The sequence below is a fragment of the Ambystoma mexicanum genome, unplaced genomic scaffold (genome assembly GCF_040938575.1).
Source record: "Ambystoma mexicanum isolate Mex_15411 unplaced genomic scaffold, UKY_AmexF1_1 Mex_scaf5, whole genome shotgun sequence".
NCBI classification, from domain to species: domain Eukaryota; kingdom Metazoa; phylum Chordata; class Amphibia; order Caudata; family Ambystomatidae; genus Ambystoma; species Ambystoma mexicanum.
The window spans coordinates 2252412-2324500 of NW_027182466.1; positions in this window are offsets into that span (position 1 = coordinate 2252412).

Sequence of the window (72089 nt, forward strand, 5' to 3'; positions counted from 1 at the left end):
TCCTTCCCCTTGCAAACCTGAGAGCCTTCCTATAGCATGAGATGTGATATCGAAGTATTTCCCATTCCAATCCTGAGACCCTTCCTATAACATGAGATGTGATATCCAACTCCTTCCCATTCCAACCTGAGACCCTTCCTATAGCATGAGATGGGATATCCAACTACTTCCAAATCCAATCCTGATACCCTTCCGATAGCATGAGATGTGATATCTCAATCCCTCTAATACCAAACCTGAGATCCTTCCTATAACATGAGATGTGATATCAAAATCCTTCCCCTTCCAAACCTGAGACCCTCCCTTTAGCATGAGATGTGATATCCAACTCCTTCCCATTCCAATCCTGAGACCCTTCTGATAGCATGAGATGTGATATTCAATGCCTCTAATACCAAACCTGAGATCCTACCTCTAACATGAAATGTGATATCCAACTCCTTCCCTTTCCAAACGTGAGAGCCTCCCTATAGCATGAGATGGGATATTCAAGTCCTTACCATTCCAATCCTGAGACCCTTCCTATAGCATGAGATGTGATATTTCAATGCTTCTAATACCAAACCTGAGACCCTTCCTATAACATAAGATGGGATATCCAACTCCTTCCCATTCCAATCCTGAGACCCTTCCGATAGCAGAGATGTGATATCTCAATGCTGATACCAAACCTGAGACCCTTCCTATGGCATGAGATGTCATATACAACTCCTTCCCATTCCAATCCTGAGACCCTTCCTATAGCATGGGATGTGATATCGCAATGCTTATACCAAACCTGAGACCCTTCCTATAGCATGAGATGTGATATCCAACTCCTTCCCATTCCAATCCTGAGACCCTTCCTATAACATGAGATGTGATGTCTCAATGCTTCTAATACCAAACCTGAGATCCTTCCTATGGCATGAGATGTCATATAAAACTCCTTCCCATTCCATTCCTGAGACCCTTCCTATAGCATGAGATGTGATATCCAACTCCTTCCCATTCCAATCCTGAGACCCTTCCTATAGCATGAGATGTGATATCCAAATCCTTCCCATTCCAATCGTGAGACCCTTCCTATAGCATGAGATGTGATATCCAAAACCTTCCCTTTCCAAAACTGAGAGCCTACCTATAGCATGAGATGTGATATCCAACTCCTTCCCATTTTAATCCTGAGACCCTTCCTATAGCATGAGATGTGATATCTCAATGCTTATACCAAACCTGAGACCCTTCCTATAGCATGAGATGTGATATCCAAATCCTTCCCATTCCAATCCTGAGACCCTTCCTATAGCAGGAGATGTTATATCTCAATGCCTCTAATACCAAACCTGAGATCCTACCTCTAACATGAAATGTGATATCCAACTCCTTCCCCTTCTAAACCTGGGATCCTTCCTATAACATGAGATGTGATATCGAAGTGCTTCCCATTCCAATCCTGAGACCCTTCCTATAACATGAGATGTGATATCCAACTCCTTCCCATTCCAATCCTGAGACCCTTCCTATAGCATGAGATGTGATGTCTCAATGCTTCTAATACCAAATCTGAGATCCTTCCTATAACATGGGATGTGATATCCAACTCCTTCCCATTGCAATCTTGAGACCGTTTCTATAGCATGAGATGTGATATCTCAATGCTTATACCAAACCTGAGACCCTTCCTATAGCATGAGATGTGATATCTCAATGTCTCTAATACCAAACCTGAGATCCTACCTCTATAATGAAATTTGATATGCAACTCCTTCCCCTTCCAAACCTGATAGCCTTCCTATAGCATGAGATGTGATATCCAAGTCCTTCCCATTCCAATCCTGATACCCTTCCTATAACATGAGATGTGATATCCAACTCCTTCCCATTCCAACCTGAGACCCTTCCTATAGCATGAGATGGGATATCCAACTCCTTCCAAATCCAATCCTGATACCCTTCCGATAGCATGAGATGTGATATCCCAATGCTTCTACAAAACCTGAGACCCATACCATGGCATGAGATGTGATATCAAACTCCTTCCCATTCCAATCCTGACACCCTTCCTATAGCTTGAGATGTGATATCCAACTCCTTCCCATTCCAATTCTGAGACCCGTCCTATACCATGGGACTTGATATCTCAATGCTTCTAATACCAAACCTGAGACCGGTCCTATAACATGAGATGTGATATCCAAATCCTTCCCCTTCCAAACCTTAGACCCTTCCTTTATCATGAGATGTGATATCCAAGTCGTTCCCATTCCAATCCTGAGACCCTTCCTATAGCATGAGATGTGATATCTCAATGCTTCTAATACCAAACCTGAGACCCTTGCTATAACATGAGATGTGATATTCAAGTCCTTCCCATTCCAATCCTGAGACCCTTCCTATAGCATGAGATGTGATATCTCAATGCTTCTAATACCAAACCTGAGACCCTTCCTATAATGAGATGGGATATCCAACTCCTTCCCATTCCAATCCTGAGACCCTTCCGATAGCAGAGATGTGATATCTCAATGCTTATACCAAACCTGAGACCCTTCCTATGGCATGAGATGTCAAATACAACTCCTTCCGATTCCAATCCTGAGACCCTTCCTATAGCATGAGATGTGATATCTCAATGCTTCTAATAATAAACCTGAGATCCTTCCTATAACATGAGATATGATATCCAACTCCTTCCCATTCCAAACCTGAGACCCTTCCGATTGCATGAGATGTGATATCAAACTCCTTCCCATTCCAATCCTGAGACCCTTCCTATACCATGAGATGTGATATCTCAATGCTTCTAATACCAAACCTGACACCCGTCCAAAAACATGAGATGTGATGTCCAAATCCTTCCCCTTCCAAACCTGAGATCTTTCCTTTAGCATGAGATGTGATATCCAACTCCTTCCCATTCCAATCCTGAGACCCTTCCTATACCATGAGATGTGATATCTCAATGCTTCTAATACCAAACCTGACACCCGTCCTAAAACATGAGATGTGATGTCCAAATCCTTCCCCTTCCAAACCTGAGATCTTTCCTTTAGCATGAGATGTGATATCCAACTCCTTCCCATTCCAATCCTGAGACCCTTCCTATAGCATGATATGTGATATCACAATTTTTCTAATACCAAACCTGAGATCCTTCCTATAACATGAGATGTGTATCCAACTCCTTCCCATTCCAAACCTGAGACCCTTCCTATAGCCTGATATGTGATATCTTAATGCTTCGAAAACCAAACCTGAGAACCATCCAATAACATATGTGAAATCCAAATCCTTCCCTTTCCAAACCTGAGACCCTTCCGATAGCATTAGATGTGATATCTCAATGCTTCTAAAACCAAACATGAGAACCATCCTATAACATGAGATGTGAAATCCAAATCCTTCCCTTTCCAAACCTGAGACCCTCCCTATAGCATGAGATGTGATATCTAAGTCCTTCCCATTCCTATCCTGAGACCCTTCCGATAGCAGAGATGTGATATCTCAATGCTTGGACCAAACCTGAGACCCTTCCTATGGCATGAGATGTGATATCCAACTCCTTCCCATTCCAATCTTGAGACGCTTCCTATAGCATGAGATGTGATATCTCAATGCTTCTATCAAACCTGAGTCCCTTCCTTTAGCATGAGATGTGATATCCAACTCCTTCCCATTCCAATCCTGAGACCCTTCCTATAGCATGAGATGTGATATTTCAAAGCTTCTAATACCAATCCTGGGACCCGTCCTATAACATGAGATATGATATCCAAATCCTTCCCCTTCCAAACCTGAGACCCTTCCTTTAGCATGAGATGTGATATCTCAATGTTTCTAATAAAAAACCTGAGACTCTTCCTATAGCAAGAGATGTGATATCCAAATCCTTCCCATTCCAATCCTGAGACCCTTCCTATAACATGAGATGTGATATCTCAATGCCTCTAATACCAAACCTGAGATTCTTCCTATAACATGAGATGTGATATCTCAATGCTTCTAATACCAAACCTGAGACCCTCCCTTTAGCATGAGATGTGATATCCGACTCCTTCCCATTCCAATCCTGAGACCCTTCTGATAGCATGAGATGTGATATCTCAATGCCTCTAATACCAAACCAGAGATTCTTCCTATAACATGAGATGTGATATCTCAATGCTTCTAATACCAAACCTGAGACCCTCCCTTTAGCATGAGATGTGATATCCGACTCCTTCCCATTCCAATCCTGAGACCCTTCTGATAGCATGAGATGTGATATCTCAATGCTTCTAATACCAAACCTGAGACCCTTCCTATAACATAAGATGGGATATCCAACTCCTTCCCATTCCAATCCTGAGACCCTTCCGATAGCAGAGATGTGATATCTCAATGCTTATACCAAACCTGAGACCCTTCCTGTGGCATGAGATGTCATATCCAACTCCTTCCCGTTCCAATCCTGAGACCCTTCCTATAGCATGATATGTGATATCACAATTTTTCTAATACCAAACCTGAGATCCTTCCTATAACATGAGATGTGTATCCAACTCCTTCCCATTCCAAAACCTGAGACCCTTCCTATAGCATGAGATGTGATATCTTAATGCTTCTAAAACCAAACCTGAGAACCATCCAATAACATATGTGAAATCCAAATCCTTCCCTTTCCAAACCTGAGACCCTTCCGATAGCATTAGATGTGATATCTCAATGCTTCTAAAACCAAACATGAGAACCATCCTATAACATGAGATGTGAAATCCAAATCCTTCCCTTTCCAAACCTGAGACCCTTCCTATAGCTTGAGATGTGATATTAAACTCCTTCCCATTCCAATCCTGTGATAGCTTGAGATGTGATATCCAACTCCTTCCCATTCCAATCCTGAGATAGCTTGAGATGTGATATCCAACTCCTTCCCATTCCTATCCTGAGACCCTTCCGATAGCAGAGATGTGATATCTCAATGCTTATACCAAACCTGAGACCCTTCCTATAGCATGAGATGTGATATCCAAATCCTTCCCATTCCAATCCTGAGACCCTTCCTATAGCATGAGATGTGATATCCAACTCCTTCCCATTCCAATCCTGAGACCCTTCCTATAGCATGAGATGTGATATCTCAATGCTTATACCAAACCTGAGACCCTTCCTATAGCATGAGATGTGATATCCAAATCCTTCCCATTCCAATCCTGAGACCCTTCCTATAGCATGAGATGTGATATCTCAATGCCTCTAATACCAAACCTGAGATCCTTCCTTGAACATGAAATGTGATATCCCACTCCTTCCCTTTCCAAACCTGAGAGTCTACCTATAGCATGAGATGGGATATCCAAGTCCTTCCCATTCCAATCCTTAGACACTTCCTACAGCATGAGATGTGATATCTCAATGATTCTATTACCAAACCTGAGACCCGTCCTATAACATGAGATGGGATATCCAACTCCTTCCCATTTCAATCCTGAGAAACTTCTGATAGCAGAGATGTGATATCTCAATGCTTAGACCAAACCTGAGACCCTTCCTATAACATGAGATGTGATATCCAACTCCTTCCCGTTCCAAACCTGAGACCCTTTCTATAGCAAGAATCTAATATCCAACTCCTTCCCATTCCAATCCTGAGACCATTCCTATAGCATGAGATGTGATATCTCAATGCTTCTAATACCAAACCTGAGATCCTTCCTATGACATGAGATGTGATATCCAATTCCTTCCCATTCCAAACCTGAGACCCTTCCTATAGCATGAGATGTGATATCTCAATGCTTCTAATACCAAACCTGAGATCCTTCCTATAACATGAGATGTGATATCCAAATCCTTCCCCTTCCAAACCAGAGACCCTCCCTTTAGCATGAGATGTGATATCCAACTCCTTCCCATTCCAATCCTGAGATATTTCTGATAGCATGAGATGTGATATCTCAATGCCTCTAATACCAAACCTGAGATCCTACCTCTAACATGAAATGTGATATCCAACTCCTTCCCCTTGCAAACCTGAGAGCCTTCCTATAGCATGAGATGTGATAGCGAAGTATTTCCCATTCCAATCCTGTGATAGCTTGAGATGTGATATCCAACTCCTTCCCATTCCAATCCTGAGATAGCTTGAGATGTGATATCCAACTCCTTCCCATTCCTATCCTGAGACCCTTCCGATAGCAGAGATGTGATATCTCAATGCTTGTACCAAACCTGAGACCCTTCCTATGGCATGAGATGTGATATCCAACTCCTTCCCATTCCAATCCTGAGACCCTTCCTATAGCATGAGATGTGATATCTCAATGCTTATACCAAACCTGAGATCCTTCCTATAGCATGAGATGTGATATCCAAATCCTTCCCATTCCAATCCTGAGACCCTTCCTATAGCATGAGATGTGATATCTCAATGCCTCTAATACCAAACCTGAGATCCTTCCTTGAACATGAAATGTGATATCCCACTCCTTCCCTTTCCAAACCTGAGAGTCTACCTATAGCATGAGATGTGATATCCAAGTCCTTCCCATTCCAATCCTTAGACACTTCCTACAGCATGAGATGTGATATCTCAATGATTCTATTACCAAACCTGAGACCCGTCCTATAACATGAGATGGGATATCCAACTCCTTCCCATTTCAATCCTGAGAAACTTCTGATAGCAGAGATGTGATATCTCAATGCTTAGACCAAACCTGAGACCCTTCCTATAACATGAGATGTGATATCCAACTCCTTCCCGTTCCAAACCTGAGACCCTTTCTATAGCAAGAATCTAATATCCAACTCCTTCCCATTCCAATCCTGAGACCATTCCTATAGCATGAGATGTGATATCTCAATGCTTCTAATACCAAACCTGAGATCCTTCCTATGACATGAGATGTGATATCCAATTCCTTCTCATTCCAAACCTGAGACCCTTCCTATAGCATGAGATGTGATATCTCAATGCTTCTAATACCAAACCTGAGATCCTTCCTATAACATGAGATGTGATATCCAAATCCTTCCCCTTCCAAACCAGAGACCCTCCCTTTAGCATGAGATGTGATATCCAACTCCTTCCCATTCCAATCCTGAGACATTTCTGATAGCATGAGATGTGATATCTCAATGCCTCTAATACCAAACCTGAGATCCTACCTCTAACATGAAATGTGACATCCAACTCCTTCCCCTTGCAAACCTGAGAGCCTTCCTATAGCATGAGATGTGATAGCGAAGTATTTCCCATTCCAATCCTGAGACCCTTCCTATAACATGAGATGTGATATCCAACTCCTTCCCATTCCAACCTGAGACCCTTCCTATAGCATGAGATGTGATATCTCAATCCCTCTAATACCAAACCGGAGATCCTTCCTATAACATGAGATGTGATATCAAAATCCTTCCCCTTCCAAACCTGAGACCCTCCCTTTAGCATGAGATGTGATATCCAACTCCTTCCCATTCCAATCCTGAGACCCTTCTGATAGCAAGAGATGTGATATTCAATGCCTCTAATACCAAACCTGAGATCCTACCTCTAACATGAAATGTGATATCCAACTCCTTCCCTTTCCAAACGTGAGAGCCTTCCTATAGCATGAGATGTGATATCTCAATGCTTCTAATACCAAACCTGAGACCCTTCCTATAACATAAGATGGGATATCCAACTCCTTCCCATTCCAATCCTGAGACCCTTCCGATAGCAGAGATGTGATATCTCAATGCTGATACCAAACCTGAGACCCTTCCTATGGCATAAGATGTCATATACAACTCCTTCCCATTCCAATCCTGAGACCCTTCCTATAGCATGAGATGTGATATCTCAATGCTTATACCAAACCTGAGACCCTTCCTATAGCATGAGATGTGATATCCAACTCCTTCCCATTCCAATCCTGAGACCCTTCCTATAACATGAGATGTGATGTCTCAATGCTTCTAATACCAAACCTGAGATCCTTCCGATGGCATGAGATGTCATATAAAACTCCTTCCCATTCCATTCCTGAGACCCTTCCTATAGCATGAGATGTGATATCCAACTCCTTCCCATTCCAATCCTGAGACCCTTCCTATAGCATGAGATGTGATATCCAAATCCTTCCCATTCCAATCGTGAGACCCTTCCTATAGCATGAGATGTGATATCCAAAACCTTCCCTTTCCAAAACTGAGAGCCTACCTATAGCATGAAATGTGATATCCAACTCCTTTCCATTCCAATCCCGAGACCCTTCCTATAGCATGAGATGTGATATCTCAATGCTTATACCAAACCTGAGACCCTTCCTATAGCATGAGATGTGATATCCAAATCCTTCCCATTCCAATCCTGAGACCCTTCCTATAGCATGAGATGTGATATCCAAATCCTTCCCCTTCCAAACCTGAGACCCTCCCTTTAGCATGAGATGTGATATCCAACTCCTTCCCATTCCAATCCTGAGACCCTTCTGATAGCATGAGATGTTATATCTCAATGCCTCTAATACCAAACCTGAGATCCTACCTCTAACATGAAATGTGATATCCAACTCCTTCCCCTTCTAAACCTGGGAGCCTTCCTATAACATGAGATGTGATATCGAAGTGCTTCCCATTCCAATCCTGAGACCCTTCCTATAACATGAGATGTGATATCCAACTCCTTCCCATTACAATCCTGAGACCCTTCCTATAGCATGAGATGGGATGTCTCAATGCTTCTAATACCAAATCTGAGATCCTTCCTATAACATGAGATGTGATATCCAACTCCTTCCCATTACAATCTTGAGACCGTTTCTATAGCATGAGATGAGATATCTCAATGCTTATACCAAACCTGAGACCCTTCCTATAGCATGAGATGTGATATCCAAATCCTTCCCATTCCAATCGTGAGACCCTTCCTATAGCATGAGATGTGATATCTCAATGCCTCTAATACCAAAGCTGAGATCCTACCTCTAAAATGAAATTTGATATGCAACTCCTTCCCCTTCCAAACCTGATAGCCTTCCTATAGCATGAGATGTGATATCCAAGTACTTCCCATTCCAATCCTGATACCCTTCCTATAACATGAGATGTGATATCCAATTCCTTCCCATTCCAACCTGAGACCCTTCCTATAGCATGAGATGGGATATCCAACTCCTTCCAAATCCAATCCTGATACCCTTCCGATAGCATGAGATGTGATATCCCAATGCTTCTACAAAACCTGAGACCCATACATGGCATGAGATGTGATATCAAACTCCTTCCCATTCCAATCCTGAGACACTTCCTATAGCATGAGATGTGATATCTCAATGCTTCTAATACCAAACCTGAGACTCTTCCTATAACATGAGATGGGATATCCAACTCTTTCCCATTCCAATCCTGAGACCCTTCCGATAGCAGAGATGTGATATCTCAATGCTTATACCAAACCTGAGACCCTTCCTATAGCATGAGATGTCATATACAACTCCTTCCCATTCCAATCCTGAGACCCTTCCTATAGCATGAGATGTGATATCTCAATGCTTATACCAAACCTGAGACCCTTCCTATAGCATGAGATGTGATATCCAACTCCTTTCCATTTCAATCCTGAGACCCTTCCTATAGCATGAGATGTGATGTCTCAATGCTTCCAATACCAAACCTGAGATCCTTCCTATAACATCAGATGTGATATCCAACTCCTTCCCATTCCAATCCTGAGACCCTTCCTATAGCATGAGATGTGATATCTCATTGTTCATACCAAACCTGAGACCCTTCCTATAGCATGAGATGTGATATCCAACTCCTTCCCATTCTAATCCTGAGACCCTTCCTATAGCATGAGATGTGATATCTCAATGCCTCTAATACCAAATCTGAGATCCTTCCTCTAACATGAAATGTGATATCTAACTCCTTCCCTTTCCAAACCTGAGAGCCTACCTATAGCATGAGATGTGATATCCAAGACCTTCCCATTCCAATACTTAGACCCTTCCTACAGCATACAATATGATATCTCAATGATTCTAATAACAAACCTGAGACCCGTCCTATAACATGAGATGTGATATCCAACTCCCTCCCATTCCAATCCAGAGACACTTCCGATAGCAGAGATGTGATATCTCAATGCTTATTCCAAACCTGAGACCCTTCCTATAGCATGAGATGTGATATCCAACTCCTTCCCGTTCCAAACCTGAGACCCTTCCTATAGCATATGTGATATCCAACTCCTTCCCATTCCAAACATGAGACCCTTCCTATAGCATGAGATGTGATATCCAACTCCTTCCCATTCCAATCCTGAGACCCTTCCTATAGAATGAGATGTGAGATCTCAATGCCTCTAATACCAAACCTGAAATCCTTCCTCTAACATGAAATGTGATATCCAACTCCTTCCCTTTCCAAACCTGAGAGCCTACCTATAGCATGAGATGTGATATCCAAGACCTTCCCATTCCAATCCTTAGACCCTTCCTACAGCATACAATATGATATCTCAATGATTCTAATAACAAACCTGAGACCCGTCCTATAACATGAGATGTGATATCCAACTCCTTCCCATTCCAATCCTGAGACACTTCCGATAGCAGAGATGTGATATCTCAATGCTTATTCCAAACCTGAGACCCTTCCTATAGCATGAGATGTGATATCCAACTCCTTCCCGTTCCAAACCTGAGACCCTTCCTATAGCATATGTGATATCCAACTCCTTCCCATTCCAAACATGAGACCCTTCCTATAACAAGAATGTAATATCCAACTCCTTCCCATTCCAATCCTGAGACCCTTCCTACAGCATGCGATGTGATATCTCAATGCTTCTAATACCAAACCTGAGACCCGTCCTATAACATGAGATGGGATATCCAACTCCTTCCCGTTCCAAACCTGAGACCCTTCCTATAGCATGAGATGTGATATCCAACTCCTTCCCATCCCAATCCTGAGACACTTCCGATTGCAGAGATGTGATATCTCAATGCTTATACCAAACCTGAGACTCTTCCTAAAACATGAGATGTGATATCCAACTCCTTCCCGTTCCAAACCTGAGACCCTTCCTATAGCATAAGATGTGATATCCAACTCCTTCCCATTCCAATCCTGAGAACCTTCCGATAGCATGAGATGTGATATCTCAATGCTTCTAATACCAAACCTGAGATCCTTCTTATAACATGTGATGTGATATCCAAATCCTTCCCCTTCCAAACCTGAGACCCTCCCTTTAGCATGAAATGTGATATCCAACTCCTTCCCATTCCAATCCTGAGACCCTTATGATAGCATGAGATGTGATATCTCAATGCCTCTAATACCAAACCTGAGATACTTCCGATAGCATGAGATGTGATATCTCAATGCTTCTAATACCAAACCTGAGATCCTTCCTATAACATGAGATGTGATATCCAAATCCTTCCCCTTAAAAACCTGAGACCCTCCCTTTAGCATGAGATGTGATATCCAACTCCTTCCCATTCCAATCCTGAGACCCTTCTGATAGCATGAGATGTGATATCTCAATGCCTCTAATACCAAACCCGAGATCCTGTCTCTAACATGAAATATGATATCCAATCCCTTCCCTTTCCAAACCTGAGATCCTGCCTATAGCATGAGATGTGATATCCAAGTCCTTCCCATTCCAATCCTGAGACCCTTCCTATAGCATGAGATGTGATATCTCAATGCTTATACCAAACCTGAGACCCTTCCTATGGCATGAGATGCCATATACAACTCCTTCCCATTCCAATCCTTAGACCCTGCTTATAGCATGAGATGTGATATCTCAATGCTTCTAATGCCAAACCTGAGATCTTTCCTATAACATGAGATGTGATATCCAACTCCTTCCCATTCCAATCCTGAGACCATTCCTATAGCATGAGATGTGATATCTCAATGCTTATACCAAACCTGAGACCCTTCCTATAGCTTGAGATGTGATATCCAACTCCATCCCATTTCAATCCTGAGACCCTTACTATAGCATGAGATGTGATATCTCAATGCCTCTAATACCAAACCTGAGATCCTTCCTCTAACATGAAATGTGATATCCAACTCCTTCCCCTTCCAAACCTGAGAGCCTTCCTATAGCATGAGATATGATATCCAAGTCCTTTCCATTCCAATCCTGAGACCCTTCCTATAACATGAGATGTGATATCCAACTCCTTCCCATTCCAACCTGAGACCCTTCCTATAGCATGAGATGGGATATCCAACTCCTTCCAAATCCAATCCTGATACCCTTCCGATAGCATGAGATGTGATATCCCAATGCTTCTACCAAACCTGAGACCCATACTATGGCATGAGATGTGATATCAAACTGCTTCCAATTCTAACCTGAGACCCTTCCTATAGCATGAGATGGGATATCCAACTCCTTCCAAATCCAATCCTGAAATCCTTCCGATAGCATGAGATGTGATATCCCAATGCTTCTACCAAACCTGAGACCCATACTATGGCATGAGATGTGATATCCAACTCCTTCCCATTCCAATTCTGAGACCCTTCTGATAGCATGAGATGTGATATCTCAATGCCTCTAATACCAAACCTGAGATCCTACCTCTAACTTGAAATGTGATATCAAACTCTTTCCCGTTGCAAACCTGAGAGCCTTCCTATAGCATGAGATGTGATATCCAAGTCCTTCCCATTCCAATCCTGAGACCCTTCCTATAACATGAGATGTGATATCCAACTCCTTCCCATTCCAACCTGAGACCCTTCCTATAGCATGAGATGGGATATCCAACTCCTTCCAAATCCAATCCTGATACCCTTCCGATAGCATGAGATGTGATATCCCAATGCTTCTACCAAACCTGAGACCCATACTATGGCTTGAGATGTGATATCAAACTCCTTCCCATTCCAATCCTGTGACCCTTCCTATAGCTTGAGATGTGATATCCAACTCCTTCCCATTCCAATTCTGAGACCCTTCCTATACAATGAGACTTGATATCTCAATGCTTCTAATACCAAACCTGAGAGCCGTCCTATAACATGAGATGTGATATCCAAATCCTTCCCCTTCCAAACCTTAGACCCTTCCTTTATCATGAGATGTGATATCCAACTCCTTCCCATTCCAATCCTGAGACTCTTCCGATATCATGAGATGTGATATCTCAATGCTTCTAATATCAAACTTGAGACCCTCCCTATAGCATGAGATGTGATATCCAAGTCCTTCCCATTCCAATCCTGAGACCCTTCCTATAGCATGAGATGTGATATCTCAATGCTTCTAATACCAAACCTGAGACCCTTCCTATAACATGAGATGGGAATATCCAACTCCTTCCCATTCCAATCCTGAGACCCTTCCGATAGCAGAGATGTGATATCTCAATGCTTATACCAAACCTGAGATCCTTCCTATAACATGAGATGTGATATCCAACTCCTTCCCATTCCAATCCTGAGACACTTCCTATAGCATGAGATGTGATATCTCACTGCTTATACCAAACCTGAGACCCTTCCTATAGCATGAGATATGATATCCAACTCCTTCCCATTCCAATCCTGAGACCCTTCCTATAGCATGAGATGTGATATCTCAATGCTTCTAATATCAAACTTGAGACCCTCCCTATAGCATGAGATGTGATACCCAAGTCCTTCCCATTCCAATCCTGAGACCCTTCCTACAGCATGCGATGTGATGTCTCAATGCTTCTAATACCAAACCTGAGACTCTTCCTATAACATGAGATGGGATATCCAACTCCTTCCCATTCCAATCGTGAGACCCTTCCGATAGCAGAGATGTGATATCTCAATGCTTATACCAAACCTAAGACCCTTCCTATGGCATGAGATGTCATATACAACTCCTTCCCATTCCAATCCTGAGACCCTTCCTATAGCATGAGATGTGATATCTCAATGCTTATACCAAACCTGAGACCCTTCCTATAGCATGAGATGTGATATCCAACTCCTTCCCATTCCAATCCTGAGACCCTTCCTATAGCATGAGATGTGATGTCTCAATGCTTCTAATACCAAACCTGAGATCCTTCCTATAACATGAGATGTGATATCCAACTCCTTCCCATTCCAATCCCGAGACCCTTCCTATAGCATGAGATGTGATAAATCAATGCTTATACCAAACCTGAGACCCTTCCTATAGCATGAGATGTGATATCCAACTCCTTCCCATTCCAATCCTGAGAGTCTTCCTATAGCATGAGATGTGATATCTCAATGCCTCTAATACCAAACCTGAGATCCTTCCTCTAACATGAAATGTGATATCCAACTCCTTCCCTTTACAAACCTGAGAGCCTACCTATAGCATGAGATGTGATATCCAAGTCCTTCCCATTCCAATCCTTAGACCCTTCCTACAGCATGCAATATGATATCTCAAAGATTCTAATAACAAACCTGAGACCCGTCCTATAACATGAGATGGGATATCCAACTCCTTCCCATTCCAATCCTGAGACACTTCCGATAGCAGAGATGTGATATCTCAATGCTTATACCAAACCTGAGACCCTTCCTATAACATGAGATGTGATATCCAACTCCTTCCCGGTCCAAACCTGAGACCCTTCATATAGCATATGTGATATCCAACTCCTTCCCATTCCAAACATGAGACCCTTCCTATAGCAAGAGTGTAATATCCAACTCCTTCCCATTCCAATCCTGAGACCATTCCTATAGCATGAGATGTGATATCTCAATGCTTCTAATACCAAACCTGAGATCCTTCCTATGACATGAGATGTGATATCCAATTCCTCCCCATTCCAAACCTGAGAACCTTCCTACAGCATGCGATGTGATATCTCAATGCTTCTAATACCAAACCCGAGACCAGTCCTATAACATGAGATTGGATATCCAACTCCTTCCCCTTCCAAACCTGAGACTCTTCCTATAGCATGAGATGTGATATCCAACTTCTTCCCATTCCAATCCTGAGACCCTTCCTATAACATGAGATGTGATGTCTCAATGCTTCTAATACCAAACCTGAGATCTTTCCTATAACATGAGATGTGATATCCAACTCCTTCCCATTCCAATCCTGAGACCCTTCCTATAGCATGAGATGTGATATCTCAATGCTTATACCAAACCTGAGACCCTTCCTATAGCTTGAGATGTGATATCCAACTCCTTCCCATTCCAATCCTGAGACCCTTCCTATAGCATGAGATGTGATATCTCAAGGCCTCTAATACCAAACCTGAGATCCTTCCTCTAACATGAAATGTGATATCCAACTCCTTCCCCTTCCAAACCTGAGAGCCTTCCTATAACATGAAATGTGATATCCAATTCCTTCCCATTCCAACCTGAGACCCTTCCTATAGCATGAGATGGGATATCCAACTCCTTCCAAATCCAATACTGATACCCTTCCGATAGCATGAGATGTGATATCCCAATGCTTCTACGAAACCTGAGACCCATACTATGGCATGAGATGTGATATCAAGCTCCTTCCCATTCCAATCCTGAGACCCTACCTATAGCTTGAGATGTGATATCCAACTCCTTCCCATTCCAATTCTGAGACCCTTCCTATACCATGAGACTTGATATCTCAATGCTTCTAATACCAAACCTGAGACCCGTCCTATAACATGAGATGTGATATCCAAATCCTTCCCCTTCCAAACCTTAGACCCTTCCTTTATCATGAGATGTGATATCCAATTCCTTCCCATTCCAATCCTGAGACCCTTCCGATATCATGTGATTTGTTATCTCAATGCTTCTAATATCAAACTTGAGACCCTCCCTATAACATGAGATGTGACATCCAAGTCCTCCCCATTCCAATCCTGAGACCCTTCCTATAGCATGAGATGTGATATCTCAATGCTTCTAATACCAAACCTGAGACCCTTCCTATAACATGATTTGGGATATCCAACTCCTTCCCATTCCAATCCTGAGACCCTTCCGATAGCAGATGTTAAGACGGATTTCTGAACTCTGTCCTGGTGGCGCAGAAGTTCAGAAGGCCAACCTAATTACTTGGAACAGGGTAACCTCTGGACAAGCCAGACCAATCAAGGTAGCGATCGCGGCGGTCAAGACTAGGTCTCAAGAGGGGTGAGGGTGACTGAAAGCCCGCAATGAGCACACAAAGCAAGAGCGCTAACAAACTACTCCAAACAGTTGTTATATCAAAAATAGATACACATTTATTTTAAGGCCTTTAAAATAATGACCGTAGCGAGAAAATCACAATATCACAATATTAAACCAACACATACCATATCAACACAATATATATACAAATACACAGTCGCAAGCGTTTAAAGCACGAAATATGTAGTCCACCTGCCAGGGAAGGAAAACAGGCAGTGCGATAATGCTTTCGACTCAGTTCGCCTTCATAGGCACCTAACTAGATGGAAGTCCGAGCCCTGCGAAGAGTGGAGCCTTGTGCTCAAAGTACCTGCCACGCCGGTGCCGACGGGCACAAGGGGAAGCTCTTCGGAGGAAGTCAGGCGGTTCACGTTAGTGCACAGCAGAAGAAGAACAGGTTCCGCAACTCAAGCGCAGCCTCCACAGCGGGCAGAAGCAGAGCGCGAGCGCGGCAAAAGGGTGCTGTTTTTACACAGCAGGGAAAAGCAATGGGATACTGCAGGAGGGCGACCAGATCCTAGATATACTACTCACCGGTCCCCGAAGCAAGCAGACCCAGGCTTCTCCACGATAGTTTCAGCAGCTGGCAGGTTCAGAAGAGCAGGGAACGCTTTGTAGTCGTGTAGAGCAAAAAGACGTCCCAATCGACGAAACCGGCACAGTTTTGTTGCCGCACAGGACAACGGAGCGGCCGTGTGTATTCGAGCCAAATGAACACTCCTCCCTTCAGACCTGGGGACGCCAAGCGTACGAAGCGTGGGAGAGTGACAAGGACTCGCAATACAACACAACCTGGCGGCGGTTGCAGAGCCAAACTCCTTGGTAAGCTGGTCAGTCAACTGGATGGCCCAGAGACGCTTCCGAAGGCTTACTTGGCAGGAGATGGTTGAAGATGCCGGGAATAGCTGTTCCTGCTATTCCAAAGGTCGAAGCACCAGTACAGGCCTTCTGGTTCGATCAAAGGAGGACAGGGGCTCTCCGGACGACAGCAGTGCAAAGGAGGATTCCTTCAGCGGGTCACCAGCGATTCCTCGGTCCAGCCTCGTAGTTGCAGGATACTTGGCTCCTGTATTCCTTCGTTCGTGAGAACTCAGGAGATCGACATGGTAGTGGTGTTTCCAGCCCCCTCTTATCCACGGTTCCCTTCGCGCCAAAACGGAGGGGAGCCAATGGGAGATCCGCTCATCAAAACACATACCATACGTGGACCAATCACGGACCACGGTGGTCCCAGGCATTCACACCACCCTAGACTCTCTGGCACCCAGGATGTGTATTGGGACCAGACATCCCAGCCCACACCCTGGAGGCACACAAACGACATGTAGAAGCCCGCGAAAGCAACCACGTTTCGCGGGAAAGTACATGCCCAAATAAGGAAGGCCCCGGGTCGCCGGACCTGGGGAAGGTGAAGGGAGCAAGACGGTCAGTGGACAAGACAAAGGAGCCTCGCGGCCTGGCCATTTTGGGAGCCAGGCCACCATTTTGGGTTCAGTGCAAAAACGTGCTCAGAACGCCAAAAGGAGCTCAAAATAAACAAAACGATCGCTGCCACCATTCGAGTCCCTGAATGACTTGCACCGATCAAATACCATCCTAAAAGAGTATCTAGGGTCTGTAGAAGGCTAGAGACCCAAGAGAGCTGTAACTTAGCTTACAGTGCCCTCTTGTGTCGTGTTGCACTAAAGCGGCGACACGATAAAAGAAACTACGGGAAACCACGTTCCCCGGTACTGACTGTCTTAAGGGCATGTCAGTTTCCCCGTAAGAAAGGAGCGAAAGCCCAGAGAAGTGCGGCAGAAGGCTGTACTTCTCTGGCAAAGTCAAGAACACGGTTAAAAACAATAGCAAAAAGTTTAGGGGTTGCCACATGGAAGGAAAATTCCCTACAATAACGAAATCTTTCCTAACACTCGCCCCTCCCAGACTATGGACAGGGGGAACTAATCCACCCCTGGATGAGTTTCTTGTTCAGGTCGGTTAAACATTCTGGACAACCCATCAGCATTGCTATTTTGGACACCTGGCCTATGCTCAATAGTGAAGTCGAAGCCTTGAAGACTTATGGACCACCTAAGCAACTTTGGATTCTCCCCCTTCATGTTCATTAGCCACTTTAACGGCTTATGGTCAGTCTGCACAGTGAAGTGGGTCCCATAGAGGTAGGGCCTCAGCTTCCTTAGGGCCCACACAACAGAGAAACATTCTTTCTCTACCGTGGACCACCTGAGCTCTCTGTCCTTAAGCTGGCGACTAATAAAACCGATAGGGTGTTCCTTACCCTTCTCATCTACTTGTGATAGTACAGCTCCTATCCCAGTGTCAGAGGCATCCGTCTGCACGATAAAAGGTCTTTGGTAATCAGGGGCCCTGAGCACAGGGGCCTGGCACAAGGAGTCTTTTAAGCCATTGAAGGCCTTCTCACACTCGTCGGTCCAAGTTACCTTCTTGGGTTTCTTCGGAGTTGTGAGGGCAGTCAGAGGAGCAGCTATGGTGCCATAGTCTGCCACAAAATTGCGATAATACCCCGTGAGTCCTAAGAAGGCTCTCACTTGGGTTTGCGTAGTGGGGGTAGGCCAGTCTTGTACTGCTTGTACTTTACTGGGTAGAGGCTGTATCCTCCCTCCACCTACTTCATGTCCAAGGTAAACCACTGAGCCTTGTCCAATCTGGCACTTACTAGCCTTTATGGTCAAGTGGGCTTTCTGAAGAGCCTGGAGCACAATCCTGAGGTGTTTCACATGGTCTTCCCAGGTGGCACTGAAAACTGCTATATCGTCCAGATATGCAAGGCAGAATTCGTCCAACCCATTCAACACGATTCACAAGCCTCTGGAAAGTGGCAGGTGCATTCTTCAACCCGAACGGCATTACCCGGAATTGGTAAAGGCCGTCTGGTGTAGAAAATGCTGTCTTCTCCCTGGCATGTTCTGCTAACGCTATTTGCCAATAGCCAGCAGTGAGGTCAAACGTGCTGAGGTACTTGGAGGCACCCAAAGTATCCACCAGCTCATCTGTTCGAGGCAAGGGGTGGGCATCTGTCTTGGTGACAGCATTCAGAGCCCTGTAATCCATGCAGAACCTCAACTCAGAAGTGCCTGCCTTTGGAACCAGAACCACAGGACTGGACCAAGGACTACTAGAGGGTTCAATCACCCCAAGGTCTAACATTTTGTTGACCTCGGTCTTAATATAAGACCGTACTTTATCCGACATCCTGTATCCCCTACTTTTGGTAGGTACACTGTCTCCTGTGTCAATGTTATGTTTGCACCAAGGTGTCAAACCAGGGGACTGTGAAAACAGGGGGGAAAACTGCCTAAGCAAACTTTTCACCTCAGCCTGCTGATCAGAAGTCAGGTGAGGGGCCACTCGGACACCCTCAACGGAGCTATCTGAAGGACCACTCTGGAACAGGTCGGGGAGAGGTTCAGACTCCTCTTCCTCAACGTCAGATGCCAGTAGCAGTGCTGCGATTTCGACTCTTGGGACGAAAGCCTTCAGCCTATTCACGTGGAACACTTTTGGAGCCTGTCCAGGCCTTCCAAGGTCCACTAAATAGTTTACCTCACCCAGGGGCTCCACCACTGTGTAAGGGCCTGACCATTTGTCCTGTAAAGCGCGAGGCCTTATTGGATTCATGATCAGGACTTGCTGACCAGGTGTAAAGTTGATGAGGGAAGCTTTCTGGTCGTACCAATGTTTCACCAGCGCTTGCCCTGCCTTCAATTTATCACTAGCCAAGCCCATCAGAAGTACCATCCGTTTTCTGAGCCCTAGCACATAGTCAACTACATTGGTAGTAACAGGGGGAGTGGGCATCTCCCATCCCTCCTTGACAATGGCTAAGGGTCCCCGTACGGGATGACCGAACAGAAGTTCGAAGGGGCTGAAGCCAACACCCTCCTGTGGTACCTCTCGGTAGGCAAACAGCAAGCATGGTAAAAGAAGATCCCATTTTCTTCTCTGGGGCTCCTCCAGAGCCCCAATCATGCTCTTTAACGTTCTGTTGAAACGTTCCACCAGACCATTGGTCTGGGGGTGGTATGCAGAAGAGAACTTGTAGGTGACCCCACATTCTTTCCACATAGCCTGCATATACTTCGACATAAAGTTGCTGCCACGATCTGACACAACTTCTTTAGGGAAGCCAACCCTAGTGAATATGCCGAGTAAAGCTTTTGCAACTGACTTGGCAGTTACAGTTTTCAATGGGATGGCCTCAGGATACCTGGTTGCATGGTCGACCAGCACCAGGATAAACCTATTGCCCGAGGATGTTTGCGGGTCAAGGGGACCGACGATGTCGATCCCTACCCTTTCAAATGGTACCCCCACAACTGGGAGCGGTACCAACGGAGCTTGGATTGTCGCGCCAACCTTACCAGACAACTGGCAGGAGGCGCAACTCCTGCAGTGACTTTCTACTTGCACCCCCATCTTGGGCCAGTAGAAGTGCATGGATAACCTTTGCTTGGTCCTCTTCATACCAAGGTGACCAGCAAGGGGAACTTCATGCGCCAACTGCAGGAGGAAGGGTCTAACAGCAAGGGGAACCACCAACCTCCTATGGTCTCCTTCTGTAGACTCTGTGGGCTCACTATACAGGAGTCCACCTTCCCAATAAATCCTATGCTTCCCAGGAGGTTCACCCTCAAGCTGGGAGCAGGCCTGTCTCCTTAGGCCTTCCAGAGATGGGCACTCACGTTGGCCTTTACTGAATTCGTCCCTATCAGGACCTCCTTCAACTAACAAGTCTTTTAGTTCCGGATGGTCGTTGGGGTCGAATACTTCAGGCATCGCCACCTCCTCGTCAGGCTCGGGCGATTGACCAACTTCCTCCACCGCAGTGGTAGGCGAGCTCGGGGGAATATTCTCTTTCCCCCGTCTTGACTTGTAGACTCCTTTCGCCTTGGGTTTCCCCTTCGGCTGGGGCGGCGTATTGGACTTGGCCAATGCTGCCCGTGCTTGAGACCGTGTGTAGGGTCGTTCGGCAGTGTCTCCTACGAGCCCTAAAGCTCTGAGATCATTACCTAATAAGACCTTTCCCGGGACGTTTCTCTGAATGCTCACTGGAATCCTGACTGCTGTACCATTTAAAGTTAGATTAACAGGGATCACGGGAAACATACGGAGGGGGCCGTCAGCCAACTTAGTGGGCATCAGAGTAGCTCTGGCAACTTCCTCTGAGTCTAGCAAGGTAGAATCCACTACAGTTCGACTGCACCCACTATCCCTAAGAGCTGGAGTATCCACTCCATTGATCAGCACACTGTCTTTAAAGTAGTGCTTGGTATTATCCGGAATCCTAGCATACGCCTCTGCGACTTTAGGCTCCCAGGAACCCAGGGACACTAAAACTACCTCGGCCTCTATTCCGCTGGGAAACGAGTCCGAGGAGAAGGATGCTCCTGTAATCTCTTCTTCCTCGTAGGAGGAGAAGGCCAGATTAGCGGAGTGGACCCCCAAAGGTCTAACCTTACAACGGGGATCCCCCTTCACATGGTCAGTTGCTCCACAAGAAAAACAAGCCCCAGAGGGTCTGTTTACGTAGGGAGGCTTATTGTAACCAGAGTTCTGTTTCGGAGGCGCACCTCCACTACCCTGTGAGTTCTCTTGTGTCTTACCCTTGTTTTTCTTTTTGTGGCCCTTTTGGGAAGAAGATTTAGCAGATTCCCCACCCTCCATATCTTTGGACTTTTTCCCCTCCTCCTGCTTACCAGGATGAGTTTTGTCCTTATGGGACACTCGATGTGACACCCATAAGTCTGCTGCAATGGCCAGCTTCTTAGGATCTATCTCCTTCGAATCGGCCAAATGCTGCTTAAGCTCCGGGGAAGAAGAAGCAAAAATGTGTTCCAGCATGACAAGATTTATCATGCCGTCGAAGGTAGAAACCTTATAGCCTTCGACCCAGCCAGTTAAGTTTTTCAAAGATTCAGCGACATAAGATACCCAAGTACCACCTTCCTTTTTCTTATACTCTCGAAAACGCTTTAAATATTGGGCCGGAGTCTTCCCAAACTTTAAAATGAGAGTTTGCTTTAACATTGCGAAATCAGCCCGCTCAGCCTTCGACATTTCCATAATGGCACTACAGCCAGAATGGGGCAGTCTACTGAGCAACCACGCAATCTTATCAGCATTGTCAACTTCCTGGACCTCGCATGCATACTCAAACGCATTCAGCCAGTCCATAATGTCATTCCTCTCTTCATACACACTGAGCAGATCTTTTGGAAACCGTGGATGAGAGGAGGCCCCAGACCCATGTCCAGGACCCTTGGATCCATTTGCAACCTGAAGCTTGGCCAGTTCCAACTGGTGATCCCTGTCTTTTTGTTTTTCTGCCTGTTCGATTTTTAGTTTGGCTATGCTGAATTCAAGCTCCTGCTGCCTAAACCGCAGCTCTTGCTTCTTGAATTCAAGCATAGCCTCCCCATCAGCACTGGCAGAGGAAACATTAGACAGCTCGTCCTCCCTGTCTTCGTGGTCGCGGTGGAACAGTGCGGCGGCAGAACCGTCGGTTCTACCAGTGAGAGCAGCCCCACCACCTTCCGCACTGTCCTCAGAAGTAATAGCATCAAGCTGCACTTCTTGCCACGCCACGATTCTTTGGATCATTTCCAATTTCGTGCCTTGAGAGGAAACACCTCTCTCCGCACACATCTTTTTCAGCGTTTCTGATTTGGAAGCATTTAAAGTTAACAACGTACTTGTTTCCATACTGTTTGATAGGACTATGGCATTTTTAAAGTTATACTATAACAATTCACTACGTGTACTGTTTGGAATAACCTGAAATGCCTTAGTTCGAGCGCAACACTGGATACCTTCAGCCGTATCCCACCGCTGTACACCAATTTGTTAAGACGGATTTCTGAACTCTGTCCTGGTGGCGCAGAAGTTCAGAAGGCCAACCTAATTACTTGGAACAGGGTAACCTCTGGACAAGCCAGACCAATCAAGGTAGCGATCGCGGCGGTCAAGACTAGGTCTCAAGAGGGGTGAGGGTGACTGAAAGCCCGCAATGAGCACACAAAGCAAGAGCACTAACAAACTACTCCAAACAGTTGTTATATCAAAAATAGATACACATTTATTTTAAGGCCTTTAAAATAATGACCGTAGCGAGAAAATCACAATATCACAATATTAAACCAACACATACCATATCAACACAATATATATACAAATACACAGTCGCAAGCGTTTAAAGCACGAAATATGTAGTCCACCTGCCAGGGAAGGAAAACAGGCAGTGCGATAATGCTTTCGACTCAGTTCGCCTTCATAGGCACCTAACTAGATGGAAGTCCGAGCCCTGCGAAGAGTGGAGCCTTGTGCTCAAAGTACCTGCCACGCCGGTGCCGACGGGCACAAGGGGAAGCTCTTCGGAGGAAGTCAGGCGGTTCACGTTAGTGCACAGCAGAAGAAGAACAGGTTCCGTAACTCAAGCGCAGCCTCCACAGCGGGCAGAAGCAGAGCGCGAGCGCGGCAAAAGGGTGCTGTTTTTACACAGCAGGGAAAAGCAATGGGATACTGCAGGAGGGCGACCAGATCCTAGATATACTACTCACCGGTCCCCGAAGCAAGCAGACCCAGGCTTCTCCACGATAGTTTCAGCAGCTGGCAGGTTCAGAAGAGCAGGGAACGCTTTGTAGTCGTGTAGAGCAAAAAGACGTCCCAATCGACGAAACCGGCACAGTTTTGTTGCCGCACAGGACAACGGAGCGGCCGTGTGTATTCGAGCCAAATGAACACTCCTCCCTTCAGACCTGGGGACGCCAAGCGTACGAAGCGTGGGAGAGTGACAAGGACTCGCAATACAACACAACCTGGCGGCGGTTGCAGAGCCAAACTCCTTGGTAAGCTGGTCAGTCAACTGGATGGCCCAGAGACGCTTCCGAAGGCTTACTTGGCAGGAGATGGTTGAAGATGCCGGGAATAGCTGTTCCTGCTATTCCAAAGGTCGAAGCACCAGTACAGGCCTTCTGGTTCGATCAAAGGAGGACAGGGGCTCTCCGGACGACAGCAGTGCAAAGGAGGATTCCTTCAGCGGGTCACCAGCGATTCCTCGGTCCAGCCTCGTAGTTGCAGGATACTTGGCTCCTGTATTCCTTCGTTCGTGAGAACTCAGGAGATCGATATGGTAGTGGTGTTTCCAGCCCCCTCTTATCCACGGTTCCCTTCGCGCCAAAACGGAGGGGAGCCAATGGGAGATCCGCTCATCAAAACACATACCATACGTGGACCAATCACGGACCACGGTGGTCCCAGGCATTCACACCACCCTAGACTCTCTGGCACCCAGGATGTGTATTGGAACCAGACATCCCAGCCCACACCCTGGAGGCACACAAACGACATGTAGAAGCCCGCGAAAGCAACCACGTTTCGCGGGAAAGTACATGCCCAAATAAGGAAGGCCCCGGGTCGCCGGACCTGGGGAAGGTGAAGGGAGCAAGACGGTCAGTGGACAAGACAAAGGAGCCTCGCGGCCTGGCCATTTTGGGAGCCAGGCCAACATTTTGGGTTCAGTGCAAAAACGTGCTCAGAACGCCAAAAGGAGCTCAAAATAAACAAAACGATCGCTGCCACCATTCGAGTCCCTGAATGACTTGCACCGATCAAATACCATCCTAAAAGAGTATCTAGGGTCTGTAGAAGGCTAGAGACCCAAGAGAGCTGTAACTTAGCTTACAGTGCCCTCTTGTGTCGTGTTGCACTAAAGCGGCGACACGATAAAAGAAACTACGGGAAACCACGTTCCCCGGTACTGACTGTCTTAAGGGCATGTCAGTTTCCCCGTAAGAAAGGAGCGAAAGCCCAGAGAAGTGCGGCAGAAGGCTGTACTTCTCTGGCAAAGTCAAGAACACGGTTAAAAACAATAGCAAAAAGTTTAGGGGTTGCCACATGGAAGGAAAATTCCCTACAATAACGAAATCTTTCCTAACAGCAGAGATGTGATATCTCAATGCTTATACCAAACCTGAGATCCTTCCTATAACATGAGATGTGATATCCAAATCCTTCCCCTTCCAAACCTGAGACCCTCCCTTTAGCATGAGATGTGATATCCAACTCCTTCCCATTGCATTCCTGAGACCCTTCTGATAGCATGAGATGTGATATCTCAATGCCTCTAATACCAAACCTGAAATCCTTCCCCTAACATGAAATGTGATATCACACTCCTTCCCTTTCCAAACCTGAGAGCCTACCTATAGCATGAGATGTGATATCCAAGACCTTCCCATTCCAATCCTTAGACCCTTCCTACATCATACAATATGATATCTCAATGATTCTAATAACAAACCTGAGACCCGTCCTATAACATGAGATGTGATATCCAACTCCTTCCCATTCCAATCCTGAGACACTTCCGATAGCAGAGATGTGATATCTCAATGCTTATTCCAAACCTGAGACCCTTCCTATAGCATGAGATGTGATATCCAACTCCTTCCCTTTCCAAACCTGAGACCCTTCCTATAGCATATGTGATATCCAACTCCTTCCCATTCCAAACATGAGACCCTTCCTATAGCAAGAATGTAATATCCAACTCCTTCCCATTCCAATCCTCAGACCCTTCCTACAGCATGCGATGTGATATCTCAATGCTTCTAATACCAAACCTGAGACCCGTCCTATAACATGAGATGGGATATCCAACTCCTTCCCGTTCCAAACCTGAGACCCTTCCTATAGCATGAGATGTGATATCCAACTCCTTCCCATCCCAATCCTGAGACACTTCCGATTGCAGAGATGTGATATCTCAATGCTTATACCAAACCTGAGACTCTTCCTATAACATGAGATGTGATATCCAACTCCTTCCCGTTCCAAACCTGAGACCCTTCCTATAGCATAAGATGTGATATCCAACTCCTTCCCATTCCAATCCTTAGACCCTTCCTACAGCATGCAATATGATATCTCAATGATTCTAATAACAAACCTGAGACCCGTCCTATAACATGAGATGGGATATCCAACTCCTTCCCATTCCAATCCTGAGACACTTCCGATAGCAGAGATGTGATATCTCAATGCTTATACCAAACCTGAGACCCTTCCTATAACATGAGATGTGATATCCAACTCCTTCCCGGTCCAAACCTGAGACCCTTCCTATAGCATATGTGATATCCAACTCCTTCCCATCCCAATCCTGAGACACTTCCGATTGCAGAGATGTGATATCTCAATGCTTCTAATACCAAACCTGAGACCCGTCCTATAACATGAGATGGGATATCCAACTCCTTCCCGTTCCAAACCTGAGACCCTTCCTATAGCATGAGATGTGATATCCAACTCCTTCCCATCCCAATCCTGAGACACTTCCGATTGCAGAGATGTGATATCTCAATGCTTATACCAAACCTGAGACTCTTCCTATAACATGAGATGTGATATCCAACTCCTTCCCGTTCCAAACCTGAGACCCTTCCTATAGCATAAGATGTGATATCCAACTCCTTCCCATTCCAATCCTTAGACCCTTCCTACAGCATGCAATATGATATCACAATGATTCTAATAACAAACCTGAGACCCGTCCTATAACATGAGATGGGATATCCAACTCCTTCCCGTTCCAAACCTGAGACCCTTCCTATAGCATGAGATGTGATATCCAACTCCTTCCCATCCCAATCCTGAGACACTTCCGATTGCAGAGATGTGATATCTCAATGCTTATACCAAACCTGAGACTCTTCCTATAACATGAGATGTGATATCCAACTCCTTCCCGTTCCAAACCTGAGACCCTTCCTATAGCATAAGATGTGATATCCAACTCCTTCCCATTCCAATCCTTAGACCCTTCCTACAGCATGCAATATGATATCTCAATGATTCTAATAACAAACCTGAGACCCGTCCTATAACATGAGATGGGATATCCAACTCCTTCCCATTCCAAACATGAGACCCTTCCTATAGCAAGAGTGTAATATCCAACTCCTTCCCATTCCAATCCTGAGACCATTCCTATAGCATGAGATGTGATACCTCAATGCTTCTAATACCAAACCTGAGATCCTTCCTATGACATGAGATGTGATATCCAATTCCTCCCCATTCCAAACCTGAGAACCTTCCTACAGCATGCGATGTGATATCTCAATGCTTCTAATACCAAACCCGAGACCAGTCCTATAACATGAGATTGGATATCCAACTCCTTCCCCTTCCAAACCTGAGACTCTTCCTATAGCATGAGATGTGGTATCCAACTTCTTCCCAATCCAATCCTGAGACCCTGAGACCCCATGAGATGTGATATCTCAATGCTTATACCAAACCTGAGACCCTTCCTATAGCTTGAGATGTGATATCCAACTCCTTCCCATTCCAATCCTGAGACCCTTCCTATAGCATGAGATGTGATATCTCAAGGCCTCTAATACCAAACCTGAGATCCTTCCTCTAACATGAAATGTGATATCCAACTCCTTCCCCTTCCAAACCTGAGAGCCTTCCTATAACATGAAATGTGATATCCAATTCCTTCCCATTCCAACCTGAGACCCTTCCTATAGCATGAGATGGGATATCCAACTCCTTCCAAATCCAATACTGATACCCTTCCGATAGCATGAGATGTGATATCCCAATGCTTCTACCAAACCTGAGACCCATACTATGGCATGAGATGTGATATCAAACTCCTTCCCATTCCAATCCTGAGACCCTACCTATAGCTTGAGATGTGATATCCAACTCCTTCCCATTCCAATTCTGAGACCCTTCCTATACCATGAGACTTGATATCTCAATGCTTCTAATACCAAACCTGAGACCCGTCCTATAACATGAGATGTGATATCCAAATCCATCCCCTTCCAAACCTTAGACCCTTCCTTTATCATGAGATGTGATATCCAATTCCTTCCCATTCCAATCCTGAGACCCTTCCGATATCATGAGATTTGTTATCTCAATGCTTCTAATATCAAACTTGAGACCCTCCCTATAACATGAGATGAGACATCCAAGTCCTCCCCATTCCAATCCTGAGACCCTTCCTATAGCATGAGATGTGATATCTCAATGCTTCTAATACCAAACCTGAGACCCTTCCTATACCATGAGACTTGTTATCTCAATGCTTCTCATACCAAACCTGAGACCCGTCCTATAACATGAGATGTGATATCCAAATCCATCCCCTTCCAAACCTTAGACCCTTCCTTTATCATGAGATGTGATATCCAATTCCTTCCCATTCCAATCCTGAGACCCTTCCGATATCATGAGATTTGTTATCTCAATGCTTCTAATATCAAACTTGAGACCCTCCCTATAACATGAGATGTGACATCCAACTCCTTCCCATTCCAATCCTGAGACCCTTCCGATAGCAGAGATGTGATATCTCAATGCTTATACCAAACCTGAGACCCTTCCTATGGCCTGAGATGTCATATGCAACTCCTTCCCATTCCAATCCTGAGACCCTTCCTATAGCATGAGATGTGATATCTCAATGCCTCTAATACCAAACCTGAAATCCTTCCTCTAACATGAAATGTGATATCCAACTCCTTCCCTTTCCAAACCTGAGAGCCTACCTATAGCATGAGATGTGATATCCAAGACCTTCCCATTCCAATCCTTAGACCCTTCCTACAGCATACAATATGATATCTCAATGATTCTAATAACAAACCTGAGACCCGTCCTATAACATGAGATGTGATATCCAACTCCTTCCCATTCCAATCCTGAGACACTTCCGATAGCAGAGATGTGATATCTCAATGCTTATTCCAAACCTGAGACCCTTCCTATAGCATGAGATGTGATATCCAACTCCTTCCCGTTCCAAACCTGAGACCCTTCCTATAGCATATGTGATATCCAACTCCTTCCCATTCCAAACATGAGACCCTTCCTATAGCAAGAATGTAATATCCAACTCCTTCCCATTCCAATCCTCATACCCTTCCTACAGCATGCGATGTGATATCTCAATGCTTCTAATACCAAACCTGAGACCCGTCCTATAACATGAGATGGGATATCCAACTCCTTCCCATTCCAAACCTGAGACCCTTCCTATAGCATGAGATGTGATATCCAACTCCTTCCCATCCCAATCCTGAGACACTTCCGATTGCAGAGATGTGATATCTCAATGCTTATACCAAACCTGAGACTCTTCCTATAACATGAGATGTGATATCCAACTCCTTCCCGTTCCAAACCTGAGACCCTTCCTATAGCATGAGATGTGATATCCAACTCCTTCCCATTCCAATCCTGAGACCCTTCCGATAGCATGAGATGTGATATCTCAATGCTTCTAATACCAAACCTGAGATCCTTCTTATAACATGTGATGTGATATCCAAATCCTTCCCCTTCCAAACCTGAGACCCTCCCTTTAGCATGAAATGTGATATCCAACTCCTTCCCATTCCAATCCTGAGACCCTTATGATAGCATGAGATGTGATATCTCAATGCCTCTAATACCAAACCTGAGATACTTCCGATAGCATGAGATGTGATATCTCAATGCTTCTAATACCAAACCTGAGATCCTTCCTATAACATGAGATGTGATATCCAAATCCTTCCCCTTCCAAACCTGAGACCCTCCCTTTAGCATGAGATGTGATATCCAACTCCTTCCCATTCCAATCCTGAGACCCTTCTGATAGCATGAGATGTGATATCTCAATGCCTCTAATACCAAACCTGAGATCCTACCTCTAACATGAAATATGATATCCAACTCCTTCCCTTTCCAAACCTAAGATCCTGCCTATAGCATGAGATGTGATATCCAAGTCCTTCCCATTCCAATCCTGAGACCCTTCCTATAGCATGAGATGTGATGTCTCAATGCTTATACCAAACCTGAGACCCTTCCTATGGCATGAGATGCCATATACAACTCCTTCCCATTCCAATCCTGAGACCCTGCTTATAGCATGAGATGTGATATCTCAATGCTTCTAATACCAAACCTGAGATCTTTCCTATAACATGAGATGTGATATCCATCTCCTTCCCATTACAATCCTGAGACCATTCCTATAGCATGAGATGTGATATCTCAATGCTTATACCCAACCTGAGACCCTTCCTATAGCTTGAGATGTGATATCCAACTCCTTCCCATTCCAATCCTGAGACCCTTCCTATAGCATGAGATGTGATATCTCAATGCCTCTAATACCAAACCTGAGATCCTTCCTCTAACATGAAATGTGATATCCAACTCCTTCCCCTTCCAAACCTGAGAGCCTTCCTATAGCATGAGATATGATATCCAAGTCCTTTCCATTCCAATCCTGAGACCCTTCCTATAACATGAGATGTGATATCCAACTCCTTCCCATTCCAACCTGAGAACCTTCCTATAGCATGAGATGGGATATCCAACTCCTTCCAAATCCAATCCTGATACCCTTCCGATAGCATGAGATGTGATATCCCAATGCTTCTACCAAACCTGAGACCCATACTATGGCATGAGATGTGATATCAAACTACTTCCCATTCCAACCTGAGACCCTTCCTATAGCATGAGATGGGATATCCAACTCCTTCCAAATCCAATCCTGAAATCCTTCCGATAGCATGAGATGTGATATCCCAATGCTTCTACCAAACCTGAGACCCATACTATGGCATGAGATGTGATATCCAACTCCTTCCCATTCCAATTCTGAGACTCTTCTGATAGCATGAGATGTGATATATCAATGCCTCTAATACCAAACCTGAGATCCTACCTCTAACATGAAATGTGATATCCAACTCTTTCCCGTTGCAAACCTGAGAGCCTTCCTATAGCATGAGATGTGATATCCAAGTCCTTCCCATTCCAATCCTGAGACCCTTCCTATAACATGAGATGTGATATCCAACTCCTTCCCATTCCAACCTGAGACCCTTCCTATAGCATGAGATGGGATATCCAACTCCTTCCAAATCCAATCCTGATACCCTTCCGATAGCATGAGATGTGATATCCCAATGCTTCTACCAAACCTGAGACCCATACTATGGCATGAGATGTGATATCAAACTCCTTCCCCTTCCAAACCTTAGACCCTTCCTTTATCATGAGATGTGATATCCAACTCCTTCCCATTCCAATCCTGAGACTCTTCCGATATCATGAGATGTGATATCTCAATGCTTCTAATATCAAACTTGAGACCCTCCCTATAGCATGAGATGTGATATCCAAGTCCTTCCCATTCCAATCCTGAGACCCTTCCTATAGCATGAGATGTGATATCTCAATGCTTCTAATACCAAACCTGAGACCCTTCCTATAACATGAGATGGGAATATCCAACTCCTTCCCATTCCAATCCTGAGACCCTTCCGATAGCAGAGATGTGATATCTCAATGCTTATACCAAACCTGAGATCCTTCCTATAACATGAGATGTGATATCCAACTCCTTCCCATTCCAATCCTGAGACACTTCCTATAGCATGAGATGTGATATCTCACTGCTTATACCAAACCTGAGACCCTTCCTATAGCATGAGATGTGATATCCAACTCCTTCCCATTCCAATCCTGAGACCCTTTCTATAGCATGAGATGTGATATCTCAATGCTTCTAATATCAAACTTGAGACCCTCCCTATAGCATGAGATGTGATACCCAAGTCCTTCCCATTCCAATCCTGAGACCCTTCCTACAGCATGCGATGTGATGTCTCAATGCTTCTAATACCAAACCTGAGACTCTTCCTATAACATGAGATGGGATATCCAACTCCTTCCCATTCCAATCCTGAGACCCTTCCGATAGCAGAGATGTGATATCTCAATGCATATACCAAACCTAAGACCCTTCCTATGGCATGAGATGTCATATACAACTCCTTCCCATTCCAATCCTGAGACCCTTCCTATAGCATGAGATGTGATATCTCAATGCTTATACCAAACCTGAGACCCTTCCTATAGCATGAGATATGATATCCAACTCCTTCCCATTCCAATCCTGAGACCCTTCCTATAGCATGAGATGTGATGTCTCATTGCTTCTAATACCAAACCTGAGATCCTTCCTATAACATGAGATGTGATATCCAACTCCTTCCCATTCCAATCCTGAGACTCTTCCTATAGCATGAGATGTGATATCTCAATGCCTCTAATACCAAACCTGAGATCCTTCCTCTAACATGAAATGTGATAACCAACTCCTTCCCTTTCCAAACCTGAGAGCCTACCTATAGCATGAGATGTGATATCCAAGTCCTTCCCATTCCAATCCTTAGACCCTTCCTACAGCATGCAATATGATATCTCAATGATTCTAATAACAAACCTGAGACCCGTCCTATAACATGAGATGGGATATCCAACTCCTTCCCATTCCAATCCTGAGACACTTCCGATAGCAGAGATGTGATATCTCAATGCTTATACCAAACCTGAGACCCTTCCTATAACATGAGATGTGATATCCAACTCCTTCCCGGTCCAAACCTGAGACCCTTCCTATAGCATATGTGATATCCAACTCCTTCCCATTCCAAACATGAGACCCTTCCTATAGCAAGAGTGTAATATCCAACTCCTTCCCATTCCAATCCTGAGACCATTCCTATAGCATGAGATGTGATATCTCAATGCTTCTAATACCAAACCTGAGATCCTTCCTATGACATGAGATGTGATATCCAATTCCTCCCCATTCCAAACCTGAGAACCTTCCTACAGCATGCGATGTGATATCTCAATGCTTCTAATACCAAACCCGAGACCAGTCCTATAACATGAGATTGGATATCCAACTCCTTCCCCTTCCAAACCTGAGACTCTTCCTATAGCATGAGATGTTATATCCAACTTCTTCAAATTCCAATCCTGAGACCCTTCCTATGACATGAGATGTGATGTCTCAATGCTTCTAATACCAAACCTGAGATCTTTCCTATAACATGAGATGTGATATCCAACTCCTTCCCATTCCAATCCTGAGACCCTTCCTATAGCATGAGATGTGATATCTCAATGCTTATACCAAACCTGAGACCCTTCCTATAGCTTGAGATGTGATATCCAACTCCTTCCCATTACAATCCTGAGACCCTTCCTATAGCATGAGATGTGATATCTCAAGGCCTCTAATACCAAACCTGAGATCCTTCCTCTAACATGAAATGTGATATCCAACTCCTTCCCCTTCCAAACCTGAGAGCCTTCCTATAACATGAAATGTGATATCCAATTCCTTCCCATTCCAACCTGAGACCCTTCCTATAGCATGAGATGGGATATCCAACTCCTTCCAAATCCAATACTGATACCCTTCCGATAGCATGAGATGTGATATCCCAATGCTTCTACCAAACCTGAGACCCATACTATGGCATGAGATGTGATATCAAACTCCTTACTATTCCAATCCTGAGACCCTACCTATAGCTTGAGATGTGATATCCAACTCCTTCCCATTCCAATTCTGAGACCCTTCCTATACCATGAGACTTGATATCTCAATGCTTCTAATACCAAACCTGAGACCCGTCCTATAACATGAGATGTGATATCCAAATCCTTCCCCTTCCAAACCTTAGACCCTTCCTTTATCATGAGATGTGATATCCAATTCCTTCCCATTCCAATCCTCAGACCCTACCGATATCATGAGATTTGTTATCTCAATGCTTCTAATATCAAACTTGAGACCCTCCCTATAACATGAGATGTGACATCCAAGTCCTCCCCATTCCAATCCTGAGACCCTTCCTATAGCATGAGATGTGATATCTCAATGCTTCTGATACCAAACCTGAGACCCTTCCTATAACATGATTTGGGATATCCAACTCCTTCCCATTCCAATCCTGAGACCCTTCCGATAGCAGAGATGTGATATCTCAATGCTTATACCAAACCTGAGACCCTTCCTATGGCCTGAGATGTCATATGCAACTCCTTCCCATTCCAATCCTGAGACCCTTCCTATAGCATTAGATGTGATATCTCAATGCTTATACCAAATCTGAGACCCTTCCTATAGCATGAGATGTGATATCCAACTTCTTCCCATTCCAATCCTGAGACCCTTCCTATAGCATGAGATGTGATGTCTCAATTCTTCTAATACCAAACCTGAGATCCTTCCTATAACATGAGATGTGATATCCAACTCCTTCCCATTCCAATCCTGAGACCCTTATGATAGCATGAGATGTGATATCTCAATGCCTCTAATACCAAACCTGAGATACTTCTGATAGCACGAGATGTGATATCTCAATGCTTCTATTACCAAACCTGAGATCCTTCCTATAACATGAGATGTGATTTCCAAATCCTTCCACTTCCAAACCTGAGACCCTCCCTTTAGCATGAGATGTGATATCCAACTCCTTCCCATTCCAATCCTGAGACCCTTCTGATAGCATGAGATGTGATATTTCAATGCCTCTAATACCAAACCTGAGATCCTACCTCTAACATGAAATGTGATATCCATCTCCTTCCCTTTCCAAACCTGAGACCCTGCCTATAGCATGAGATGTGATATCCAAGTCCTTCCCATTCCAATCCTGAGACCCTTCCTATAGCATGTGATGTGATATCTCAATGCTTATACCAAATCTGAGACCCTTCCTATAGCATGAGATGTGATATCCAACTCCTTCCCATTCCAATCCTGAGACCCTTCCTATAGCATGAGATGTGATGTCTCAATGCTTCTAATACCAAACCTGAGATCCTTCCTATAACATGAGATGTGATATCCAACTCCTTCCCATTCGAATCCTGAGACCCTTATGATAGCATGAGATGTGATATCTCAATGCCTCTAATACCAAACCTGAGATACTTCCGATAGCATGAGATGTGATATCTCAATGCTTCTAATACCAAACCTGAGATCCTTCCTATAACATGAGATGTGATTTCCAAATCCTTCCCCTTCCAAACCTGAGACCCTCCCTTTAGCATGAGATGTGATATCCAACTCCTTCCCATTCCAATCCTGAGACCCATCTGATAGCATGAGATGTGATATTTCAATGCCTCTAATACCAAACCTGAGATCCTACCTCTAACATGAAATGTGATATCCATCTCCTTCCCTTTCCAAACCTGAGACCCTGCCTATAGCATGAGATGTGATATCCAAGTCCTTTCCATTCCAATCCTGAGACCCTTCCTATAGCATGTGATGTGATATCTCAATGCTTATACCAAACCTGAGACCCTTCCTATGGCATGAGATGTCATATACAACTCCTTCCCATTCCAATCCTGAGACCCTTCCTATAGCATGAGATGTGATATCTCAATGCTTATACCAAACCTGAGACCCTTCCTATAGCATGAGATGTGATATCCAACTTCTTCCCATTCCAATCCTGAGACCCTTCCTATAACATGAGATGTGATGTCGCAATGCTTCTAATACCAAACCTGAGATCTTTCCTATAACATGAGATGTGATATCCAACTCCTTCCCATTCCAATCCTGAGACCCTTCCTATAGCATGAGATGTGATATCACAATGCTTATACCAAACCTGAGACCGTTCCTATAGCTTGAGATGTGATATCCAACTCCTTCCCATTCCAATCCTGAGACCCTTCCTATAGCATGAGATGTGATATCTCAAGGCCTCTAATACCAAACCTGAGATCGTTCCTCTAACATGAAATGTGATATCCAACTCCTTCCCCTTCCAAACCTGAGAGCCTTCCTATAACATGAGATGTGACATCCAAGTCCTCCCCATTCCAATCCTTAGACCCTTCCTATAGCATGAGATGTGATATCTCAATGCTTCTAATACCAAACCTGAGACCCTTCCTATAACATGATTTGGGATATCCAACTCCTTCCCATTCCAATCCTGAGACCCTTCCGATAGCAGAGATGTGATATCTCAATGCTTATACCAAACCTGAGAGCCTTCCTATGGCCTGAGATGTCATATGCAACTCCTTCCCATTCCAATCCTGAGACCCTTCCTATAGCATTAGATGTGATATCTCAATGCTTATACCAAATCTGAGACCCTTCCTATAGCATGAGATGTGATATCCAACTTCTTCCCATTCCAATCCTGAGACCCTTCCTATAGCATGAGATGTGATGTCTCAATTCTTCTAATACCAAACCTGAGATCCTTCCTATAACATGAGATGTGATATCCAACTCCTTCCCATTCCAATCCTGAGACCCTTATGATAGCATGAGATGTGATATCTCAATGCCTCTAATACCAAACCTGAGATACTTCTGATAGCATGAGATGTGATATCTCAATGCTTCTAATACCAAACCTGAGATCCTTCCTATAACATGAGATGTGATTTCCAAATCCTTCCACTTCCAAACCTGAGACCCTACCTTTAGCATGAGATGTGATATCCAACTCCTTCCCATTCCAATCCTGAGACCCTTCTGATAGCATGAGATGTGATATCTCAATGCCTCTAATACCAAACCTGAGATCCTACCTCTAACATGAAATGTGATATCCATCTCCTTCCCTTTCCAAACCTGAGACCCTGCCTATAGCATGAGATGTGATATCCAAGTCCTTCCCATTCCAATCCTGAGACCGTTCCTATAGCATGTGATGTGATATCTCAATGCTTAGTCCAAACCTGAGACCCTTCCTATGGCATGAGATGTCATATACAACTCCTTCCCATTCCAATCCTGAGACCCTTCCTATAGCATGAGATGTGATATCTCAATGCTTATACCAAACCTGAGACCCTTCCTATAGCATGAGATGTGATATCCAACTTCTTCCCATTCCAATCCTGAGACCCTTCCTATAACATGAGATGTGATGTCTCAATGCTTCTAATACCAAACCTGAGACCCTTCCTATAACATGAGATGGGATATCCAACTCCTTCCCATTCCAATCCTGAGACCCTTCCGATAGCAGAGATGTGATATCTCAATGCTTTTACCAAACCTGAGACCCTTCCTATGGCCTGAGATGTCATATACAACTCCTTCCCATTCCAATCCTGAGACCCTTCCTATAGCATGAGATGTGATATCTCAATGCTTATACCAAATCTGAGACCCTTCCTATAGCATGAGATGTGATATCCAACTCCTTCCCATTCCAATCCTGAGACCCTTCCTATAGCATGAGATGTGATGTCTCAATGCTTCTAATACCAAACCTGAGATCCTTCCTATAACATGAGATGTGATATCCAACTCCTTCCCATTCCAATCCTGAGACCCTTATGATAGCATGAGATGTGATATCTCAATGCCTCTAATACCAAACCTGAGATACTTCCGATAGCATGAGATGTGATATCTCAATGCTTCTAATACCAAACCTGAGATCCTTCCTATAACATGAGATGTGATTTCCAAATCCTTCCCCTTCCAAACCTGAGACCCTCCCTTTAGCATGAGATGTGATATCCAACTCCTTCCCATTCCAATCCTGAGACCCATCTGATAGCATGAGATGTGATATTTCAATGCCTCTAATACCAAACCTGAGATCCTACCTCTAACATGAAATGTGATATCCATCTCCTTCCCTTTCCAAACCTGGGACCCTGCCTATAGCATGAGATTTGATATTCAAGTCCTTTCCATTCCAATCCTGAGACCCTTCCTATAGCATGTGATGTGATATCTCAATGCTTATACCAAACCTGAGACCCTTCCTATGGCATGAGATGTCATATACAACTCCTTCCCATTCCAATCCTGAGACCCTTCCTATAGCATGAGATGTGATATCTCAATGCTTATACCAAACCTGAGACCCTTCCTATGGCATGAGATGTCATATACAACTCCTTCCCATTCCAATCCTGAGACCCTTCCTATAACATGAGATGTGATGTTGCAATGCTTCTAATACCAAACCTGAGATCTTTCCTATAACATGAGATGTGATATCCAACTCCTTCCCATTCCAATCCTGAGGCCCTTCCTATAACATGAGATGTGATATCCAAATCCATCCCCTTCCAAACCTTAGACCCTTCCTTTATCATGAGATGTGATATCCAATTCCTTCCCATTCCAATCCTGAGACCCTTCCGATATCATGAGATTTGTTATCTCAATGCTTCTAATATCAAACTTGAGACCCTCCCTATAACATGAGATGTGACATCCAAGTCCTCCCCATTCCAATCCTGAGACCCTTCCTATAGCATGAGATGTGATATCTCAATGCTTCTAATACCAAACCTGAGACCCTTCCTATACCATGAGACTTGATATCTCAATGCTTCTCATACCAAACCTGAGACCCGTCCTATAACATGAGATGTGATATCCAAATCCATCCCCTTCCAAACCTTAGACCCTTCCTTTATCATGAGATGTGATATCCAATTCCTTCCCATTCCAATCCTGAGACCCTTCCGATATCATGAGATTTGTTATCTCAATGCTTCTAATATCAAACTTGAGACCCTCCCTATAACATGAGATGTGACATCCAACTCCTTCCCATTCCAATCCTGAGACCCTTCCGATAGCAGAGATGTGATATCTCAATGCTTATACCAAACCTGAGACCCTTCCTATGGCCTGAGATGTCATATGCAACTCCTTCCCATTCCAATCCTGAGACCCTTCCTATAGCATGAGATGTGATATCTCAATGCCTCTAATACCAAACCTGAAATCCTTCCTCTAACATGAAATGTGATATCCAACTCCTTCCCTTTCCAAACCTGAGAGCCTACCTATAGCATGAGATGTGATATCCAAGACCTTCCCATTCCAATCCTTAGACCCTTCCTACAGCATACAATATGATATCTCAATGATTCTAATAACAAACCTGAGACCCGTCCTATAACATGAGATGTGATATCCAACTCCTTCCCATTCCAATCCTGAGACACTTCCGATAGCAGAGATGTGATATCTCAATGCTTATTCCAAACCTGAGACCCTTCCTATAGCATGAGATGTGATATCCAACTCCTTCCCGTTCCAAACCTGAGACCCTTCCTATAGCATATGTGATATCCAACTCCTTCCCATTCCAAACATGAGACCCTTCCTATAGCAAGAATGTAATATCCAACTCCTTCCCATTCCAATCCTCATACCCTTCCTACAGCATGCGATGTGATATCTCAATGCTTCTAATACCAAACCTGAGACCCGTCCTATAACATGAGATGGGATATCCAACTCCTTCCCATTCCAAACCTGAGACCCTTCCTATAGCATGAGATGTGATATCCAACTCCTTCCCATCCCAATCCTGAGACACTTCCGATTGCAGAGATGTGATATCTCAATGCTTATACCAAACCTGAGACTCTTCCTATAACATGAGATGTGATATCCAACTCCTTCCCGTTCCAAACCTGAGACCCTTCCTATAGCATAAGATGTGATATCCAACTCCTTCCCATTCCAATCCTGAGACCCTTCCGATAGCATGAGATGTGATATCTCAATGCTTCTAATACCAAACCTGAGATCCTTCTTATAACATGTGATGTGATATCCAAATCCTTCCCCTTCCAAACCTGAGACCCTCCCTTTAGCATGAAATGTGATATCCAACTCCTTCCCATTCCAATCCTGAGACCCTTATGATAGCATGAGATGTGATATCTCAATGCCTCTAATACCAAACCTGAGATACTTCCGATAGCATGAGATGTGATATCTCAATGCTTCTAATACCAAACCTGAGATCCTTCCTATAACATGAGATGTGATATCCAAATCCTTCCCCTTCCAAACCTGAGACCCTCCCTTTAGCATGAGATGTGATATCCAACTCCTTCCCATTCCAATCCTGAGACCCTTCTGATAGCATGAGATGTGATATCTCAATGCCTCTAATACCAAACCTGAGATCCTACCTCTAACATGAAATATGATATCCAACTCCTTCCCTTTCCAAACCTAAGATCCTGCCTATAGCATGAGATGTGATATCCAAGTCCTTCCCATTCCAATCCTGAGACCCTTCCTATAGCATGAGATGTGATGTCTCAATGCTTATACCAAACCTGAGACCCTTCCTATAGCATGAGATGCCATATACAACTCCTTCCCATTCCAATCCTGAGACCCTGCTTATAGCATGAGATGTGATATCTCAATGCTTCTAATACCAAACCTGAGATCTTTCCTATAACATGAGATGTGATATCCATCTCCTTCCCATTACAATCCTGAGACCATTCCTATAGCATGAGATGTGATATCTCAATGCTTATACCCAACCTGAGACCCTTCCTATAGCTTGAGATGTGATATCCAACTCCTTCCCATTCCAATCCTGAGACCCTTCCTATAGCATGAGATGTGATATCTCAATGCCTCTAATACCAAACCTGAGATCCTTCCTCTAACATGAAATGTGATATCCAACTCCTTCCCCTTCCAAACCTGAGAGCCTTCCTATAGCATGAGATATGATATCCAAGTCCTTTCCATTCCAATCCTGAGACCCTTCCTATAACATGAGATGTGATATCCAACTCCTTCCCATTCCAACCTGAGAACCTTCCTATAGCATGAGATGGGATATCCAACTCCTTCCAAATCCAATCCTGATACCCTTCCGATAGCATGAGATGTGATATCCCAATGCTTCTACCAAACCTGAGACCCATACTATGGCATGAGATGTGATATCAAACTACTTCCCATTCCAACCTGAGACCCTTCCTATAGCATGAGATGGGATATCCAACTCCTTCGAAATCCAATCCTGAAATCCTTCCGATAGCATGAGATGTGATATCCCAATGCTTCTACCAAACCTGAGACCCATACTATGGCATGAGATGTGATATCCAACTCCTTCCCATTCCAATTCTGAGACTCTTCTGATAGCATGAGATGTGATATATCAATGCCTCTAATACCAAACCTGAGATCCTACCTCTAACAAGAAATGTGATATCCAACTCTTTCCCGTTGCAAACCTGAGAGCCTTCCTATAGCATGAGATGTGATATCCAAGTCCTTCCCATTCCAATCCTGAGACCCTTCCTATAACATGAGATGTGATATCCAACTCCTTCCCATTCCAACCTGAGACCCTTCCTATAGCATGAGATGGGATATCCAACTCCTTCCAAATCCAATCCTGATACCCTTCCGATAGCATGAGATGTGATATCCCAATGCTTCTACCAAACCTGAGACCCATACTATGGCATGAGATGTGATATCAAACTCCTTCCCCTTCCAAACCTTAGACCCTTCCTTTATCATGAGATGTGATATCCAACTCCTTCCCATTCCAATCCTGAGACTCTTCCGATATCATGAGATGTGATATCTCAATGCTTCTAATATCAAACTTGAGACCCTCCCTATAGCATGAGATGTGATATCCAAGTCCTTCCCATTCCAATCCTGAGACCCTTCCTATAGCATGAGATGTGATATCTCAATGCTTCTAATACCAAACCTGAGACCCTTCCTATAACATGAGATGGGAATATCCAACTCCTTCCCATTCCAATCCTGAGACCCTTCCGATAGCAGAGATGTGATATCTCAATGCTTATACCAAACCTGAGATCCTTCCTATAACATGAGATGTGATATCCAACTCCTTCCCATTCCAATCCTGAGACACTTCCTATAGCATGAGATGTGATATCTCACTGCTTATACCAAACCTGAGACCCTTCCTATAGCATGAGATGTGATATCCAACTCCTTCCCATTCCAATCCTGAGACCCTTTCTATAGCATGAGATGTGATATCTCAATGCTTCTAATATCAAACTTGAGACCCTCCCTATAGCATGAGATGTGATACCCAAGTCCTTCCCATTCCAATCCTGAGACCCTTCCTACAGCATGCGATGTGATGTCTCAATGCTTCTAATACCAAACCTGAGACTCTTCCTATAACATGAGATGGGATATCCAACTCCTTCCCATTCCAATCCTGAGACCCTTCCGATAGCAGAGATGTGATATCTCAATGCATATACCAAACCTAAGACCCTTCCTATGGCATGAGATGTCATATACAACTCCTTCCCATTCCAATCCTGAGACCCTTCCTATAGCATGAGATGTGATATCTCAATGCTTATACCAAACCTGAGACCCTTCCTATAGCATGAGATGTGATATCCAACTCCTTCCCATTCCAATCCTGAGACCCTTCCTATAGCATGAGATGTGATGTCTCATTGCTTCTAATACCAAACCTGAGATCCTTCCTATAACATGAGATGTGATATCCAACTCCTTCCCATTCCAATCCTGAGACTCTTCCTATAGCATGAGATGTGATATCTCAATGCCTCTAATACCAAACCTGAGATCCTTCCTCTAACATGAAATGTGATATCCAACTCCTTCCCTTTCCAAACCTGAGAGCCTACCTATAGCATGAGATGTGATATCCAAGTCCTTCCCATTCCAATCCTTAGACCCTTCCTACAGCATGCAATATGATATCTCAATGATTCTAATAACAAACCTGAGACCCGTCCTATAACATGAGATGGGATATCCAACTCCTTCCCATTCCAATCCTGAGACACTTCCGATAGCAGAGATGTGATATCTCAATGCTTATACCAAACCTGAGACCCTTCCTATAACATGAGATGTGATATCCAACTCCTTCCCGGTCCAAACCTGAGACCCTTCCTATAGCATATGTGATATCCAACTCCTTCCCATTCCAAACATGAGACCCTTCCTATAGCAAGAGTGTAATATCCAACTCCTTCCCATTCCAATCCTGAGACCATTCCTATAGCATGAGATGTGATATCTCAATGCTTCTAATACCAAACCTGAGATCCTTCCTATGACATGAGATGTGATATCCAATTCCTCCCCATTCCAAACCTGAGAACCTTCCTACAGCATGCGATGTGATATCTCAATGCTTCTAATACCAAACCCGAGACCAGTCCTATAACATGAGATTGGATATCCAACTCCTTCCCCTTCCAAACCTGAGACTCTTCCTATAGCATGAGATGTGATATCCAACTTCTTCAAATTCCAATCCTGAGACCCTTCCTATGACATGAGATGTGATGTCTCAATGCTTCTAATACCAAACCTGAGATCTTTCCTATAACATGAGATGTGATATCCAACTCCTTCCCATTCCAATCCTGAGACCCTTCCTATAGCATGAGATGTGATATCTCAATGCTTATACCAAACCTGAGACCCTTCCTATAGCTTGAGATGTGATATCCAACTCCTTCCCATTACAATCCTGAGACCCTTCCTATAGCATGAGATGTGATATCTCAAGGCCTCTAATACCAAACCTGAGATCCTTCCTCTAACATGAAATGTGATATCCAACTCCTTCCCCTTCCAAACCTGAGAGCCTTCCTATAACATGAAATGTGATATCCAATTCCTTCCCATTCCAACCTGAGACCCTTCCTATAGCATGAGATGGGATATCCAACTCCTTCCAAATCCAATACTGATACCCTTCCGATAGCATGAGATGTGATATCCCAATGCTTCTACCAAACCTGAGACCCATACTATGGCATGAGATGTGATATCAAACTCCTTACTATTCCAATCCTGAGACCCTACCTATAGCTTGAGATGTGATATCCAACTCCTTCCCATTCCAATTCTGAGACCCTTCCTATACCATGAGACTTGATATCTCAATGCTTCTAATACCAAACCTGAGACCCGTCCTATAACATGAGATGTGATATCCAAATCCTTCCCCTTCCAAACCTTAGACCCTTCCTTTATCATGAGATGTGATATCCAATTCCTTCCCATTCCAATCCTCAGACCCTACCGATATCATGAGATTTGTTATCTCAATGCTTCTAATATCAAACTTGAGACCCTCCCTATAACATGAGATGTGACATCCAAGTCCTCCCCATTCCAATCCTGAGACCCTTCCTATAGCATGAGATGTGATATCTCAATGCTTCTGATACCAAACCTGAGACCCTTCCTATAACATGATTTGGGATATCCAACTCCTTCCCATTCCAATCCTGAGACCCTTCCGATAGCAGAGATGTGATATCTCAATGCTTATACCAAACCTGAGACCCTTCCTATGGCCTGAGATGTCATATGCAACTCCTTCCCATTCCAATCCTGAGACCCTTCCTATAGCATTAGATGTGATATCTCAATGCTTATACCAAATCTGAGACCCTTCCTATAGCATGAGATGTGATATCCAACTTCTTCCCATTCCAATCCTGAGACCCTTCCTATAGCATGAGATGTGATGTCTCAATTCTTCTAATACCAAACCTGAGATCCTTCCTATAACATGAGATGTGATATCCAACTCCTTCCCATTCCAATCCTGAGACCCTTATGATAGCATGAGATGTGATATCTCAATGCCTCTAATACCAAACCTGAGATACTTCTGATAGCACGAGATGTGATATCTCAATGCTTCTATTACCAAACCTGAGATCCTTCCTATAACATGAGATGTGATTTCCAAATCCTTCCACTTCCAAACCTGAGACCCTCCCTTTAGCATGAGATGTGATATCCAACTCCTTCCCATTCCAATCCTGAGACCCTTCTGATAGCATGAGATGTGATATTTCAATGCCTCTAATACCAAACCTGAGATCCTACCTCTAACATGAAATGTGATATCCATCTCCTTCCCTTTCCAAACCTGAGACCCTGCCTATAGCATGAGATGTGATATCCAAGTCCTTCCCATTCCAATCCTGAGACCCTTCCTATAGCATGTGATGTGATATCTCAATGCTTATACCAAATCTGAGACCCTTCCTATAGCATGAGATGTGATATCCAACTCCTTCCCATTCCAATCCTGAGACCCTTCCTATAGCATGAGATGTGATGTCTCAATGCTTCTAATACCAAACCTGAGATCCTTCCTATAACATGAGATGTGATATCCAACTCCTTCCCATTCGAATCCTGAGACCCTTATGATAGCATGAGATGTGATATCTCAATGCCTCTAATACCAAACCTGAGATACTTCCGATAGCATGAGATGTGATATCTCAATGCTTCTAATACCAAACCTGAGATCCTTCCTATAACATGAGATGTGATTTCCAAATCCTTCCCCTTCCAAACCTGAGACCCTCCCTTTAGCATGAGATGTGATATCCAACTCCTTCCCATTCCAATCCTGAGACCCATCTGATAGCATGAGATGTGATATTTCAATGCCTCTAATACCAAACCTGAGATCCTACCTCTAACATGAAATGTGATATCCATCTCCTTCCCTTTCCAAACCTGAGACCCTGCCTATAGCATGAGATGTGATATCCAAGTCCTTTCCATTCCAATCCTGAGACCCTTCCTATAGCATGTGATGTGATATCTCAATGCTTATACCAAACCTGAGACCCTTCCTATGGCATGAGATGTCATATACAACTCCTTCCCATTCCAATCCTGAGACCCTTCCTATAGCATGAGATGTGATATCTCAATGCTTATACCAAACCTGAGACCCTTCCTATAGCATGAGATGTGATATCCAACTTCTTCCCATTCCAATCCTGAGACCCTTCCTATAACATGAGATGTGATGTCGCAATGCTTCTAATACCAAACCTGAGATCTTTCCTATAACATGAGATGTGATATCCAACTCCTTCCCATTCCAATCCTGAGACCCTTCCTATAGCATGAGATGTGATATCACAATGCTTATACCAAACCTGAGACCGTTCCTATAGCTTGAGATGTGATATCCAACTCCTTCCCATTCCAATCCTGAGACCCTTCCTATAGCATGAGATGTGATATCTCAAGGCCTCTAATACCAAACCTGAGATCGTTCCTCTAACATGAAATGTGATATCCAACTCCTTCCCCTTCCAAACCTGAGAGCCTTCCTATAACATGAGATGTGACATCCAAGTCCTCCCCATTCCAATCCTTAGACCCTTCCTATAGCATGAGATGTGATATCTCAATGCTTCTAATACCAAACCTGAGACCCTTCCTATAACATGATTTGGGATATCCAACTCCTTCCCATTCCAATCCTGAGACCCTTCCGATAGCAGAGATGTGATATCTCAATGCTTATACCAAACCTGAGAGCCTTCCTATGGCCTGAGATGTCATATGCAACTCCTTCCCATTCCAATCCTGAGACCCTTCCTATAGCATTAGATGTGATATCTCAATGCTTATACCAAATCTGAGACCCTTCCTATAGCATGAGATGTGATATCCAACTTCTTCCCATTCCAATCCTGAGACCCTTCCTATAGCATGAGATGTGATGTCTCAATTCTTCTAATACCAAACCTGAGATCCTTCCTATAACATGAGATGTGATATCCAACTCCTTCCCATTCCAATCCTGAGACCCTTATGATAGCATGAGATGTGATATCTCAATGCCTCTAATACCAAACCTGAGATACTTCTGATAGCATGAGATGTGATATCTCAATGCTTCTAATACCAAACCTGAGATCCTTCCTATAACATGAGATGTGATTTCCAAATCCTTCCACTTCCAAACCTGAGACCCTACCTTTAGCATGAGATGTGATATCCAACTCCTTCCCATTCCAATCCTGAGACCCTTCTGATAGCATGAGATGTGATATCTCAATGCCTCTAATACCAAACCTGAGATCCTACCTCTAACATGAAATGTGATATCCATCTCCTTCCCTTTCCAAACCTGAGACCCTGCCTATAGCATGAGATGTGATATCCAAGTCCTTCCCATTCCAATCCTGAGACCCTTCCTATAGCATGTGATGTGATATCTCAATGCTTAGTCCAAACCTGAGACCCTTCCTATGGCATGAGATGTCATATACAACTCCTTCCCATTCCAATCCTGAGACCCTTCCTATAGCATGAGATGTGATATCTCAATGCTTATACCAAACCTGAGACCCTTCCTATAGCATGAGATGTGATATCCAACTTCTTCCCATTCCAATCCTGAGACCCTTCCTATAACATGAGATGTGATGTCTCAATGCTTCTAATACCAAACCTGAGATCCTTCCTATAACATGAGATGTGATATCCAACTCCTTCCCATTCCAATCCTGAGACCCTTATGATAGCATGAGATGTGATATCTCAATGCCTCTAATACCAAACCTGAGATACTTCCGATAGCATGAGATGTGATATCTCAATGCTTCTAATACCAAACCTGAGATCCTTCCTATAACATGAGATGTGATTTCCAAATCCTTCCCCTTCCAAACCTGAGACCCTCCCTTTAGCATGAGATGTGATATCCAACTCCTTCCCATTCCAATCCTGAGACCCATCTGATAGCATGAGATGTGATATTTCAATGCCTCTAATACCAAACCTGAGATCCTACCTCTAACATGAAATGTGATATCCATCTCCTTCCCTTTCCAAACCTGGGACCCTGCCTATAGCATGAGATTTGATATTCAAGTCCTTTCCATTCCAATCCTGAGACCCTTCCTATAGCATGTGATGTGATATCTCAATGCTTATACCAAACCTGAGACCCTTCCTATGGCATGAGATGTCATATACAACTCCTTCCCATTCCAATCCTGAGACCCTTCCTATAGCATGAGATGTGATATCTCAATGCTTATACCAAACCTGAGACCCTTCCTATGGCATGAGATGTCATATACAACTCCTTCCCATTCCAATCCTGAGACCCTTCCTATAACATGAGATGTGATGTTGCAATGCTTCTAATACCAAACCTGAGATCTTTCCTATAACATGAGATGTGATATCCAACTCCTTCCCATTCCAATCCTGAGACCCTTCCTATAGCATGAGATGTGATATCACAATGCTTATACCAAACCTGAGACCGTTCCTATAGCTTGAGATGTGATATCCAACTCCTTCCCATTCCAATCCTGAGACCCTTCCTATAGCATGAGATGTGATATCTCAAGGCCTCTAATACCAAACCTGAGATCGTTCCTCTAACATGAAATGTGATATCCAACTCCTTCCCCTTGCAAACCAGAGAGCCTTCCTATAACATGAGATGTGATATCCAACTCCTTCCCATTCCAATCCTGAGACCCTTATGATAGCATGAGATGTGATATCTCAATACCTCTAATACCAAACCTGAGATACTTACGATAGCATGAGATGTGATATCTCAATGCTTCTAATACCAAACCTGAGATCCTTCCTATAACATGAGATGTGATTTCCAAATCCTTCCCCTTCCAAACCTGAGACCCTCCCTTTAGCATGAGATGTGATATCCAACTCCTTCCCATTCCAATCCTGAGACCCTTCTGATAGCATGAGATGTGATATTTCAATGCCTCTAATACCAAACCTGAGATCCTACCTCGAACATGAAATGTGATATCCATCTCCTTCCCTTTCCAAACCTGAGACCCTGCCTATAGCATGAGATGTGATATCCAAGTCCTTTCCATTCCAATCCTGAGACCCTTCCTATAGCATGTGATGTGATATCTCAATGCTTATACCAAACCTGAGACCCTTCCTATGGCATGAGATGTCATATACAACTCCTTCCCATTCCAAACCTGAGACCCTTCACTATAGCATGAGATGTGATATATCAATGCTTATACCAAACCTGAGACCCTTCTTATAGCATGAGATGTGATATCCAACTTCTTCCCATTCCAATCCTGAGACCCTTCCTATAACATGAGATGTGATGTCGCAATGCTTCTAATACCAAACCTGAGATCTTTCCTATAACATGAGATGTGATATCCAACTCCTTCCCATTCCAATCCTGAGACCCTTCCTATAGCATGAGATGTGATATCACAATGCTTATACCAAACCTGAGACCGTCCCTTTAGCTTGAGATGTGATATCCAACTCCTTCCCATTCCAATCCTGAGACCCTTCCTATAGCATGGGATGTGATATCTCAAGGCCTCTAATACCAAACCTGAAATCGTTCCTCTAACATGAAATGTGATATCCAACTCCTTCCCCTTCCAAACCTGAGAGCCTTCCTATAGCATGAGATATGATAGCCAAGTCCTTCCAATTCCAATCCTGAGACCCTTCCTATAACATGAAATGTGATATCCAACTCCTTCCCATTCCAACCTGAGACCCTTCCTATAGCATGAGATGGGATATCTCAATGCTTCTAATACCAAACCTGAGACTCTTCCTATAACATGAGATGGGATATCCAACTCATTCCCATTCCAATCCTGAGACCCTTCCGATAGCAGAGATGTGATATCTCAATGCTTATACCAAACCTGAGACCCTTCCTATGGCCTGAGATGTCATATACAACTCCTTCCCATTCCAATCCTGAGACCCTTCCTATAGCATGAGATGTGATATCTCAATGCTTATACCAAATCTGAGACCCTTCCTATAGCATGAGATGTGATATCCAACTCCTTCCCATTCCAATCCTGAGACCCTTCCTATAGCATGAGATGTGATGTCTCAATGCTTCTAATACCAAACCTGAGATCCTTCCTATAACATGAGATGTGATATCCAACTCCTTCCCATTCCAATCCTGAGACCCTTATGATAGCATGAGATGTGATATCTCAATGCCTCTAATACCAAACCTGAGATACTTCCGATAGCATGAGATGTGATATCTCAATGCTTCTAATACCAAACCTGAGATCCTTCCTATAACATGAGATGTGATTTCCAAATCCTCCCCCTTCCAAACCTGAGACCCTCCCTTTAGCATGAGATGTGATATCCAACTCCTTCCCATTTCAATCCTGAGACCCTTCCTATAACATGAGATGTGATGTTGCAATGCTTCTAATACCAAACCTGAGATCTTTCCTATAACATGAGATGTGATATCCAACTCCTTCCCATTCCAATCCTGAGGCCCTTCCTATAACATGAGATGTGATATCCAAATCCATCCCCTTCCAAACCTTAGACCCTTCCTTTATCATGAGATGTGATATCCAATTCCTTCCCATTCCAATCCTGAGACCCTTCCGATATCATGAGATTTGTTATCTCAATGCTTCTAATATCAAACTTGAGACCCTCCCTATAACATGAGATGTGACATCCAAGTCCTCCCCATTCCAATCCTGAGACCCTTCCTATAGCATGAGATGTGATATCTCAATGCTTCTAATACCAAACCTGAGACCCTTCCTATACCATGAGACTTGATATCTCAATGCTTCTCATACCAAACCTGAGACCCGTCCTATAACATGAGATGTGATATCCAAATCCATCCCCTTCCAAACCTTAGACCCTTCCTTTATCATGAGATGTGATATCCAATTCCTTCCCATTCCAATCCTGAGACCCTTCCGATATCATGAGATTTGTTATCTCAATGCTTCTAATATCAAACTTGAGACCCTCCCTATAACATGAGATGTGACATCCAACTCCTTCCCATTCCAATCCTGAGACCCTTCCGATAGCAGAGATGTGATATCTCAATGCTTATACCAAACCTGAGACCCTTCCTATGGCCTGAGATGTCATATGCAACTCCTTCCCATTCCAATCCTGAGACCCTTCCTATAGCATGAGATGTGATATCTCAATGCCTCTAATACCAAACCTGAAATCCTTCCTCTAACATGAAATGTGATATCCAACTCCTTCCCTTTCCAAACCTGAGAGCCTACCTATAGCATGAGATGTGATATCCAAGACCTTCCCATTCCAATCCTTAGACCCTTCCTACAGCATACAATATGATATCTCAATGATTCTAATAACAAACCTGAGACCCGTCCTATAACATGAGATGTGATATCCAACTCCTTCCCATTCCAATCCTGAGACACTTCCGATAGCAGAGATGTGATATCTCAATGCTTATTCCAAACCTGAGACCCTTCCTATAGCATGAGATGTGATATCCAACTCCTTCCCGTTCCAAACCTGAGACCCTTCCTATAGCATATGTGATATCCAACTCCTTCCCATTCCAAACATGAGACCCTTCCTATAGCAAGAATGTAATATCCAACTCCTTCCCATTCCAATCCTCATACCCTTCCTACAGCATGCGATGTGATATCTCAATGCTTCTAATACCAAACCTGAGACCCGTCCTATAACATGAGATGGGATATCCAACTCCTTCCCATTCCAAACCTGAGACCCTTCCTATAGCATGAGATGTGATATCCAACTCCTTCCCATCCCAATCCTGAGACACTTCCGATTGCAGAGATGTGATATCTCAATGCTTATACCAAACCTGAGACTCTTCCTATAACATGAGATGTGATATCCAACTCCTTCCCGTTCCAAACCTGAGACCCTTCCTATAGCATAAGATGTGATATCCAACTCCTTCCCATTCCAATCCTGAGACCCTTCCGATAGCATGAGATGTGATATCTCAATGCTTCTAATACCAAACCTGAGATCCTTCTTATAACATGTGATGTGATATCCAAATCCTTCCCCTTCCAAACCTGAGACCCTCCCTTTAGCATGAAATGTGATATCCAACTCCTTCCCATTCCAATCCTGAGACCCTTATGATAGCATGAGATGTGATATCTCAATGCCTCTAATACCAAACCTGAGATACTTCCGATAGCATGAGATGTGATATCTCAATGCTTCTAATACCAAACCTGAGATCCTTCCTATAACATGAGATGTGATATCCAAATCCTTCCCCTTCCAAACCTGAGACCCTCCCTTTAGCATGAGATGTGATATCCAACTCCTTCCCATTCCAATCCTGAGACCCTTCTGATAGCATGAGATGTGATATCTCAATGCCTCTAATACCAAACCTGAGATCCTACCTCTAACATGAAATATGATATCCAACTCCTTCCCTTTCCAAACCTAAGATCCTGCCTATAGCATGAGATGTGATATCCAAGTCCTTCCCATTCCAATCCTGAGACCCTTCCTATAGCATGAGATGTGATGTCTCAATGCTTATACCAAACCTGAGACCCTTCCTATAGCATGAGATGCCATATACAACTCCTTCCCATTCCAATCCTGAGACCCTGCTTATAGCATGAGATGTGATATTTCAATGCTTCTAATACCAAACCTGAGATCTTTCCTATAACATGAGATGTGATATCCATCTCCTTCCCATTACAATCCTGAGACCATTCCTATAGCATGAGATGTGATATCTCAATGCTTATACCCAACCTGAGACCCTTCCTATAGCTTGAGATGTGATATCCAACTCCTTCCCATTCCAATCCTGAGACCCTTCCTATAGCATGAGATGTGATATCTCAATGCCTCTAATACCAAACCTGAGATCCTTCCTCTAACATGAAATGTGATATCCAACTCCTTCCCCTTCCAAACCTGAGAGCCTTCCTATAGCATGAGATATGATATCCAAGTCCTTTCCATTCCAATCCTGAGACCCTTCCTATAACATGAGATGTGATATCCAACTCCTTCCCATTCCAACCTGAGAACCTTCCTATAGCATGAGATGGGATATCCAACTCCTTCCAAATCCAATCCTGATACCCTTCCGATAGCATGAGATGTGATATCCCAATGCTTCTACCAAACCTGAGACCCATACTATGGCATGAGATGTGATATCAAACTACTTCCCATTCCAACCTGAGACCCTTCCTATAGCATGAGATGGGATATCCAACTCCTTCGAAATCCAATCCTGAAATCCTTCCGATAGCATGAGATGTGATATCCCAATGCTTCTACCAAACCTGAGACCCATACTATGGCATGAGATGTGATATCCAACTCCTTCCCATTCCAATTCTGAGACTCTTCTGATAGCATGAGATGTGATATATCAATGCCTCTAATACCAAACCTGAGATCCTACCTCTAACAAGAAATGTGATATCCAACTCTTTCCCGTTGCAAACCTGAGAGCCTTCCTATAGCATGAGATGTGATATCCAAGTCCTTCCCATTCCAATCCTGAGACCCTTCCTATAACATGAGATGTGATATCCAACTCCTTCCCATTCCAACCTGAGACCCTTCCTATAGCATGAGATGGGATATCCAACTCCTTCCAAATCCAATCCTGATACCCTTCCGATAGCATGAGATGTGATATCCCAATGCTTCTACCAAACCTGAGACCCATACTATGGCATGAGATGTGATATCAAACTCCTTCCCCTTCCAAACCTTAGACCCTTCCTTTATCATGAGATGTGATATCCAACTCCTTCCCATTCCAATCCTGAGACTCTTCCGATATCATGAGATGTGATATCTCAATGCTTCTAATATCAAACTTGAGACCCTCCCTATAGCATGAGATGTGATATCCAAGTCCTTCCCATTCCAATCCTGAGACCCTTCCTATAGCATGAGATGTGATATCTCAATGCTTCTAATACCAAACCTGAGACCCTTCCTATAACATGAGATGGGAATATCCAACTCCTTCCCATTCCAATCCTGAGACCCTTCCGATAGCAGAGATGTGATATCTCAATGCTTATACCAAACCTGAGATCCTTCCTATAACATGAGATGTGATATCCAACTCCTTCCCATTCCAATCCTGAGACACTTCCTATAGCATGAGATGTGATATCTCACTGCTTATACCAAACCTGAGACCCTTCCTATAGCATGAGATGTGATATCCAACTCCTTCCCATTCCAATCCTGAGACCCTTTCTATAGCATGAGATGTGATATCTCAATGCTTCTAATATCAAACTTGAGACCCTCCCTATAGCATGAGATGTGATACCCAAGTCCTTCCCATTCCAATCCTGAGACCCTTCCTACAGCATGCGATGTGATGTCTCAATGCTTCTAATACCAAACCTGAGACTCTTCCTATAACATGAGATGGGATATCCAACTCCTTCCCATTCCAATCCTGAGACCCTTCCGATAGCAGAGATGTGATATCTCAATGCATATACCAAACCTAAGACCCTTCCTATGGCATGAGATGTCATATACAACTCCTTCCCATTCCAATCCTGAGACCCTTCCTATAGCATGAGATGTGATATCTCAATGCTTATACCAAACCTGAGACCCTTCCTATAGCATGAGATGTGATATCCAACTCCTTCCCATTCCAATCCTGAGACCCTTCCTATAGCATGAGATGTGATGTCTCATTGCTTCTAATACCAAACCTGAGATCCTTCCTATAACATGAGATGTGATATCCAACTCCTTCCCATTCCAATCCTGAGACTCTTCCTATAGCATGAGATGTGATATCTCAATGCCTCTAATACCAAACCTGAGATCCTTCCTCTAACATGAAATGTGATATCCAACTCCTTCCCTTTCCAAACCTGAGAGCCTACCTATAGCATGAGATGTGATATCCAAGTCCTTCCCATTCCAATCCTTAGACCCTTCCTACAGCATGCAATATGATATCTCAATGATTCTAATAACAAACCTGAGACCCGTCCTATAACATGAGATGGGATATCCAACTCCTTCCCATTCCAATCCTGAGACACTTCCGATAGCAGAGATGTGATATCTCAATGCTTATACCAAACCTGAGACCCTTCCTATAACATGAGATGTGATATCCAACTCCTTCCCGGTCCAAACCTGAGACCCTTCCTATAGCATATGTGATATCCAACTCCTTCCCATTCCAAACATGAGACCCTTCCTATAGCAAGAGTGTAATATCCAACTCCTTCCCATTCCAATCCTGAGACCATTCCTATAGCATGAGATGTGATATCTCAATGCTTCTAATACCAAACCTGAGATCCTTCCTATGACATGAGATGTGATATCCAATTCCTCCCCATTCCAAACCTGAGAACCTTCCTACAGCATGCGATGTGATATCTCAATGCTTCTAATACCAAACCCGAGACCAGTCCTATAACATGAGATTGGATATCCAACTCCTTCCCCTTCCAAACCTGAGACTCTTCCTATAGCATGAGATGTGATATCCAACTTCTTCAAATTCCAATCCTGAGACCCTTCCTATGACATGAGATGTGATGTCTCAATGCTTCTAATACCAAACCTGAGATCTTTCCTATAACATGAGATGTGATATCCAACTCCTTCCCATTCCAATCCTGAGACCCTTCCTATAGCATGAGATGTGATATCTCAATGCTTATACCAAACCTGAGACCCTTCCTATAGCTTGAGATGTGATATCCAACTCCTTCCCATTACAATCCTGAGACCCTTCCTATAGCATGAGATGTGATATCTCAAGGCCTCTAATACCAAACCTGAGATCCTTCCTCTAACATGAAATGTGATATCCAACTCCTTCCCCTTCCAAACCTGAGAGCCTTCCTATAACATGAAATGTGATATCCAATTCCTTCCCATTCCAACCTGAGACCCTTCCTATAGCATGAGATGGGATATCCAACTCCTTCCAAATCCAATACTGATACCCTTCCGATAGCATGAGATGTGATATCCCAATGCTTCTACCAAACCTGAGACCCATACTATGGCATGAGATGTGATATCAAACTCCTTACTATTCCAATCCTGAGACCCTACCTATAGCTTGAGATGTGATATCCAACTCCTTCCCATTCCAATTCTGAGACCCTTCCTATACCATGAGACTTGATATCTCAATGCTTCTAATACCAAACCTGAGACCCGTCCTATAACATGAGATGTGATATCCAAATCCTTCCCCTTCCAAACCTTAGACCCTTCCTTTATCATGAGATGTGATATCCAATTCCTTCCCATTCCAATCCTCAGACCCTACCGATATCGTGAGATTTGTTATCTCAATGCTTCTAATATCAAACTTGAGACCCTCCCTATAACATGAGATGTGACATCCAAGTCCTCCCCATTCCAATCCTGAGACCCTTCCTATAGCATGAGATGTGATATCTCAATGCTTCTGATACCAAACCTGAGACCCTTCCTATAACATGATTTGGGATATCCAACTCCTTCCCATTCCAATCCTGAGACCCTTCCGATAGCAGAGATGTGATATCTCAATGCTTATACCAAACCTGAGACCCTTCCTATGGCCTGAGATGTCATATGCAACTCCTTCCCATTCCAATCCTGAGACCCTTCCTATAGCATTAGATGTGATATCTCAATGCTTATACCAAATCTGAGACCCTTCCTATAGCATGAGATGTGATATCCAACTTCTTCCCATTCCAATCCTGAGACCCTTCCTATAGCATGAGATGTGATGTCTCAATTCTTCTAATACCAAACCTGAGATCCTTCCTATAACATGAGATGTGATATCCAACTCCTTCCCATTCCAATCCTGAGACCCTTATGATAGCATGAGATGTGATATCTCAATGCCTCTAATACCAAACCTGAGATACTTCTGATAGCACGAGATGTGATATCTCAATGCTTCTATTACCAAACCTGAGATCCTTCCTATAACATGAGATGTGATTTCCAAATCCTTCCACTTCCAAACCTGAGACCCTCCCTTTAGCATGAGATGTGATATCCAACTCCTTCCCATTCCAATCCTGAGACCCTTCTGATAGCATGAGATGTGATATTTCAATGCCTCTAATACCAAACCTGAGATCCTTCCTATAACATGAGATGTGATATCCAACTCCTTCCCATTCCAATCCTGAGACCCTTCCTATAGCATGAGATGTGATATCTCAATGCTTATACCAAACCTGAGACCCTTCCTATAGCATGAGATGTGATATCCAACTTCTTCCCATTCCAATCCTGAGACCCTTCCTATAACATGAGATGTGATGTCGCAATGCTTCTAATACCAAACCTGAGATCTTTCCTATAACATGAGATGTGATATCCAACTCCTTCCCATTCCAATCCTGAGACCCTTCCTATAGCATGAGATGTGATATCACAATGCTTATACCAAACCTGAGACCGTTCCTATAGCTTGAGATGTGATATCCAACTCCTTCCCATTCCAATCCTGAGACCCTTCCTATAGCATGAGATGTGATATCTCAAGGCCTCTAATACCAAACCTGAGATCGTTCCTCTAACATGAAATGTGATATCCAACTCCTTCCCCTTCCAAACCTGAGAGCCTTCCTATAACATGAGATGTGACATCCAAGTCCTCCCCATTCCAATCCTTAGACCCTTCCTATAGCATGAGATGTGATATCTCAATGCTTCTAATACCAAACCTGAGACCCTTCCTATAACATGATTTGGGATATCCAACTCCTTCCCATTCCAATCCTGAGACCCTTCCGATAGCAGAGATGTGATATCTCAATGCTTATACCAAACCTGTGAGCCTTCCTATGGCCTGAGATGTCATATGCAACTCCTTCCCATTCCAATCCTGAGACCCTTCCTATAGCATTAGATGTGATATCTCAATGCTTATACCAAATCTGAGACCCTTCCTATAGCATGAGATGTGATATCCAACTTCTTCCCATTCCAATCCTGAGACCCTTCCTATAGCATGAGATGTGATGTCTCAATTCTTCTAATACCAAACCTGAGATCCTTCCTATAACATGAGATGTGATATCCAACTCCTTCCCATTCCAATCCTGAGACCCTTATGATAGCATGAGATGTGATATCTCAATGCCTCTAATACCAAACCTGAGATACTTCTGATAGCATGAGATGTGATATCTCAATGCTTCTAATACCAAACCTGAGATCCTTCCTATAACATGAGATGTGATTTCCAAATCCTTCCACTTCCAAACCTGAGACCCTACCTTTAGCATGAGATGTGATATCCAACTCCTTCCCATTCCAATCCTGAGACCCTTCTGATAGCATGAGATGTGATATCTCAATGCCTCTAATACCAAACCTGAGATCCTACCTCTAACATGAAATGTGATATCCATCTCCTTCCCTTTCCAAACCTGAGACCCTGCCTATAGCATGAGATGTGATATCCAAGTCCTTCCCATTCCAATCCTGAGACCCTTCCTATAGCATGTGATGTGATATCTCAATGCTTAGTCCAAACATGAGACCCTTCCTATGGCATGAGATGTCATATACAACTCCTTCCCATTCCAATCCTGAGACCCTTCCTATAGCATGAGATGTGATATCTCAATGCTTATACCAAACCTGAGACCCTTCCTATAGCATGAGATGTGATATCCAACTTCTTCCCATTCCAATCCTGAGACCCTTCCTATAACATGAGATGTGATGTCTCAATGCTTCTAATACCAAACCTGAGACCCTTCCTATAACATGAGATGGGATATCCGACTCCTTCCCATTCCAATCCTGAGACCCTTCCGATAGCAGAGATGTGATATCTCAATGCTTTTACCAAACCTGAGACCCTTCCTATGGCCTGAGATGTCATATACAACTCCTTCCCATTCCAATCCTGAGACCCTTCCTATAGCATGAGATGTGATATCTCAATGCTTATACCAAATCTGAGACCCTTCCTATAGCATGAGATGTGATATCCAACTCCTTCCCATTCCAATCCTGAGACCCTTCCTATAGCATGAGATGTGATGTCTCAATGCTTCTAATACCAAACCTGAGATCCTTCCTATAACATGAGATGTGATATCCAACTCCTTCCCATTCCAATCCTGAGACCCTTATGATAGCATGAGATGTGATATCTCAATGCCTCTAATACCAAACCTGAGATACTTCCGATAGCATGAGATGTGATATCTCAATGCTTCTAATACCAAACCTGAGATCCTTCCTATAACATGAGATGTGATTTCCAAATCCTTCCCCTTCCAAACCTGAGACCCTCCCTTTAGCATGAGATGTGATATCCAACTCCTTCCCATTCCAATCCTGAGACCCATCTGATAGCATGAGATGTGATATTTCAATGCCTCTAATACCAAACCTGAGATCCTACCTCTAACATGAAATGTGATATCCATCTCCTTCCCTTTCCAAACCTGGGACCCTGCCTATAGCATGAGATTTGATATTCAAGTCCTTTCCATTCCAATCCTGAGACCCTTCCTATAGCATGTGATGTGATATCTCAATGCTTATACCAAACCTGAGACCCTTCCTATGGCATGAGATGTCATATACAACTCCTTCCCATTCCAATCCTGAGACCCTTCCTATAGCATGAGATGTGATATCTCAATGCTTATACCAAACCTGAGACCCTTCCTATGGCATGAGATGTCATATACAACTCCTTCCCATTCCAATCCTGAGACCCTTCCTATAACATGAGATGTGATGTTGCAATGCTTCTAATACCAAACCTGAGATCTTTCCTATAACATGAGATGTGATATCCAACTCCTTCCCATTCCAATCCTGAGACCCTTCCTATAGCATGAGATGTGATATCACAATGCTTATACCAAACCTGAGACCGTTCCTATAGCTTGAGATGTGATATCCAACTCCTTCCCATTCCAATCCTGAGACCCTTCCTATAGCATGAGATGTGATATCTCAAGGCCTCTAATACCAAACCTGAGATCGTTCCTCTAACATGAAATGTGATATCCAACTCCTTCCCCTTGCAAACCAGAGAGCCTTCCTATAACATGAGATGTGATATCCAACTCCTTCCCATTCCAATCCTGAGACCCTTATGATAGCATGAGATGTGATATCTCAATACCTCTAATACCAAACCTGAGATACTTACGATAGCATGAGATGTGATATCTCAATGCTTCTAATACCAAACCTGAGATCCTTCCTATAACATGAGATGTGATTTCCAAATCCTTCCCCTTCCAAACCTGAGACCCTCCCTTTAGCATGAGATGTGATATCCAACTCCTTCCCATTCCAATCCTGAGACCCTTCTGATAGCATGAGATGTGATATTTCAATGCCTCTAATACCAAACCTGAGATCCTACCTCGAACATGAAATGTGATATCCATCTCCTTCCCTTTCCAAACCTGAGACCCTGCCTATAGCATGAGATGTGATATCCAAGTCCTTTCCATTCCAATCCTGAGACCCTTCCTATAGCATGTGATGTGATATCTCAATGCTTATACCAAACCTGAGACCCTTCCTATGGCATGAGATGTCATATACAACTCCTTCCCATTCCAAACCTGAGACCCTTCACTATAGCATGAGATGTGATATATCAATGCTTATACCAAACCTGAGACCCTTCTTATAGCATGAGATGTGATATCCAACTTCTTCCCATTCCAATCCTGAGACCCTTCCTATAACATGAGATGTGATGTCGCAATGCTTCTAATACCAAACCTGAGATCTTTCCTATAACATGAGATGTGATATCCAACTCCTTCCCATTCCAATCCTGAGACCCTTCCTATAGCATGAGATGTGATATCACAATGCTTATACCAAACCTGAGACCGTCCCTTTAGCTTGAGATGTGATATCCAACTCCTTCCCATTCCAATCCTGAGACCCTTCCTATAGCATGGGATGTGATATCTCAAGGCCTCTAATACCAAACCTGAAATCGTTCCTCTAACATGAAATGTGATATCCAACTCCTTCCCCTTCCAAACCTGAGAGCCTTCCTATAGCATGAGATATGATAGCCAAGTCCTTCCAATTCCAATCCTGAGACCCTTCCTATAACATGAAATGTGATATCCAACTCCTTCCCATTCCAACCTGAGACCCTTCCTATAGCATGAGATGGGATATCTCAATGCTTCTAATACCAAACCTGAGACTCTTCCTATAACATGAGATGGGATATCCAACTCATTCCCATTCCAATCCTGAGACCCTTCCGATAGCAGAGATGTGATATCTCAATGCTTATACCAAACCTGAGACCCTTCCTATGGCCTGAGATGTCATATACAACTCCTTCCCATTCCAATCCTGAGACCCTTCCTATAGCATGAGATGTGATATCTCAATGCTTATACCAAATCTGAGACCCTTCCTATAGCATGAGATGTGATATCCAACTCCTTCCCATTCCAATCCTGAGACCCTTCCTATAGCATGAGATGTGATGTCTCAATGCTTCTAATACCAAACCTGAGATCCTTCCTATAACATGAGATGTGATATCCAACTCCTTCCCATTCCAATCCTGAGACCCTTATGATAGCATGAGATGTGATATCTCAATGCCTCTAATACCAAACCTGAGATACTTCCGATAGCATGAGATGTGATATCTCAATGCTTCTAATACCAAACCTGAGATCCTTCCTATAACATGAGATGTGATTTCCAAATCCTCCCCCTTCCAAACCTGAGACCCTCCCTTTAGCATGAGATGTGATATCCAACTCCTTCCCATTTCAATCCTGAGACCCTTCTGATAGCATGAGATGTGATATCTCAATGCCTCTAATTCCAAACCTGAAATCCTTCCTCTAACATGAAATGTGATATCCAACTCCTTCCCTTTCCAAACCTGAGAGCCTACCTATAGCATGAGATGTGATATCCAAGACCTTCCCATTCCAATCCTTAGACCCTTCCTACAGCATACAATATGATATCTCAATGATTCTAATAACAAACCTGAGACCCGTCCTATAACATGAGATGTGATATCCAACTCCTTCCCATTCCAATCCTGAGACACTTCCGATAGCAGAGATGTGATATCTCAATGCTTATTCCAAACCTGAGACCCTTCCTATAGCATGAGATGTGATATCCAACTCCTTCCCGTTCCAAACCTGAGACCCTTCCTATAGCATATGTGATATCCAACTCCTTCCCATTCCAAACATGAGACCCTTCCTATAGCAAGAATGTAATATCCAACTCCTTCCCATTCCAATCCTCATACCCTTCCTACAGCATGCGATGTGATATCTCAATGCTTCTAATACCAAACCTGAGACCCGTCCTATAACATGAGATGGGATATCCAACTCCTTCCCATTCCAAACCTGAGACCCTTCCTATAGCATGAGATGTGATATCCAACTCCTTCCCATCCCAATCCTGAGACACTTCCGATTGCAGAGATGTGATATCTCAATGCTTATACCAAACCTGAGACTCTTCCTATAACATGAGATGTGATATCCAACTCCTTCCCGTTCCAAACCTGAGACCCTTCCTATAGCATAAGATGTGATATCCAACTCCTTCCCATTCCAATCCTGAGACCCTTCCGATAGCATGAGATGTGATATCTCAATGCTTCTAATACCAAACCTGAGATCCTTCTTATAACATGTGATGTGATATCCAAATCCTTCCCCTTCCAAACCTGAGACCCTCCCTTTAGCATGAAATGTGATATCCAACTCCTTCCCATTCCAATCCTGAGACCCTTATGATAGCATGAGATGTGATATCTCAATGCCTCTAATACCAAACCTGAGATACTTCCGATAGCATGAGATGTGATATCTCAATGCTTCTAATACCAAACCTGAGATCCTTCCTATAACATGAGATGTGATATCCAAATCCTTCCCCTTCCAAACCTGAGACCCTCCCTTTAGCATGAGATGTGATATCCAACTCCTTCCCATTCCAATCCTGAGACCCTTCTGATAGCATGAGATGTGATATCTCAATGCCTCTAATACCAAACCTGAGATCCTACCTCTAACATGAAATATGATATCCAACTCCTTCCCTTTCCAAACCTAAGATCCTGCCTATAGCATGAGATGTGATATCCAAGTCCTTCCCATTCCAATCCTGAGACCCTTCCTATAGCATGAGATGTGATGTCTCAATGCTTATACCAAACCTGAGACCCTTCCTATGGCATGAGATGCCATATACAACTCCTTCCCATTCCAATCCTGAGACCCTGCTTATAGCATGAGATGTGATATCTCAATGCTTCTAATACCAAACCTGAGATCTTTCCTATAACATGAGATGTGATATCCATCTCCTTCCCATTACAATCCTGAGACCATTCCTATAGCATGAGATGTGATATCTCAATGCTTATACCCAACCTGAGACCCTTCCTATAGCTTGAGATGTGATATCCAACTCCTTCCCATTCCAATCCTGAGACCCTTCCTATAGCATGAGATGTGATATCTCAATGCCTCTAATACCAAACCTGAGATCCTTCCTCTAACATGAAATGTGATATCCAACTCCTTCCCCTTCCGAACCTGAGAGCCTTCCTATAGCATGAGATATGATATCCAAGTCCTTTCCATTCCAATCCTGAGACCCTTCCTATAACATGAGATGTGATATCCAACTCCTTCCCATTCCAACCTGAGAACCTTCCTATAGCATGAGATGGGATATCCAACTCCTTCCAAATCCAATCCTGATACCCTTCCGATAGCATGAGATGTGATATCCCAATGCTTCTACCAAACCTGAGACCCATACTATGGCATGAGATGTGATATCAAACTACTTCCCATTCCAACCTGAGACCCTTCCTATAGCATGAGATGGGATATCCAACTCCTTCCAAATCCAATCCTGAAATCCTTCCGATAGCATGAGATGTGATATCCCAATGCTTCTACCAAACCTGAGACCCATACTATGGCATGAGATGTGATATCCAACTCCTTCCCATTCCAATTCTGAGACTCTTCTGATAGCATGAGATGTGATATATCAATGCCTCTAATACCAAACCTGAGATCCTACCTCTAACATGAAATGTGATATCCAACTCTTTCCCGTTGCAAACCTGAGAGCCTTCCTATAGCATGAGATGTGATATCCAAGTCCTTCCCATTCCAATCCTGAGACCCTTCCTATAACATGAGATGTGATATCCAACTCCTTCCCATTCCAACCTGAGACCCTTCCTATAGCATGAGATGGGATATCCAACTCCTTCCAAATCCAATCCTGATACCCTTCCGATAGCATGAGATGTGATATCCCAATGCTTCTACCAAACCTGAGACCCATACTATGGCATGAGATGTGATATCAAACTCCTTCCCCTTCCAAACCTTAGACCCTTCCTTTATCATGAGATGTGATATCCAACTCCTTCCCATTCCAATCCTGAGACTCTTCCGATATCATGAGATGTGATATCTCAATGCTTCTAATATCAAACTTGAGACCCTCCCTATAGCATGAGATGTGATATCCAAGTCCTTCCCATTCCAATCCTGAGACCCTTCCTATAGCATGAGATGTGATATCTCAATGCTTCTAATACCAAACCTGAGACCCTTCCTATAACATGAGATGGGAATATCCAACTCCTTCCCATTCCAATCCTGAGACCCTTCCGATAGCAGAGAAGTGATATCTCAATGCTTATACCAAACCTGAGATCCTTCCTATAACATGAGATGTGATATCCAACTCCTTCCCATTCCAATCCTGAGACACTTCCTATAGCATGAGATGTGATATCTCACTGCTTATACCAAACCTGAGACCCTTCCTATAGCATGAGATGTGATATCCAACTCCTTCCCATTCCAATCCTGAGACCCTTCCGATAGCATGAGATGTGATATCCCAATGCTTCTACCAAACCTGAGACCCATACTATGGCATGAGATGTGATATCAAACTCCTTACTATTCCAATCCTGAGACCCTTCCTATAGCATGAGATGTGATATCTCAATGCTTATACCAAACCTGAGACCCTTCCTATAGCATGAGATGTGATATCCAACTCCTTCCCATTCCAATCCTGAGACCCTTCCTATAGCATGAGATGTGATATCTCAATGCTTCTGATACCAAACCTGAGACCCTTCCTATAACATGAGATGTGACATCCAAGTCCTCCCCATTCCAATCCTGAGACCCTTCCTATAGCATGAGATGTGATATCTCAATGCTTCTGATACCAAACCTGAGACCCTTCCTATAACATGATTTGGGATATCCAACTCCTTCCCATTCCAATCCTGAGACCCTTCCGATAGCAGAGATGTGATATCTCAATGCTTATACCAAACCTGAGACCCTTCCTATGGCCTGAGATGTCATATGCAACTCCTTCCCATTCCAATCCTGAGACCCTTCCTATAGCATTAGATGTGATATCTCAATGCTTATACCAAATCTGAGACCCTTCCTATAGCATGAGATGTGATATCCAACTTCTTCCCATTCCAATCCTGAGACCCTTCCTATAGCATGAGATGTGAAGTCTCAATTCTTCTAATACCAAACCTGAGATCCTTCCTATAACATGAGATGTGATATCCAACTCCTTCCCATTCCAATCCTGAGACCCTTATGATAGCATGAGATGTGATATCTCAATGCCTCTAATACCAAACCTGAGATACTTCTGATAGCACGAGATGTGATATCTCAATGCTTCTATTACCAAACCTGAGATCCTTCCTATAACATGAGATGTGATTTCCAAATCCTTCCACTTCCAAACCTGAGACCCTCCCTTTAGCATGAGATGTGATATCCAACTCCTTCCCATTCCAATCCTGAGACCCTTCTGATAGCATGAGATGTGATATTTCAATGCCTCTAATACCAAACCTGAGATCCTACCTCTAACATGAAATGTGATATCCATCTCCTTCCCTTTCCAAACCTGAGACCCTGCCTATAGCATGAGATGTGATATCCAAGTCCTTCCCATTCCAATCCTGAGACCCTTCCTATAGCATGTGATGTGATATCTCAATGCTTATACCAAATCTGAGACCCTTCCTATAGCATGAGATGTGATATCCAACTCCTTCCCATTCCAATCCTGAGACCCTTCCTATAGCATGAGATGTGATGTCTCAATGCTTCTAATACCAAACCTGAGATCCTTCCTATAACATGAGATGTGATATCCAACTCCTTCCCATTCGAATCCTGAGACCCTTATGATAGCATGAGATGTGATATCTCAATGCCTCTAATACCAAACCTGAGATACTTCCGATAGCATGAGATGTGATATCTCAATGCTTCTAATACCAAACCTGAGATCCTTCCTATAACATGAGATGTGATTTCCAAATCCTTCCCCTTCCAAACCTGAGACCCTCCCTTTAGCATGAGATGTGATATCCAACTCCTTCCCATTCCAATCCTGAGACCCATCTGATAGCATGAGATGTGATATTTCAATGCCTCTAATACCAAACCTGAGATCCTACCTCTAACATGAAATGTGATATCCATCTCCTTCCCTTTCCAAACCTGAGACCCTGCCTATAGCATGAGATGTGATATCCAAGTCCTTTCCATTCCAATCCTGAGACCCTTCCTATAGCATGTGATGTGATATCTCAATGCTTATACCAAACCTGAGACCCTTCCTATGGCATGAGATGTCATATACAACTCCTTCCCATTCCAATCCTGAGACCCTTCCTATAGCATGAGATGTGATATCTCAATGCTTATACCAAACCTGAGACCCTTCCTATAGCATGAGATGTGATATCCAACTTCTTCCCATTCCAATCCTGAGACCCTTCCTATAACATGAGATGTGATGTCGCAATGCTTCTAATACCAAACCTGAGATCTTTCCTATAACATGAGATGTGATATCCAACTCCTTCCCATTCCAATCCTGAGACCCTTCCTATAGCATGAGATGTGATATCACAATGCTTATACCAAACCTGAGACCGTTCCTATAGCTTGAGATGTGATATCCAACTCCTTCCCATTCCAATCCTGAGACCCTTCCTATAGCATGAGATGTGATATCTCAAGGCCTCTAATACCAAACCTGAGATCGTTCCTCTAACATGAAATGTGATATCCAACTCCTTCCCCTTCCAAACCTGAGAGCCTTCCTATAACATGAGATGTGACATCCAAGTCCTCCCCATTCCAATCCTTAGACCCTTCCTATAGCATGAGATGTGATATCTCAATGCTTCTAATACCAAACCTGAGACCCTTCCTATAACATGATTTGGGATATCCAACTCCTTCCCATTCCAATCCTGAGACCCTTCCGATAGCAGAGATGTGATATCTCAATGCTTATACCAAACCTGAGAGCCTTCCTATGGCCTGAGATGTCATATGCAACTCCTTCCCATTCCAATCCTGAGACCCTTCCTATAGCATTAGATGTGATATCTCAATGCTTATACCAAATCTGAGACCCTTCCTATAGCATGAGATGTGATATCCAACTTCTTCCCATTCCAATCCTGAGACCCTTCCTATAGCATGAGATGTGATGTCTCAATTCTTCTAATACCAAACCTGAGATCCTTCCTATAACATGAGATGTGATATCCAACTCCTTCCCATTCCAATCCTGAGACCCTTATGATAGCATGAGATGTGATATCTCAATGCCTCTAATACCAAACCTGAGATACTTCTGATAGCATGAGATGTGATATCTCAATGCTTCTAATACCAAACCTGAGATCCTTCCTATAACATGAGATGTGATTTCCAAATCCTTCCACTTCCAAACCTGAGACCCTACCTTTAGCATGAGATGTGATATCCAACTCCTTCCCATTCCAATCCTGAGACCCTTCTGATAGCATGAGATGTGATATCTCAATGCCTCTAATACCAAACCTGAGATCCTACCTCTAACATGAAATGTGATATCCATCTCCTTCCCTTTCCAAACCTGAGACCCTGCCTATAGCATGAGATGTGATATCCAAGTCCTTCCCATTCCAATCCTGAGACCCTTCCTATAGCATGTGATGTGATATCTCAATGCTTAGTCCAAACCTGAGACCCTTCCTATGGCATGAGATGTCATATACAACTCCTTCCCATTCCAATCCTGAGACCCTTCCTATAGCATGAGATGTGATATCTCAATGCTTATACCAAACCTGAGACCCTTCCTATAGCATGAGATGTGATATCCAACTTCTTCCCATTCCAATCCTGAGACCCTTCCTATAACATGAGATGTGATGTCTCAATGCTTCTAATACCAAACCTGAGACCCTTCCTATAACATGAGATGGGATATCCAACTCCTTCCCATTCCAATCCTGAGACCCTTCCGATAGCAGAGATGTGATATCTCAATGCTTTTACCAAACCTGAGACCCTTCCTATGGCCTGAGATGTCATATACAACTCCTTCCCATTCCAATCCTGAGACCCTTCCTATAGCATGAGATGTGATATCTCAATGCTTATACCAAATCTGAGACCCTTCCTATAGCATGAGATGTGATATCCAACTCCTTCCCATTCCAATCCTGAGACCCTTCCTATAGCATGAGATGTGATGTCTCAATGCTTCTAATACCAAACCTGAGATCCTTCCTATAACATGAGATGTGATATCCAACTCCTTCCCATTCCAATCCTGAGACCCTTATGATAGCATGAGATGTGATATCTCAATGCCTCTAATACCAAACCTGAGATACTTCCGATAGCATGAGATGTGATATCTCAATGCTTCTAATACCAAACCTGAGATCCTTCCTATAACATGAGATGTGATTTCCAAATCCTTCCCCTTCCAAACCTGAGACCCTCCCTTTAGCATGAGATGTGATATCCAACTCCTTCCCATTCCAATCCTGAGACCCATCTGATAGCATGAGATGTGATATTTCAATGCCTCTAATACCAAACCTGAGATCCTACCTCTAACATGAAATGTGATATCCATCTCCTTCCCTTTCCAAACCTGGGACCCTGCCTATAGCATGAGATTTGATATTCAAGTCCTTTCCATTCCAATCCTGAGACCCTTCCTATAGCATGTGATGTGATATCTCAATGCTTATACCAAACCTGAGACCCTTCCTATGGCATGAGATGTCATATACAACTCCTTCCCATTCCAATCCTGAGACCCTTCCTATAGCATGAGATGTGATATCTCAATGCTTATACCAAAACTGAGACCCTTCCTATGGCATGAGATGTCATATACAACTCCTTCCCATTCCAATCCTGAGACCCTTCCTATAACATGAGATGTGATGTTGCAATGCTTCTAATACCAAACCTGAGATCTTTCCTATAACATGAGATGTGATATCCAACTCCTTCCCATTCCAATCCTGAGACCCTTCCTATAGCATGAGATGTGATATCACAATGCTTATACCAAACCTGAGACCGTTCCTATAGCTTGAGATGTGATATCCAACTCCTTCCCATTCCAATCCTGAGACCCTTCCTATAGCATGAGATGTGATATCTCAAGGTCTCTAATACCAAACCTGAGATCGTTCCTCTAACATGAAATGTGATATCCAACTCCTTCCCCTTGCAAACCAGAGAGCCTTCCTATAACATGAGATGTGATATCCAACTCCTTCCCATTCCAATCCTGAGACCCTTATGATAGCATGAGATGTGATATCTCAATACCTCTAATACCAAACCTGAGATACTTACGATAGCATGAGATGTGATATCTCAATGCTTCTAATACCAAACCTGAGATCCTTCCTATAACATGAGATGTGATTTCCAAATCCTCCCCTTCCAAACCTGAGACCCTCCCTTTAGCATGAGATGTGATATCCAACTCCTTCCCATTCCAATCCTGAGACCCTTCTGATAGCATGAGATGTGATATTTCAATGCCTCTAATACCAAACCTGAGATCCTACCTCGAACATGAAATGTGATATCCATCTCCTTCCCTTTCCAAACCTGAGACCCTGCCTATAGCATGAGATGTGATATCCAAGTCCTTTCCATTCCAATCCTGAGACCCTTCCTATAGCATGTGATGTGATATCTCAATGCTTATACCAAACCTGAGACCCTTCCTATGGCATGAGATGTCATATACAACTCCTTCCCATTCCAAACCTGAGACCCTTCACTATAGCATGAGATGTGATATCTCAATGCTTATACCAAACCTGAGACCCTTCTTATAGCATGAGATGTGATATCCAACTTCTTCCCATTCCAATCCTGAGACCCTTCCTATAACATGAGATGTGATGTCGCAATGCTTCTAATACCAAACCTGAGATCTTTCCTATAACATGAGATGTGATATCCAACTCCTTCCCATTCCAATCCTGAGACCCTTCCTATAGCATGAGATGTGATATCACAATGCTTATACCAAACCTGAGACCGTCCCTTTAGCTTGAGATGTGATATCCAACTCCTTCCCATTCCAATCCTGAGACCCTTCCTATAGCATGGGATGTGATATCTCAAGGCCTCTAATACCAAACCTGAAATCGTTCCTCTAACATGAAATGTGATATCCAACTCCTTCCCCTTCCAAACCTGAGAGCCTTCCTATAGCATGAGATATGATAGCCAAGTCCTTCCAATTCCAATCCTGAGACCCTTCCTATAACATGAAATGTGATATCCAACTCCTTCCCATTCCAACCTGAGACCCTTCCTATAGCATGAGATGGGATATCTCAATGCTTCTAATACCAAACCTGAGACTCTTCCTATAACATGAGATGGGATATCCAACTCATTCCCATTCCAATCCTGAGACCCTTCCAATAGCAGAGATGTGATATCTCAATGCTTATACCAAACCTGAGACCCTTCCTATGGCCTGAGATGTCATATACAACTCCTTCCCATTCCAATCCTGAGACCCTTCCTATAGCATGAGATGTGATATCTCAATGCTTATACCAAATCTGAGACCCTTCCTATAGCATGAGATGTGATATCCAACTCCTTCCCATTCCAATCCTGAGACCCTTCCTATAGCATGAGATGTGATGTCTCAATGCTTCTAATACCAAACCTGAGATCCTTCCTATAACATGAGATGTGATATCCAACTCCTTCCCATTCCAATCCTGAGACCCTTATGATAGCATGAGATGTGATATCTCAATGCCTCTAATACCAAACCTGAGATACTTCCGATAGCATGAGATGTGATATCTCAATGCTTCTAATACCAAACCTGAGATCCTTCCTATAACATGAGATGTGATTTCCAAATCCTCCCCCTTCCAAACCTGAGACCCTCCCTTTAGCATGAGATGTGATATCCAACTCCTTCCCATTTCAATCCTGAGACCCTTCTGATAGCATGAGATGTGATATCTCAATGCCTCTAATTCCAAACCTGAGATCCTACCTCTAACATGAAATGTGATATCCATCTCCTTCCCTTTCCAAACCTGAGACCCTGCCTATAGCATGAGATGTGATATCCAAGTCCTTCCCATTCCAATCCTGAGACCCTTCCTATAGCATGTGATGTGATATCTCAATGCTTATACCAAACCTGAGACCCTTCCTATGGCATGAGATGTCATATACAACTCCTTCCCATTCCAATCCTGAGACCCTTCCTATAGCATGAGATGTGATATCTCAATGCTTATACCAAACCTGAGACCCTTCCTATAGCATGAGATGTGATATCCAACTTCTTCCCATTCCAATCCTGAGACCCTTCCTATAACATGAGATGTGATGTCTCAATGCTTCTAATACCAAACCTGAGATCTTTCCTATAACATGAGATGTGATATCCAACTCCTTCCCATTCCAATCCTGAGACCCTTCCTATAGCATGAGATGTGATATCTCAAGGCCTCTAATACCAAACCTGAGATCCTTCCTCTAACATGAAATGTGATATCCAACTCTTTCCCCTTCCAAACCTGAGAGCCTTCCTATAGCATGAGATATGATATCCAAATCCTTCCCATTCCAATCCTGAGACCCTTCCTATAACATGAAATGTGATATCCTACTCCTTCCCATTCCATCCTGGGACCCTTCCTATATCATGAGATGGGATATCTCAATGCTTCTAATACCAAACCTGAGACCCTTCCTATAACATGAGATGGGAATATCCAACTCCTTCCCATTCCAATCCTGAGACCCTTCCGATAGCAGAGATGTGATATCTCAATGCTTATACCAAACCTGAGATCCTTCCTATAACATGAGATGTGATATCCAACTCCTTCCCATTCCAATCCTGAGACACTTCCTATAGCATGAGATGTGATATCTCAATGCTTATACCAAATCTGAGACCCTTCCTATAGCATGAGATGTGATATCCAACTCCTTCCCATTCCAATCCTGAGACCCTTCCTATAGCATGAGATGTGATATCTCAAGGCCTCTAATACCAAACCTGAGATCCTTCCTCTAACATGAAATGTGATATCCAACTCTTTCCCCTTCCAAACCTGAGAGCCTTCCTATAGCATGAGATATGATAGCCAAGTCCTTCCAATTCCAATCCTGAGACCCTTCCTATAACATGAAATGTGATATCCAACTCCTTCCCATTCCAACCT